Below are 55,466 nucleotides of genomic sequence, written 5' to 3'. Positions count from 1 at the left end.
GCCATCTGGGATTCCTCATTTAGATCATACAGGAAGAAGTAGGAATAAGATTAATTTAATGGCAATTTTGTTATAAATCAAACTAAATTACTATAAAAACCTACCTGTCAAAATTAGGACAGCAGTTTCTATTTACCTTAAACAAGTCAGCTGGAGAGAATGAGATCATTGTGGATAGACAGAACAGACATAAAACTCCCAGAGCAGGGGAAGGAAAAGAAATTTTGACCAAAACCATTTCAGTAACAGAGGGTATGAAATCTGATGTCTTCCCATATGGGAATACTTGTGGGACATGCTTCTCTTCTCCAGCGGTTTTCCCAAGTTGCTACTCTAGAACTCTCCTCTGGTCTTCTGAAATCACAAAAATAGTTGGCTTTAGGGGAACTATTGTAAAATACATTGTGAGCTCTCCTCCCCTATTGGTCTCACACATGTGACACCCTTCAGCCTGCTTGATACCACAGGCTTACTTCAGAGGAACACTTTTACAATGATGGGTTTTTGACAGATGCAAAACTCTAACTGATTCCCAGCTCCAGAAAATTTCTTAAAGGCATTTTTCTACTAGTTTCTATTAATCCCGCGCAGCAAATGTTTAAAATTATCTTTTTTCTTTTTGCCAGTTTTCTTGAATTTTGCTTCCTTTTCTATTATATTCTTTCCTGCATCCCCAAACTATAACAGAAGCAACATTTTAGTCATGTTGATTAATTGTGCATTTCAACACCTCTCATTTGAGGCTCTGGGAAGCATTTTATAGTTTATTGGGTGATGGGAGTGAAATCTTTACAAGATCAACTGTGATCAGCGGGGATTACCCTTCAGGATTTAATTCTCAGTTTCTTTGCCTATATAAATCATGTAAAAATGAATGTAGTGGAAATGAAAAATGAGGATCAGACCTTTGTGTCCACTAGAAGCAGGAACAGAGGTCTAACACATCTGGTTTAAGGCCAGGTCAGCAGGATTAATACTCTTACGGTGCTCACTGACCTCTGTAGCACAGGATAGGCCCTTGAGGCTGGAGCAACTGTGTCCTAAATCCTAAAGGATGGACCACAGACAAAAGCTTAGCACGGCTTTTCATGGGTATTCATGTTTTGCTGCTGCCATCTCAGTAAAATAATGCAACTCTCCTTGTAATTTCAAAGCTACTCATTCAATCTTTTTGAGTAATTATGGGATGACAGCCGATTATACCCTGGAAATACTTGCTAGCCCTATTAATCTTTTGCTCATGTGGGCTGTTTATAGCTATAATTATAAATGAGTGAATGAAAAGAAGTAATTTCTGATTGGGTGGTTTGGGAAAGAAACCATGGCTGTAGCCCAAAAGGTTCCCCCAGTGCTCCACAGAGAAAGGTGCTGAGCATCCATGGAAATCAGCGGGGGCTCAGCATCCCTGAGGAGCACTCAGCACCTCTTGGCCATGGCTGGATAACACCCATAAAACAACACTGTGGCAGCAGCTCAAAGAAACGTTCTGATTGAAGCTGAGGATAAATTAGAGGGAGGCAACCGAAGAGAAACTATTTTCGGAGAGCAAGGCTAAAATTCCAGTGCCATTTAGCCTGATTCTGTGGAAATAAATTGTCTATGGAAGAGTTCTTATTAGGGTTGAAGTACTTAAGAGGCCTTATTACAGGCTTGCACACACATGCTAAGTCAGACAATGTGATGCACATTTAAATGCCATATTATTGCCAGATGGACTTTCACATCCATACTAATGTTTTCGTGAAAAAGAAGAAAAATTAATTCTAGTTTAATGCTAGTGTTTCATTGGCTTGTGGTCAAATTTAAACAACATCAGGCATCTAAACTAAATATATCTGAAGAAGGTTTTTTTCCTTTGACTGACAAGGTATTTTAAAGTTTTTATTAATTTGGAATGTCAATTCCTATTAGTATTATGATACACTAATTCTATTCTATAATAGCAAACATCTATTTTCAGCTACCCCTAACTCATGTAAAATACTGACATGTGTTGAATTTACACTTCAAAACTAGTATTTTCTTTTTAGAAATTACACAAGGTAAATCATTTAACTAGAAAAATTGGTATGACTTACTATCTCAAAGGTCTTTTATTAATCTATTCTCAAAAATTAGCTCATGTAACTACTTTGATTAATAAATTAGATCCATGATATAAGAAAAAAACCCCAAACCTTTTATTTAATTTTATAGTTCATACCCACTTGACCCAGGAAGTGAAATCACAGCTGTAACACAAAGGGAGAACAAAATTTATGCAACAAGAAAGACATTTGAGAGGAAAAGCTAGAATAGGAGAGGAGTCAATTTTTTCATTATAACAAATAACTAATGACTGCTGCTATTGAAAATACATGGGGAATATCTGATTTTGCCCATACAAAACTTTATCATCTGTTAGAAAACTATGATCTTTATTGAGTTAAGGGACTTGGGATCCTTGCATGATAATTTCATTTTATTCTTGGAATATTGCTGCTGGGGAATTTTTGAAAATCTCCTCTGTCTGTGGCTTTCCACAGACCAATCTTGTTATTTTTCTTTTGTTTTAATTACTGTATAATGAATAATTTCAGTGTTACAAGGTTAGGGAAGGAAGTTCATGTGGCCAACACTTCTCCATTTTAGCATTTGTGGAAAAGATATTCTAGTGGGGCTTCAGAATAAAAGAATGGCTTTTGAGGCCTAGATGCAAGGTGAGATGAGTTCAAGGAGACGAAAAGCACAGCAACTACACAGACTGTTTTTTTTTAAGGACAGTGAGATGAAAAGTAGTTAGAAGGTGTGAAAAAGGTCTTATAAGAACTTTCTGTGGTTTAGAAGACTTTCTGTGACAGGACCTCCCTCCCTTTGACTGCAGTGGTGGGCTGGTACCGCAATAAACTATCTTTGTTTCCATTCCATGTGGCATCAGCTACATGCACTTTGAAATATAAAATTGGTGGTGGTTTGGGGAAGATGGGTTTCTAACCCCATGATAATTCCCTACAGACAACGGAAAAGGAGGTACAGATGGGCAGATACAGATGGTTACTGAGACCATAAAAGAACTCTCTAAATACCTAGGAAGGGCTACTGAAGGAATCAAGATTAGAAACAATTCAGGAAGCCGTTGTCTTCTGCAGAGGTCTTGTAGAATTTTGCTCAAATACTTGCCAGCTGAATTTGAGATATTATTGCTGTGCTGTTGAAAATGCACAGGGTCTGAAAAAAAAAAATTGGTAACTGAGTATGAGGTTAGAAAATCACTTTTCACAGTTACTTTTGGAAGTGAGGACTGCTTGCAGTTGCTCCCATTCTTGTTCTCCTCACTAGTGCAGTAGTTTTAGGACAAAAAAACTCCTTGGGCTCCCACATTCAAAGCCTCACCGCTAAAACTCTCTGCCATCCTCCATGCCTATTTAACAAAACTGATTCACTTCTTATGAAGAAATTGTCTTGTTGCAGAAGAAAGGGAAAAAGGCTAATTAAAGTCAAAAGTCAAAGGAACAAATAGTGACAGTAACAAGAATGTGAGCCTGTTTCTTGGGACATCTGTAGAAATTGCTTCAGGAGTTAACCTCTGTAGCATAACAGGCATGCTTGGACATTTCATTACATACTACCTATGTTATTCTTTAAAATTATTTTGGTTTGAGGGTAAGTTTCAGCTTAGGAGGTCAGATATTTAAGTGTTGCAGATACTGTAACAGTAATACAGGACTGAAGCAGCTTGCAAAAGCATCAGGAGAGCTGAAGACCCTGCTAAGAGCCATCTGCCAGTTCAAGCCTTGAAGTTGGTATTTGTACACAAAAGCAGCATTTCTAACCCAAGAGTCTGTGAGGGCAGGGCAAGACAGAGCCCCTGGGCACTGCACAGCTGGTGCAGCTCAGTTCTGGAGTTTCACAATCATTTTCCTTTCCAGCAGCCAATGTCCGAGTTAAGCCTCTGGGGGTAAGAGATGTCTTGAGCACATCTGTCACTTTGAAAACAGTGTTTTGGGTAGCTTTCAGCTCTGTTTTTTCTCTGGGGACAAAGCTTGCATTTTCCAAGAACAGCCTAAAATTGAAATTAGCCTTCAAGAGACCATGGAAAATGACAAGTAAATGCATAAATTTCTAGTCCAAGCTTGCGCTTACAGGTATGAGCTGTGTTTATATCACAGTTCTCTCAACCTGTTTTCCTCCTGCTTTAGAAATCTGTCTTTGCCAGCTATTTCCTTTTCTTTCACTGTTGCATATTTACAGAGTTCTTTCACCAATTCTTTTCATTCTTCCCTGCTTCTGTTTACTGGTAAATTTTGATAATAAAATGCTTCTTAGGATTCCTCTTGGATGCTCTCTCCTCTTTATGCCCATTGGTTTCCACCCAACAGTGCGGTTTCAGGACCTGTGTATTTTCTCTGGTGAAAGTAGCTGCTTATGATTGTGATTTCTCAAAGTTCTGGGTATGTACGTGACAGTCACTGATTTTACTCTCAGTTCTCAGGGCTGAAGTTTGTCTGATTCCTGTTCCATCCCTGGCAGCCATGACATCATCTCCATGGTATTCTGAAATTATACCCAATGGTCCTGTTTTTTTCCTCTCAGACTTTATTGAAGAAGTCTGTAATTTCTTTCAGGGTTGATGGTACAGAGTGTGTTCTACATGTCTTTTGTGATTTATTCTCAATGAAGTTGAGGTTTTTTTCCCACCTTTGCAATTACGCTTTCTATCTCCCAGTACAAGTGTTACCATTAAGCTGTTCTGGATCTGAGGTGAGGTTTGACCTGTTGAGGACTTCTTTTGAAATGCTCGTTCAAACTGTTTTCTACCTTAAAAGCACAGCTGTGATATATTAACTATTTTTTCCATCTTTGCTTTCCATAAGCCAAATTTCTCGAACTTGTTTATTAAAAAAACAAACCCAAAGATGGATGTACTTGCAGGATCATCCCAGCCATGGCATTGCTCGCTTTCAGCTAATGTGGTGAGGTGATCAGCGGAAGTAGTGCTTGTTCTTGGAGGAGTGAGCAGAGGCTGCTCATGGATGTGTGCCTTAATGTGGTCATACTGTCTGCATTCAAAACATATTTGTTCTCTGGTGAATCTCTGCATGCCTGGGAGAGGTGGGAGGAAAAAGTACATAATGAGTAATTGCCCAAGAACTGAAGGATCTTTTTTTGTTTCTCCATCAATTGCATGATTTCATTTTTAGTTCCCAACTACTGCTTTTGTGGGCCTCTATGCTGCAGGAGCTCCGTCAGACCATGGACCCAGTCTTTTGATTTGGTTTGCTTTCCATCCCTCCTGTCTGTGCAGTCTGATCCAGAAAAAATGAGCTCTCCCAATTAACCATAAAAGCATCTGGGAGCATAATGCAGGCTCTGATTTCTGCCCTGGGTTCCAAAGAACAGCACACAATTCTTAGAGCTGTAGTAGCCCAGGTCAAGTTTTCCCTTCCTTTCCCCCTTTTTTCCTGTTCTTTATAGCTCCAAAAAAGAACATCTGTTAAGCCTATAGAGACATTTAGGATAAAAAATGAGGTATCTATTTGATGGTTATATATGTGGAACTCAAATACATGAATCTTACTTTCACCGCTAAATTTTGTCTTGGATTATGTCTTTAGTCTTCAAATAATATTTCCAAGGTGTAAATCTACACTGATTCCAAGAGGTTCACATCTGCTTTTGTAATTTTATGTCACTTTTAAACATTTATGGTATTTTTTTTTAATATACTTTGTATCACAACAAGAAAAAGAGTGGAGGTGGGCCACTGCACCTCCTTTATCATCACCATGCTTGGCTTCAGTGATTTTTTTGGCTATTCTTTAATGTTAAAAGTGTAGTCTTGTGTGTTTTGATTAGACAAATGAACTGAGTTAGCTGAATGCTGAGGTGATGGAGTGTTTGACAGACATGTCCTTCTCAAGCAGAGTGGATGGGCAGTGCGGTCCCGATTCCATCAGGGCATACAGGCGGAAAGGTCGCATCGTTTTATTGGTTCACGACGTAGCGGCTTCAGGTGCTCACGATCTCCCGAACAAAATCACATTTTCGGGACATAACGGCCAATGAAAGCACCGAGCAAGTGTGTCTGGCGGGGCAGGCGAGTGTAACTGCTTGCACAGCACACACGGGAGGCCGGCCCCGCACTCGGCTGGCCGAGCCGATCCCCCGGCAGCGCCCGGCCCCGCGGCCCCATCCCCGCGGCCCCATCCCCGCGGCCCCATCCCCGCGGCCCCATCCCCGCGGCCCCATCCCCGCGGCCCCATCCCCGCGGCCCCATCCCCGCGGCCGCGCCTGTGCAGCGCCGCACCCGCGGCGGCGGGGCCGAGGCGGGGCTTGGCCGCTCGCCCCTCCCCGGCGGCAGCGGCTCCGTGCGCCGGCAGCGGCTCCTGTTGCGCCGCCGGTGCCCTCGCTGCGCCGGCCCGCCCACCGCCGTATAAAGCCCGGCGCGGGGGGAGTGCCCGTGGCTGCTCCCGCCGCGGAGGAGGAGCGGTGTCTGGCCGCCGCGGTCCCCAGGCGCTTTCTCCCCTCTGGTTTTCCACGCCCGCCCCTTTTCCCCGCTGTCGGGGGCCGGTGGCGCGGGCAGGCCGGCGGGTGCGGAGGGCGAAGATGGCGTGGAGCGGCGCCCGGTGGCCGCGGCTGCTGCTGTCGCTGCTGGCCCTGGCGCTGCCGGCGGCGGCGGAGCGGCGCCCCGGCCCCGCAGGTGAGCGCGGTGCGGGGGTTGGGGCGCGGTGCGGGGGTTGGGATGCGGTGGCCGCGCCCGCGGGAGGTGTGTGCGGGCGGCGGGGATGCGCTGCTGGCCGGGCGGCATCGGTCGCTGTGTGCCTGCCGGCTCGGCAACATCCGCCGGGAAGGGAGCGCTGGGACCCGCCGCTTTGCCGGGTTATTTATTTATTTCCCACCGGCCCGTCCCTGCCCCGCACTGTAACGCGGAGCGGCTCGGCGCTGGGGGAAGGGGCCGGGGCAGCGCTCCCCAGGTTGCCGTCGAGACGAACCGCGCAGCTGAAAGTGTCGTAACCCGACCAGGAGTTCATAGATGCCTAATTCCACTTGAGCGAGGGAAAAAAAAAAGAAGGAGGATTCCTTAAGGGGAATTGAGCCTCCTAAACTTTCTTGTTGCCCGCTCTCCCCCCTTTTTCGTCCGTCTCCTCGAGACAAGGTGTTGATGAACACATTTTTCCAGTGCTGGGAAAAGCAATAGCATCAGTCACTGCTTCTCTGAACTTGAGCAACTGCTGATGAGGTTTCCTACTTCGTGCAAAATTCAGCTGGAGACTCCAGTGCCCCTTCCAGCGCCGCAGAGCCTTCCCTGCCTTTCACTCATGTTCTCGAGAGGCTTTTGCTTCAAGGAGCCGGGAGGTGCAAAGAAATTTTATCTTCAGCACGTAAAATAAAGAAATGTGTACAGGAAATTCCCTCAGATACAGGTGTCCAAGCACATGTATGTCCAACAATATGCCAAAACATATTTTTTGCTCTAATACTGTTTAGAGTCTGTACTTCTGATTTTTATTCTAGGCATACAAAGGTATTTCATTCCACTACGTTATTACCACATGAAATCCAAAGTAGTTTCATTTCTTGGCTTGTTTTCTCAAGAGTGTAATCAAGTTATTTTTAATATCTAGCTTAATTCCTTCTGGGGTGAACAAGGAGGCTTCTTTGTTTGAGAAGCAAGTTTTGTCAGCAAGTTCTAACTTTGATATGAAAACTACTGATTTAGTTGATAAGTAGTGTAAAAAGTTAATCTAAAAAAAGTTGTGTTGGAGAATACCAGAGTCCTCTCAATGAACATCTAGTTTCCAGTTTTCTTAATACTTTGCTACTTTTGGTCATTCAGAGGATTCCTCTGAAGGCTGTGGTGTGGTTGCTGTGTGTTGGAGGGGGTGAGCGTTACCCCTCAGCCTTTGCTGCCTGTCGGAATGCACCCCCCGGGGACAGGTTTGAGCAAAAAGTTGAGCTCCTCTCCCTGTTTTCAGGGCAGCGAGGTTGTAAGTCAGACTGTGTTGGAAATCAGTTATGGCAAACAGTTATTCTCTCAAACCTATCTATTCAAATAATGGGTTTTTTTAAACTGTGCTCTTGAAGTGTGAGCTCTCAGACTGGTGTAAACTAATAGCTGGCATGGTAAGGATTTTTATTTAATCCTGCTGCTTTTCAAATGTGTGCAAAGCAGAGTCCCTATTCCAGACAGCACTGTATGATTCAGCAACCCAAAAATAGACTGCTCTGTCTATATCAATAATAAAAATGATGCTACACAAATTTCAGTGCAAAAGAACACTGAAAAGTTTATATATAGATGTTAATGCAGGAGGACCTTAATTGTTTTTAATTTAGACATGAGTAGCCTGAGTTGTAGAAATCTCTGCTGAAACCACTCTGAGTAGTTTCTTGACCTCAGACACTGCCTGCTGTGTTACTTGTTTTTATTCCAGTTTTAACCCTTAAATGTTTTCCCCGAGTGTGCATTGTATTACTTGACGAAGGGCAGACCTTATGGTGCCTCTGTTTCTAGAAATCTGTTCTGTAATTTCTAGTCTCCTGATCCTTTGTGCAATTCGGTGTAAAACAGCAGGTGAAGGCACAATTTACATGTCAGTTTTTAGTGCAGTCCATTAGTGTTGCTTTCTTGAGACAAAAGCTCTAACAAGACTGTCTGGAACCAACTGCCAAGCTGCATCTTTATTTCTCGATAAGACTTTACTCAGAAAGGCTTGGAAAAAGAATTGCAGGAGAGCTGCCTGTTGCTCAGCACTGGTTACAGGGAGCAATCAGTGTGGCTCTGTGGCAAACTGTGTTTGCAGAAATCTCTCTGCGCTCCTTCCCTGGCCGCAGGTTTATGTTTCAGGCAATCACAGAGAAGAGCACTGTTGAGCTCGGGAACACTGGCTTCTGTGTGATGAAGATGCAAAAGTTTCTGTGTTAAAACATCGGTGCTGAAATATTTCCATTGCACCATGCTTGCTGCTTGCAGATTGCTTATTGTGACACACAGAAAGTCAGTGGAAACAACTTTTGTCATTGTATGAGAAGCCAGCACTCTCTTGGCAGCAGATGTAAATGATGTTCTCACCTAGGATGTTTTATCAATCAGCTGTTTGCATGGGAAATGACTTTGCAGCCTTTGAGTCTGTTCCCCAGAGTGGCAGTGGGGACTTGGCCGGAGCCATGCTGAGGCATTTGGGCCCAGCTTGTAATGGTGGCAGTGGGGTGGGGTTTGAGGTGGGCTCCATGGTTTGTTGCTGTCTGTGTGTGCTCCCAAAGTGGGAGGGGTGGCTTGGGGTGCTCCAGCAGTGTGGGTGGCTTCCCAGAGCAGCTGGGCTGGGAGGTGTGGCAGCTCAGCTGTCTGAAGAGCACTCTGAGCCACTGGGCTTTCCTCCACCCCAGTGTCCCTCAAGTGCTGGTCACAAATGCTTCAGGCAGTAATTGCTGACTGGTCTAGCTCTGCGAGGACTCAGTTTGGGATACAGCATGTACTGCTGCAATTTCTGTTAATTTGGGCTGAGACTAAATGGTCTGAGTGACAGCGATCGATAGGCCTTTCCTTCTGGGTCACCTGTGGTGCGCAAACAAGAAAATTAAGTCATTCAACCATCCTGACATACTTATTAGAAGTACTGACAGACTCGGCATGCTTGGTGGAAGAGAGGCCATAAGGCCAGCACTCTGTGCCTGCCTCTGTCTCTCTGCCCAATTTTCTGTCTCTTGCCTCTTTACCGGCACTACTTCTGTGTCCTCTTGTCACCGCAGTACCTAAAACTGCTACATAAATCTGTGTTGTGGAAAAACCTCTTCTAGATCTCTTGGGAGTTTTGTGCCTTTTTTGTGAGGACTGTATGAAAAAGCTGCCCCTTAGAGGAGAAGGGTAAAAGCAGAGGGTGATGAACCCAGAACTGACCCTGCAGGAGACAGCTCCTGGGGCTGTCTGGGGCACATCATACATATGCCATCAGTGTGCACCACTTACATGGGAATTACCTACTCACGGAGATATCTTTAGCCTCCAGCTTTGAAATAAATAGTGAATGATAAATGGAACAGTGTGTAGTGGGGGATGTGGGTGTTTGGAAGTTAGTTAAAAGTAAGCAAACATTGCTGTAGAGGTGCAGAGCAGCAAAGCTGTGCTTTCATCACATATTTTTCCCTTCGAAAATACTCATCCTTGAAGACACCCAAGGTCTGCAGTCTGTGTTCTCTGAAGCACTTGGGTTAGAGGCCACACAGTGCCAGTCTCTGTGGCAAAATTAAAAAAAAAAAAAAAGTAGATTTGTTTGGTCTGGCTTTTCTTTCTTTTCGTAGGTGGAGGGAATAATTAAGATGTGGAAGTATACCACAGGGTTGGATGTGACATTGCTTCTCTCCGTGATATACAGTAGGGTTACTGCAACTTTGACTGTAAAATGCATTTCTAATTAAAGCAAGGAGAAGTAAAACAGTTGTGACTTTTATCATCAATATTGGATGCTGTAAATTGCACTGAAAAGGCTTAGTGGAATGACCACCGTGTTTATCTGAGCCAGGGGTGGTTTGTGTGAAATGCATTTCTGTCAAGGATCTAAACTAACATTATTTCTCAGGGTTTTCTTTAGGTTGGTGACATATTCTGGAGAGTCATAATTTGTGTGCAAGTTTTTAGCTTGTTCCCTCACTGCTGCTTACTTAAGCACAAGTGACTTTGTCTTTTCATAAGGAAGTCTTTAGTTTGTCTGTTGAATTAGCACTATCACTGTGTAATCAAAAGCAATGTCTTTCCATTTGTGTAGAGCTGCCAGTCTGGATTACAAATTACTTGACATGCTGCTCAAGTGAACTCCCTTGTCATGGGGAGTAAGTATGGTCACAGAAAGGGTGTTTTCATTTATAATGTTAATTTCTTTTAGTTTTTGAAGGACCAGTTGCAAACAGGTTGAAAAGTGAAGAATATTTTTGATCCCTCTTAATTTAAACAGTAGCAGGGCTCTTCCAGCACAAAGCACAGCTTGACCAAACAGTTTACAGCAGGATTGTGTCTCGTGTGGTGATGTAGCTCTAGGGAATAAATGATGCTTAACTATCAGGGAATACAAGCTTGCAGTCATAGCCTGACACTACAAGTAGCTTTAGGATTTAGAGAACTACTTCTAGATTTTTCCTTAAGGCAAATTTGATTTTAAAAATGTGGATTATACTGGTGATAAGGAGACTAAATACATAAAGTTGCAGTTTTATCCCATATATCTGTTCTTGTAATGAAAGAGCAAGTACATTTTTAAAGCTGCAGTATTTGTAATTAATGGAAACTAACTGTAAGGAAACAAAGACAAAAAAATGCTAAACAAAAATAGGCTTGTCATTTAAGTGCCACTCCTTTGAGAACGAATTCTGTACCTATGGGTCTGTGTTAGTGTGCTGAATGAGCCCATTCTTGCTGAAATCAGCTGTGCAGAAACTAATCAGTATCTGATGGTGTTGCTCTTTAATTTTTTTTACCTTGTTTTTCAAAAAAAAGTAAAAATAGATGGTTTGGTTTTTTTAGTTCATATGAAACTTTGATATGGTGTCTTTGTAAGCACTTTGCTTAATTCTGTGTTACATCACTGTAAAGCCATTGTACATGTGTTGGATCAGAACCAAACCCATAACTTTAGTTCCTGAACTTGCTGGGTGAAATGTATGGTGCTAAAAGCATCTTTAAATATACATCATACATGACATGTCATGGTGTCTTGTGTCACAAGTAGGACAGAAGTTTTTATTTCATGATTTGAAAGACTGAGTTGCACAAGACAGGGCACAAGTGTGGAGTTTAAATTTCTTGTTCACACAGGAGAGGGAACTTTGAAAAATATGGGATTTCTTTTTATTTCTGGAGTAGTGTCACTTGTGTTTGTGTGAAGAATTTTACATGTCCCATATTCGGACATAGGGCCAGATGTGAAACTGTGGGCAGCTTTTTCAAATGAACTGACTGATCTGGGTGGTAGCATCTGCTTACAACATGAACTGCAGTGCAGGCACGAAGGACAGCAAAGGGAAGCTGTGGGTCTTCAGGATGGTCCCACATCCAGCTTCAATTTCTCTTTCTTTTTTTTTTTTTATTAAAGACTAGTCTAAGGAGAAACCACTATTGCAAATCTTAACTGCTGAGTTTCACTGATGGATTGATTAACTGTCAAAAAATTGACTTTAACCGTGCCTGATTCTGTGTGTGACTGCTTCTGTTTAAACAGCTGGATTTGTTAAACAACAGCCTAAGAAGAAGCATGCTCTTCTCCAGATACATATTTATGAGAGAGACAAGAGAGGGCAAGGCTACAAAAAGGCAGAAGCTGAGTAAACTTCTCACTTAGCCAGCTGATGCTAATTGTGTCCTGCTCTCAGCTGCACAGCTCTGATGACAGTTTATAGCAGAGCTGTCCAAGCCATGCGTTCAAACAAGACACGACCTGTGCCATGACTCCATCCTCTCCACTCTCAAGATTCTTATGGTTTGATTTCTATCTGGGCACCCATAAACAGCTGTAACCTGATCTGTTTCCCATTTTTCAGGAAGTTAGGCAGCTAGGAGTTCCTTCATGCATGGCAATGATGTCATTTACAAACGGTCGATTTAAATTTTTTTCTTAGTTTGGGAACTAAGGAACACTCTTATCTTTGCTTTACCACGGAATAACTGACTCAGTACATAGGGTCTCATCCAAGTCCTCTGAAGCTGATGGAAAAACACTTTACTGCTGCTTGTATTCGGCTTTGTTCAACTATCAAAACAAGGAAATCTTGCATTAGAGCGAGTGCAGGCCTGAGCACTGGCCAGTGCTGCACTCGGGGCTGATGTGCGTGATTGATGAGTGCGCATACAGTTCTTAATGAGCTCTTGTTGACTGTGTATTCAATACTACTAAATTCAAAGAAAGTAAGTTAAGAGCTGAGACATAATCGGCTTTCAAATGCTTCCTGAAATCAGTTGTATATCGGGAGTACCTGCTAATCTTGGAAAGTGTATGTAGGTATGGATAAACATACACAGAAAGAGTTGTGATTTGTGGGTCATGAGTTTTTATTTAACTGGGTTTGAGCTGGCTCTGTTCAACATTTGATCGTTTTACTGTAACTGTTTTAGATGCTGTATCAGTGTGACATCAGAAATGATGTGATAAAAGACAGCAGTGAGCAGCAGCTCTGCACACTCGCCATTTGAGTCAGTCTGCATGGAAGAGGAAAATGCCTGTTCACACCACTGCATGCTGTGAATTAAAGCCTGAAGGAATTTCAGTTCGTAGGAAAAAAAGAATTTTAGTGTCCTGTCCAGGGGCTGTGTGTTAGCATGTGCTAATCTAACATAGATTCTATACTGTGAGAAAATTCAGAGCCACTCTTGCTTAATGTATGGCTGTGTTTCTGCTAACTTAGCTTCTTTATTCCTTTAAAACACGTGAGAAGAGGGAGAACCCTGCAACAGGAAGCACGTACAGGCTGAGGAAGTTGGAACAGTACCAGGTTTTTGAAAGTAATTGAAAGTGGGAAATAATACTTTCTGTATTTCTTTCCCTAGAGAGCTCCTGAAAGCTTCCTGCCTTTATTAGGTCTGTTCCCTGGCTTGGGACAGTGCTGGCAGCTTTGATATCTATAGCTATTGCTCTGTAACTTCAGCAAGGTTTACGAATAATGTGGAAGAGCATAGGAAGAATTATCCACAGACAGCCCATGCATGGAGTGATCCTGATAACCGTAAATGCCAGTTGTGGTTGTAAACTGTTTGCAACAGCTTAAAGACAGAAGCATATTTTTTTTCCTGGAGATTGGACCAATATAAAGATCAGGTGGTAGCAGAGGTGGTACTTGTCTGCCTCCATTAGTTCTGCAAAAACGTTATACCATCCCAGAAAGATGTCTACAAATCTGTTAATAGCTGGCCAAGAAGAATCTCGTAAGTTTTTGGAAATTACATAAATAATGTTTGTGTTACTCTCTGTATTTTGCAGTGACATGTATGTATTGAAGTGCAGTGATTAAAGGAAGGTTTGTGATACAGAGGAAGACAGATCAAACTGAGGTCTGTACAGTAAGGTCTGCTTCTTCAAATTCTGGCCCTTGAAGGCCTTGATTCTTAGAAAACCTCTCTCAGTCAAGAATTGTATTGGTATAGAAAATCAGTATGTACTATGTGTTTGGCAGTCCATGACTGCTCTTAATTTGCTATCTGTTAATTCTAATTTCATCTTTTATTTTCACTTGTACCACTTTCTGATCTTTCATGAGTTTTTAAAGCATATTTTTTTCCCATCCAAGGATCATTTTTAGCATCAATCCAACCATGCTATTGAACTGCAGAGAATCCAATCTTGCTATGTGATCATGGCTGTGGTTAGTGGGACTTTGAAACCAGTCTGTGTCTCTGGGAAGCAGTGAAGTGTGGGATGAGTGGAGGCATGCAGCAACGTTCTGTGCAGAGCGGAAGATGACTGTATTGTATAAAGATCAGATAAAAAAAACTTTAGGACTCCCAAGTATGAAGTAGTATTGTTTCATGCCCCAGTCATCTTTCCCCCTCCTGCAGTGTAATGCACATTTATTTCCTGAGAAAAGAAGATGACCGTGTTTGCTATTTCAGCACATTGTTGTGTTTCTAAAGAATCCTAGGGGGAAGATAAACAGCTGTCAGATGGCTCTGCGCTTTCTCTCTTTATGCCAAAAGTTTTATTGGACCAGAAACTCTTCTGGTGGCTTACTACTTTACTTGAGCATACGTACGTCATAAGCTCTCACTGGATGTGTATATGCATACATACATATATAAATGTTTAAAACTTGTGTTTTTCTCATTGTGTACTTGAGGTCTTTGTTTGCTGCTGGATTACATTAACCAAAACATGTCGGTAGGTATAACTTACAATCATGGCTACATTTTAAATGATGGTTTTTTCCCATCTCCAGCTGTTTGACATATTTTCAGAGTATGCAGATTTTCAAATATTTTATTTGACACAGAATCTTAAGTTTAGTCAATAACTCCTATTCATAGTAGAAAATCCAAATTTTTTTTGAGGAGTCTAATATTGCCTTTGTGAGTGATAAGTGGAAGATTGTGTTGTGTTAAAAGATCCGGATTTTGAAAGTGCTCTTTGGTATTTTAGTTGTCTTAATGGTTCTTTGGATTACTGTTTTGAGCAGCTCGGGGTGGAATATAATTTGCAAACAGGAAAGTAGGCTGTTTTATGTAGATACTAGAATATGGATAAAAATGTATTACAAGTACCAAACATCATTTGTTTACCATTATAAGCCACTAGTTTTAAAGACAGAGATAGATTTTAATGTCATAATGTGGTACCACAAAGAGACGTCCTTTGATCTTCCAGCTCACTTCCACTCCAGAGAAGTCTGTAGTACTTGAATCCAAGGACTAAATGTCAGCTTCCGTGTGGCTGTGAGCAGTATCCTCAGTTTTGGCTGCTCTGAAGCTACTATACTAGTGCCCACAACCCCTGGTAGAAATTATGTAGTAATCTCTGTGAGTGTTCATTCAAGATAAACAAGAACCATGTGGGCGTGTGAGGAATGACTGTAGTTCCTTGCATGCTTCTTTGCCAGGATGCAGGGAGAAAGGTCACTGCTACTTAAAGCAGTCCTGCCATGGCAATTCCTGGCTGAGACCTTGCCAGGCAATTCACTGAAGACAAAGGCTCTGGTTTATTGATCTTCTTTCTGGAAATAGACATTTATGATGCAGTCAGGTCCCTGAAGGTAGCAGAAAAAAAAAAAAAAGAGTAGAAGAGTGAGTTGTTTTGATAAACTTTCGCTGGATTTCCTAATGTGCTGCATGTGTTCCATGTGTGGTGGTGTTGTCTTTCACAATTTGTGTTGTGATATTAGAGGGTTTCTAATTTGCATGTAAAAATGAATTCTGTTTGTCACTGGATATACTTTTCTTGGCTAAATGCATGCCCTCTCAGGCTTGTTTTCAAAACAGAACAGCTGTTTTGTGGGTGTAACTACTGGAAATCTGTCTGGCACAATTTCATCCTAGTAACTGAACGCATACCTGGCATGGAGCTCTTGGGAGATTTTTTTCATGCTTTCCTGTTGAACTTCAGTATAGGGTTTACATTTCCTTTTTACACAAACTGACTTGTGGAAATAAATGCCAAGCTCAGCAATCCCCTCCAGTGACTGCCAAGGTGCCTCTGGCCGGCTGTGTGCAGGGGAGCTGACAGCTGTACCCTCTGTGGCATCTCAGTAGCCTGTGAGTGGGGAGGAGTGGGACCACCTGCTGTGTTCTTGGTCTCATGGAGATTTGCATTTTGAGGATGCTGTTCCTCTTGGAAGATACTCCCAAGATTGTATTTTCCCTGTGTGGGGGGAATAGTCAGCCTTGAACTGTAGAGCTCAAGCCTGTGTGTAAGATCAAGATCACACAGCAGAGCTCCTTAGGGTGGACGCCTCAGTGGAGGGTAGGAGCTTGTGGAGTGGATAGTGAAGCCGGAGCAGTGTCCAGCTGCAGCTGGAATTCTTTGTGGGGTTTTTGCTGTGCTCTCACTGAGGAGTACCAGGCCACAGTGGTAGCTTTGGGTCTGAGTAATTGCAGCCATCCTTTCACAGCTGTGCCTGGGTCTTCATTGCACAGCTGGAGACTGGGATACTGCTGGGGGCTCCGGGCACTCACTCAACCTCTCTGTGCAGGGAGGGTTCTGGTGCAGCCCTGAACCTCTGCACCCACAGGACTTGTCCTGGACTCAAACCTGCTCTGCACAGCAGAGGGACACTGTGGGTTGCAGCAGCTGAAATAGCTGAGCACATCCTGAAATGGAAATGACACTTGGATAAACTTACTCCCTTGGAAGTGCTGTACTTCACATTGACACTCCTGATCATGAAAGTCACTTTGGCTTCATGTTGCTAAGCACAAATGGGATAAGTGTTCCAAGAGGTTGTTGTACCTAAATGTAGTGGGCAAGGAATAGATTTTTCAAAGTGAATGAAGTTTAAAAGGTTGAAAGGAAATTAGCAGAAGTATTTAGTGGTCGGAAGCCTTTTCTTCTCTCACTTCCCCTGGAAGAAACAAGCATCTCCCATGCTACATTTAGTGGAAGCCTGCCAGTGAAGCTGTGCAAGTTGTCCCATCTAAATATAGGAATTAGATTAATATTTTTTATTAGCTGGAGGAGAATGGTTCTGCTTTCCTTATTTGGTTAATAATACCCTCTATAATGTGCCAAGATAACTATCATTTAAAGCACTTTGCATTGTTTCTCCATATATACTATGTATAGAATAAAAGCATGTTTCTCTGCTCTTTGGTCAGATACAGCTTACTTAAAAAAAACAAAAACAAACCACCCCACAAAACAAACAAACCAAAACAACAACAAAAAAAAGAGGCCCCAGCAAAGACTAAGTAATCTATAATGAAACTTTAATTCTAAAGGGACTTCAAATGCTATAATTACTCTTCTGCTGCACTTAAAAATTGTTTAAGTACCAGCTGCACTTAAAATTGTCAGTGATGCAACAAAGACATGAAATAAAACCTTTTAAACTTTATCTCTAATTAAAAAAAAAAAAAACAAGGGCCATGGGGAAGCATGTTAAAAAGAAAACATTTCCAGTGTAAATAGTACCTTTAAAATAGCTGTCTTTTGTTCTGTGGCTGTTTGCAAACCCGACTCAGGCTGCCTGTTTAGATTGCTTCATTGTCCATTGGTGCAGTACAAGGTCTTTTGCCATTTCATGTCAATATAAACTACATTATTTTTCTGCTCAGCTTTCTTCATTTTGTATAGTTCAGGTTGAAATCCCGTAGGATTTGGCACATTTTTCTCTTTTTTCCCATTCCACAAAAGTCAAGTAACATACCAGACTCCATGGTGAATCTTGAAACACATGAATAATGTGTATTCCATTAAAAGAGTAACAATATCCTATAAGGAACAGTAGATTATTTTTTGCTTGCCAAACTGTACTTGTATGTTACTTTAATACTTTCTTTGACTTAGTAACTGTGGAATGAATCTGATGCAGCCCACATTTTGTCATTTACATCATGTTGTTAAGTACAGATTTTTGAAATCTTGTTGTTAGCATTTCTTAGCAATGTGTAGGTGTGAAATATGCCTACTTCAAACCAAAGTCCATGGTTATAGTCAGTGATCTGGTCACCTAGGAAACTTTTAACAATGGATTTGGTTGGCGTGATGATGCAGTTCTGGTATGATCAGAGTTTTCCAGTTCCCTGTAATTTGAAAATGTAGTGCCTTAACAAAAAAATAGTCATAATTTCCTTTATAGAGGAAAACCCTCCTCTGTCCTCAGTCCTGTTTTAGTCATAGTCTAAGACATAATGTTCTTTATTCATTTTGTGGTGACCTCAGTAGAATTACTTGAAATTGCATGATCTTTAGAATAAACTCTTTGGAAGGTATTGAACCATTATTGCTCTGTTTGTGTCTCTGTGAGTCAGTGTGAATTCATTTCACTGTGAGGTCCTCCTGGCCTTTTGAGATGTACTTGGGGGATTTTCTTCTGATTCTTCCTTACAAAAGTCTGCTAGCACTTCGGGGGAAAAAGGTGGAGCAATTAATCTTCCAAATCTGTCTTTCCAAAATTTTGGATGCTAAAGTTGAGTTGATGGAAGCATTTACAGTATTTCCAGTTTCTTCTTTGTTGTGTATTGTATTGCAGGAGTGTCAGTCTGGTTTGGTAGAGCCAGCAGTTAAAGTTGTCTCTAGGACTGTTGAGGAAAAGGATTGTCTGCTGTGCCCGTTCACAGACATGCCTCCCACACACAGCCCAGCCAAAAAAAAAAAAAAAGAAAAAGCAATAGCAGGATGTGAGAGAAATCCACAAAATTGTGTGTCGTGGGGAGGGCAGGTAGAAGTGTCTGTAGCTGAGGAATTTGGGCAGTGTCAGATAAAATTGTAGGAGCCCTGCTCAAGACACAGATTTTTTGTGGTGTAGGTACTGGGCACAGGATGCTGTCACTGCTTAAAGGTTACATCTGTTCAAGGAGTGGCTAAGGAAGAGCAAGGTCACAAAGCAGATCAGGTGTTCTGGAATTTGCAGAAACACCACCTAAGACAGGAACACCCTTAAATTGAGACCAGTAGAAAAAGCAGAGAAAGTATCCTATGTATTTGTCTCATCCCTGCTCTTCCTCATGTACGCCGGTACAGCTGCTGTTGAGGATGGAGTAGCCAGAGCACTGTCTGACCTGGCAGGATGTTCTGGAACTGACCTGTTGGCTGAGTCTAAGCTGTATTTCGGCAGAAACCGTATGGGTGCCACCTGAGACTGGTCTGCAGAGTTTGTCTGCTGTGGCTACTTCCGACAGACTTGAATTTCATTAGAACAAGGGGGTTTATGTTTCTCTACAAACTATGTCTGTACTCTGACAGGTATTTTTGCCTGAGCCAATACACTTGAAGTGTTGGCTGCAGAGCATTGCGTGAGTAACTTGCAAGGTGCATTTCTTCTACAAAGTGGGAACTGCGTCATCACCTTTTGTGTTAACTTTTGCTGGTGTCACATAAAACAAAATGGCAAGTGGTGAGTGGTTTGAATACACTCAGGATGATGTCTGAGGGCTGCTAAGCCTGTGGTGGTGGACAAAGCTGAATAGTTAATAGGAATGTTTTCCATAGCAGACACTTCTAGCACATGTTACTGGACTGAGGAAGATAAATCCGGAGGATGTTTTTTTGGCAAGTAATGCAGTAGCGGGCACTGTGTCTGGAATACTCATCATAGGTGATTAATTTTATTTTATTATAAGGATTGATCTCATGGGCTCTGTTTAGACAGTAGCTGTTGCTTGAACTTGGGCTGAATTGGGGACATGCAATGTATTCTAGCATCCACACTGGTCTGATTAAACACTTGATTTTAGATAGGGGTAGTATCCTTCTCATAGCTTCAAAGTATTTAGTTTGATTATGCAGCATATTGCATAGGGTTCTAAATGTTGTTCAGTAGTTTAATTGGGAAGCTATTTAGTGGGAATTCATGACCCCATTTGAACTGTGTTAAAAGTTCTGGAATGTGAAGAGGAAATTGGTTGCATGGCCACTTGCCTGTGTGCAGTAAGAGGGCAAAATTAGCAGTGCTGTAATGTACATATGCTCCAAATAAAAAACCAACCAAGCAAACTCCTTGCTCTTTTATCTCTGCCCAAGGACTTAAAAGCACTAAATGCTGTTTGTTGAGGGGCTGGTTTCAATGGTTGGGGGTTTTGGACTTATTTTCATGAAGAATATGCACTGTTGGCTTTCAGGGGAGCTACTGGGGTTGGGTAAAGTTCTCTTAGCACCACTCAGTCCTGTGGTAAGAGGTAACAGGATTGTATCAGACTGAAAAGTAGTAAGGTATTTTTGTTTTGAAGACTTCTTCCTGTCCAGTAGTCATACTAGCTTTGTTTTTGTGAACTAGTTGTTTACAGAGTAGTTAGACTTACTTGCTTCCTCTTCCAGAGGATAATTTTAAGTACAGCACCTTGTCCATAGCAGTTGTTGTTTGCTAATGTCTCACACCTATACTGTGACAGTGTGTTTGCCTCCTCTCTTTGAATGAGACACAGAAAGTCATAAAGCCCCCAGTCTAGTGCTGTTCATTGCATTTTTTGATATAAACTGTGCCCTGAAAGCATATTAATACATTTTCCTTCTTTTTCTTCCTCAGATAAACTACTAGTCTTTACTGTAGCAACTAAAGAAACCGATGGCTTTCACCGTTTCATGCAAACTGCAAAGCATTTCAACTACACAGTAAAGGTATTGTGTGTTTTGTACCAAGTATTTGTACTCTGCATGGTGTAAAACAGAACCAGTAAAATGGTAGCTGACTTTGCCTTAGCTTCCTTTTGTGCTGGAACAGAGGGAAACACCAGCAGAGCTGCGGTGTGGGTAGGGCACTTGCTGCTCTCCCTGTTGTGTACCTGCTGATTTCCCTCTGAACCACCATGGGAGGGAGGTGCTTCCACTGCCATAGGAGCTATCGTGGTCAGCATTGCATCCTCCTCACTGACAGGTTCTGTGATATTTTATCACAAAGCCTTGTTTTTCAGTGTGGCCGATTTCATCTGCATGACTGCTTCTGGGAGCTCTACTGCACTCCAGAACTTTCTATCCCTTTCCTTAAGCAAGGCTGGAACGCTGCTGCAAGGCAGGAGCGAGGGTCACAGCTGAAAACTTCACTGTGTTTCCCAGGAACCCGTAATTTCTGAGAGGACAATGCATGTTGTCATTCTTGCCAGCCTTTTCTGCCTTGCTTCACGCCTCCATATGACACGTACTTCAGCTGGCCTCTGCATGACCTTGGGAAAAAGGGAGGGCACTAACCTTCTAAACTTTCCCCACAAATTGGTTCTGCCAAGAGAAAATCCAGGAATTCAGATGCTGTTATGAAATTTTTCTGCTTACTTACCACAGTGCCTGCACTATAAATAGGAAATTTTTTGGGTCTTTTGACTTCTACCACTGAATTTGGAGGACTGAGAAGACCTTTCCTAATATGATAAAGCTGTACTAAAGCACCTGAGCAGCCTGAGCTCTGGATACAACTTCTAGCTTTGCAGATTTGTCCAAAACATCATGCAATGTAGTTCTTCCAGGCTTTGTGCGTTCCAAAAACATTATGTTCAAAACACATAAAAAGCTTATTTTTTTCCTTTCCTTTTTTGACATATAATCTTCTATAGTGCTTGGCTGGGAAGGAGTTTTATGTTTAGCTGAGTTTTAGCAGTGAGCTGTGTACTGGGAAACCTATCCTTTCCATTCTGTACAAAAGGATTGAAGCTTGCAATTTTAATTAGTTACACCTTGATCCACCAAGGTCTTTTGTGCCTCCTGTTCCTAAAGTGATTTTATTGAATTTTAAAGTTCTCATTTAGAATGTTTTTCAAATACAAATTTTGGAACAATCCTTAGCTTTTTTTTTTCTATTTTTTTTTCTGAAGGAGACACATTTGAGTAAATGGCAGTAGCAGGCAATTGCTTGATTCTTATTTGGTTAAGAAATGTCTCTCTCATGTTTTTGCAATGATGTCATTGTGATGAATGCTGCTTCAGACATGGAAAACTTACGATGCTGGAAGTGCTGGCTTGCTATGCTTTAATGTGTTGCTTCTGCTTTAGCATCTGTTTTCAATAAGGGTCTGCTTTAAAAAAGCCTCATGGGTTTGGGTACTAGCAAGAAGTGCCTTTTTGTTTTTCTTTTTTCCAGGTTCTTGGAAAAGGTGAAGAGTGGAAAGGTGGTGAGCTGCCCAACTCTATTGGCGGAGGGCAGAAAGTTCGACTGCTGAAAGAAGGCATTGGAAGCTATGCTGATCAAGAGGACTTGGTTGTACTGTTTGTTGAATGGTGAGCAAACCTGGCTTCTTGTCTTTATATTTTAGTTTGGGTAGACATGCAAAAGTAGCTGCTGTGACATGCTGAAAGTTGCATGATGCTTTTGTTCCTTGCTGTTTTATTTGAGAGAGTTTGTGTCTTTTTTTCTTCATTCATAAAAATAGATTGCTTTTGGAGCAATTGTTACTTTTTAACAGATTTACAGCTGTAAGAGTTGTTCATAGTTCTGCTGCCTCGAGGGGGTACAAAAATGTTACTGGGAGCTGACAGGCTTTTAGGCAAGCATTTTTCCTCTCCCCGTTCAGCTGCAGTGAGAGCAGGATGTGGCTGCAGGCTGGGAGTGTGGATGGGAGGGGAAGCAAAAGCAGCTCCAGAAGTAAAGTGGCCAGTAGGAACCAGAGGCATTACCTTGTTCCATGAAGTAACAGTGGTATGGAGGAAGCTGGAAAATGGGTCCCTGAGGAAAGCATTTAACAGGAGAACTTCTTTTACATGTTAGAGAGCTGAAACAAGAGGCTTGGTGTCAGATGTAGCCTGGTGCCTATATGATCTGTGTGGTGGAAGGATGCAGAGACAGTACTGGTGCAGGTGCCAGATTATAGCTCGTAGCACAGCTATGCTTGAACATCCTCCCTGGAGGCCAGATAGGTTTCTCCCTGTCACAGAAAACATGGAGCTTAAACATGTTCAAATCACACTTTCTCCATTGATTCCCTCTGCTCTTCCTCTTATTTTCCTCCTGTGACAACAGCAGGATCAGAGTAGCTCAGAATCCAGCTTGCAGCAGACACCAGACTCTTCCATGCTAATGTTAACTGGAGCAGGGTCACAGGTCTGAAATAATCCCTCAAGGAAGGCGTGGGACTGAGTCTTGAATCAGGGACAGGAAGCTCCAGTTGCAGACAGGCTGCCTTGTAGAGAGGTAGCTGAGTGTGAGCTTGGAGAGGGTCATGTATGAGTTCACCCATGCTGCTGTTACCCAGTCTTGTTGGAATGTCTGCTCCAGAGTTCTCTTTCAGCTTTTAACCTGCTTTATTTATTTAAAATTTGACAGCTGAAGAAATTTAAAGACACTTTTTCAAGGCAGGAGCTTGGCAGAATTTGCACAGCAGACATCATCACATGGCAAAGTGGCTGGACAGTGGCATATTATGGAAAATTAATTTGTTGTTTTGCATAAGTTAACACTTCAGAAAAGTTGAAGTAGCTTATTAAACTGGTAGCAAATTCAAATATGTTACTCAATTTTCTGTTCTGATTTTACCTCTTGTGATGAGTAAAAGAAATACCTAGAAAGCAAAAAATCTAAATAATTTTCACTAAATTATAAGCATTATAAGGGATGCTTATTATGCTGAATATTTTCTTTGTCTACTTAGGTCTGTAAAAGTAACATCGTTTAGAGGTACACATTCAGTTTTTGAATTTCTTTTCCTATTGACTTGATCAATTTTGTATTTATTAAGTGGAAAAAGTATCTTTCTAGAAGTAAATACATTCATGTTTGTTCGTAGCGTTGTCCTACTAATCATAAAGAACTGAAACTTTTAAAGGTTTATTTGAAAGATTTTTTTCTGTACTAAAGCTCAGATGAATCAAACATTTCCCAAATGTTTTCTGCCTACATTGAATTTCTTTGTTTCTGGATTTATTATCCTGATTAATAACTATTTTCTTCCTATATGGTAAAATATGCAAATTTATTATCACATTGGTACCAGGGTCTAGCTCAGATTTTCTCTATCATAATTTACTCTCTGGAGGGGCAGGCTGTCTGCTGGCACGGGTGACAGAGTACAGAGGACCATGTGTGTTGAAGTGCAGAAACTATAATCTTTCTTCCCATGAAAAATCCCAGGATTTAAGCCTCCCAAGTTCCTGAGGTCTGAAATTCCAAGTACATATTTATTTAAAGCTGGTGGAACTGATTCCAGATAGGAGAGAAAAAAAGTTTGCTGATTCTAGCATTATATTTTAATTCTAGTGGGCTTTTTCATTTCCAGAAATCCTGGTTTGCAATTTAAGCATTGATCAATGTAGCAGTAAGTTTGGAAAAGACAAATGTCATGAACTTCCTTTCTTCTTAAAGTGTTTTTTATTATATTCATTGTGAAGCATTTGGAATATTAATCTTGGGGGTGGGGAAAGGAAATGTCTGGTTTGCTTACTGTAACTAGGCAAGTTCTAGGGAACTATTTACTTAAACTTCGTTTCTTGGTTTTTTGTTGTTTGTTTTTTGTTTATTTGGTTTTTTTGAGCAGTTTGTTATATGGCTCAGAATTCTGGAAATAGTTTGAGCCTCTTCTGTGGACAGCTTGTGCCTGTGTGTAGATAGCAAAATGCCTGCAGATGGAACACTATTTAAATTAGGCTTGTTTTTGCTCGAGCTAACTACTGGTTTATTTTGGACCATTTCAGATTGAACTGGCTAATGGCCAGCGTAGACTGGATAAATTGGTTGGTGCTGTGACTGTTCATCCAGAACTTCCACAGCCATCTCTTTGTATCGTGGAAGAATTTTGAAGCTTCTCAGTTTGTTGTTTGTTTTGTTGTATTCTTTTCAACATTTGTCTGAAACGAAGGGATAATTATATTTTCTATGTATCTCAAAATAGTTAAGGTGTGATCCTGGTGGGGATACAGTCTAAGTGACAAAATAGCTGTGTGGCTGACGTTGCTAGTCACTAGTAGGCACTCTCTCACTCGTATTTTGAGCTCTTAACCTGCAGCTCCAAGAGCAGCAAGTTCTCACTGTTAAAGTTGTGGATGCAAAAATTCCATGGTCAGTTCTAGAGCACCTGGGTCTCCATTGCTGTTTTCCTGTGTTGCTGGGAGTGCAGGGTGCATAGCCAGGATGCTTTGCTGCTGTGAAAGAGGGGGAAGGAGGGGTGGATTCCAGTCCCAAGCATTTGCCATCTGGGAGCTTCAGGAAATGGGATTAGGTTGTGGAAAGTTTCTGGGTTTGGTTTTGTTTTGTTTTTTTTCTTGCTTTCTACTTAATTGGAGGGCTTTATGAAGAATAAATAAAGAGTATCTGAGCTTTTCCTGGTTGCCAAGGAAGCCTGCTTTTTCCTGCATATATCCACACTCTCTTTTCCCTGTCAAATTTTGAAGTCCTATTTGAAGTAAGTCATTGCATCACCTCTAATAACAGTATAAACTGTCAAGGATACTCCTGGGACCTGTTTTGTGATGGTCTTAGTGGTGTAGACCTGAAGTGAATCCTCCCTTACAGCAGGAGGTGAGGTTTGAATAGGCTGAATGCAATCTGACATAGCAGGCAAACAAGGCAAATGATGCATTTACAGGTGTTCAGAAATTTTCTTTTTGCCTGGAGAGAAAAGTGTGAGCCTCATCAAGCAGCTTATGAGGACATTGGCAGCAAGGGGTAGAAGGCTGGTGGAGGTCCTGCTCAGGAAGAGGTGTGGTGACAGCATGTCACCTCTTGTCAAAACAGAGGGCCTTGAACATTAATGAAAAATGTGGCTTCATGCTGGATTAATAGTGCTGCATAATATCCATTGCAGTTTAGCAGCTCAGCACTGGGTTTAGGATTATAAACTGTGTTGTGTTAAGTAGCATATCCCTTTCACAAGCAGAGCCTGTGGCTGGCCCAGCATGTTGCTAACTTTGGCTTTCTTTTACAGAATGAGAGTCCTTGGAAGCAATGTTCCAGGGTGTTTGGTTCCTTCCTGTAAGTCATAGCAGCAGCAGCACTAACCTGATCACAGAGGAGAAGCACAGCCTGCCATAAACTATTAAGTTAAAGCCTCAGACAGATCTCTTTTTGTCTGTCTTCAACGTGTCTCCTGTTTCTTGTGTGTTCTACAGGCTCAGTCTGGCATTGAGTCAGGCTACAGAAATTCAGTGGAAAAGGGAGTGAAGTGTATTCCTGTAAATTTGGGCAGAAACAGGCATTTTTTGTGAAACTGGGGAAGGTCCAAAATGTACAATTTCTTTCATGCGTTCTTCTGCCAAAGTTGCAGAAAAACATAAGTGTTTTCAGAAAACCACGTACTTATATAGACTACATAACATGCTTCCTCTCCAGGGTTCATACTTTGCTTTGTGGTGAAAATCTTTTTTTACATTTGTAAGCCAGCTGTTGTTCAGTTCTCTTAGGCCAATTTCATGAAATCCTCTTTAAAGAAAAGACAGCTTGAATAATTTCAGGACTGTAATAAAGGAGTACCATAAGTCAGTAATGCTTGATCTGTTGGCACTGTTGCTGGGTAATACATTGCAATGTTCTGTGTACTGCAGGTGGAGTCCTAGTTAGCTGCTGTCCTGGTTAGCCCAGCTGAAAGGCTTTGCAAGAAAAGTCTTGGTTAAGGTTAGACCTTGGTTTTTGGTAGCTATAATGTTATAAGGGCTGGTGATTTTTAATTTCTAAGGTGTGTGTGTAGAGTAAGAATATTCCTGCATTCAGATGAGGGAACTGAAAAGTTGAGATGCTGCCAGTAAAATATTTTGCTGCTTCAGCCAGAGACTAATCTGTGATGTGATTCCAATCTCACTATGTCATTCCTCATGCTGTATAAAGAGAACCTTGAAGTGGGAGGCATTGGCACAGGTCATCCAGAGAAGTTGTGGATGCCCAATTCCTGGCAAATTCCAAGTTCCAGGCCAGGTTGGATGGGGTTTTGAGCAGACTGGTCTAGTGTGTGGCATCCCTTCCTATGGTGGGGGGATTGGTTTGTTTGCTTGGTTTGGTTGGTTGTGTTCCCAACCCCCTGTGCCCGCCAGGCATTGGTTTAGATTTGGTTCAGCCACGAGAAACCACCAGGCTTGGGATACTCCATTCTTACAGGACCTTCGCCAAACCCAGGCAAGTTTCGTTCTGGTTTGGCACACTGGTGACCTTCGTCTGTGGGTAACAGCCAAAGATGAGCCCTCCGCCTTTAGGCCTTTATCCTCAATAGGAATTGAGACTTAAATCTGATCAAGCTGTAAAGGCAAGTGAAGTTTTTCATAAATAGATACTGTGATGCTTTGAGCCTTTAAAGTCTTCAGCATGTTAAAGAGGTTGTAGGAGAAAGATCTATGTATTGTCAGGATGCAATACACTTTTTATGGGCAACTAGACTTCATTGAGATCTAAGTACATTCTTGATAAGGCTTTTCAGAAAAGTCAGGGCTGTTCTGTTTTGGAGCAAGATCTAGATTTTCCCAGTGAAAACTACCCAAGTCATCTCTCAGTCCACTCTTTCATTTGTTAAGGTTTGATTTCTTTTTTAAAATTTTTATTCTTAAAAACATAAAGAGTTTTCTAAAGGGAAAAAAAGTATTTTTTTACTCAAAATACCTGAAATAGGAAAATCAGTTTCAGGTAGACAAAATCTGAAGAAAAAAGAATGTCCAAAATGTGAAAGGTTAAAAAGCAGGAGGGGAAACTACTTTGGATAAGTAGTACTGATCGAAGTTTCTCTCCTAGAAGGGTATAGAATTTTTACACGTTGGTTAAATATGATTTAGTTGAGTCATTTTTCAGAATAAAAGGGCTGTTTGATTTTTAAGTTTGGATAGTCCAATGACTTCTTTTGAACACAGAAACATTAAACTTAAGCTAACCTAATAGATGTATTTTCTTTCCTTTTAAGCTATGATGTTATCTTTGCTGGGGGCCCTGAAGAACTGCTAAAGAAATTTCAGGAAACTAATCATAGAGTGGTGTTTGCAGCAGATGGACTAATTTGGCCAGATAAAAGGCTGGCTGACAAGTATCCTGTTGTCCGGAGTGGAAAACGATTCCTGAACTCAGGAGGCAAGTGTGATCCTCAAATACTTGAACATGACCCACCTCTATTATCTGTTCTGTGTATTTGTTGTGTATGGAGCTGTTCCTGAACTCCCCAAGTATAAAATAGAGGACATAGAAATGCTGTCATCTTCCTCCCCTCCCCTCCCCTCGAATAGCTCCTCTTCTGTGCTGAGGCATAGTTTTCATTCAAATTTGCAGTGTGTGTTTGGCAATAACTTGCAAAAAGCAGATAAATACAGTAAGGGTCTAGCAAGCAACTGTGTGTGGCAGCGAGATGCTGTGCAAGGATGACCCCATTGCTTCAGAAACAATGCAGAGTACAAGCCCAGGCAAAGCAGCACGGGCTATTTATAGGCACAGTTTAGCCTGGTCGCAGAATTCCCTCACTCAGCTGCCTGGTTTCTGGAGGTCTCTGCACGTGGGGTGGATGTGCTGGCAGCTCTGCCTGGCCTCTCAGCATGGCTTACACAGCTCCTTCTAAAAAGAGTGGTAGCTACTCCTGTTAATCTCAATGATGGATTAATTCTGGGATCCTCCTTCAAATGCTAGCTTGCTAATAATTTTGCACTTGATTAATACATGCACTGATATGGATACTGTGCTCTGTAGCAGCTTTTGAGTGTGTCATTTCTGGGGCACCCTTCTTCAATGTGCAGACCTGGGACTGTCCCTGTTTCTTTCCCTCACCTATGTGCCCTATCTTTTTTATTTTGGTGTATATTGGTTTTGAGTTGGACTCTCACTGGATTTCTGGCAATATTAGATTCAGACATCTCTGCCAGTAAGAAGTGATTGATGAAAATGAAACTTTTGCCACAGATGGGCTTCTTGGGAAAAGTGATAATCTGATATCATGCTTTGGTGTTCTCAGGACTATCCTAGACAGATCAGATGTATTTTTTCCATTAAAATACCATTAGTATAAAAATAACCATTAATTATTAACTTTTTGAAACAGACCTGTTACATACCTCAGGAAGAAGGTATGTAACAATGTAAGAAGGTACTGGGCTTTTGAGCCAAGTTTCATAAATTTCATACTTTTTCTTTACTGGCACCACTCAGAATGAAGCCCCTGATTGGTAGATGTTGGCAGGGTAATGTTTTGTATGGAAATAACCTATGTGTGTGTGATGTTGCAGGATTTATTGGTTATGCTCCATACATAAATCGTATTGTGCAGCAATGGAATCTGCAGGATAATGATGATGACCAGCTGTTTTACACCAAAATCTATGTTGACCCATTGGCAAGGGTAGGTAGTAACTTGCTTTCTCATTTCTTTCTGATTGAAATAACATGCTGCTCCTCATAAAACACTGGGGGATGAAAAGAAAAGGAATGCTGTCTTTTTATACTGGAGTGCCATGTTGACAGTTGTGTTTGTTCTCCTGAGGTTCCTACTGCTGGAATGATGAACAGGCTCACAAAGGGTCATGACTTGATATATTATTTCAGGCTGTCTTCAGACCCAGGCAGGTTGTGCTTCATTGTTAGAAATAACAGCTCTGAGGTATATGATCAGACACATTCATCTCAATGAGGGTACCATGTACTTGGCAGTTTGATGGCCAGAGAATGTGGCATTTTTCCAGGGTGTCACTGAACTACTTGCTGAATCCAGTGTTTTATATTCTGGCTTGCTGCCATTTCAGATCCTGCCTTCAGCTTTTTGTGCAAATATGTTCAATAAAGCTGCATTGTAAATTTTTGGTGAAGACCTCTCTGTGCTCTCCCTTAACAAAGTCCTCTGCTGAATAACACCATTAGAGCATGACAGATGTCGGAAGCATGTCCCTGATGCTGGAAGAAAGAGGGATAAGGAAAGTTAACAATATATTGGTGCAAAAAAGTGTTTAGAAGCTGATATAGCAGAATTTTGAGAAAGATTTTGGTAATTTGTATGGTTAAGGCAGATGCAAAGTTCTTGAGATATATATGTGTTGTTTCTGGCATAACGTAATGGAAAATCAGGTCTGCTTGGATACAGATTCAGAAATAGAGTAGAATATTTCTGTTGGAAGAGACCTACAGTGATCATCTAGTCCAACTGGCTGACCAGTATGGGACTGACCAAAAGCTGAAGTGTGTTACTAAGGTCATTGCCCAAATGCTTTTTAAGCGCTTGACAGGCTTGGAGGTATTGACAACCTCTCTAGGAACTGATCCAGGGTTTGACCACCCTCTTCATGAAAAATGTTTCCTAATGTCCAGTCTGAACCTTCCCTGGTGCAGCTTTGAACCATTCCCACCAGGTTAGCAGCTCCCTCTCCCCTTCCCCTCCTCAGGAAGCTGCAGGGAGCACAGAGATGGCCCCTCAGCCTGCTCCTCTAAACTAGACAAACCTCAGCTGCTCCTCATAGGAAATTCCTTCCAGCCTTTAGTGTCTGAATTGCTTTTATGCAAGTTAAGTCAGATGCCAATTGAAAAGATAGGGTGTAGAGATACTAAAGCTGATTTCTGCATCCAAGTCAGGAGTAATATAATTAGTTGTCTAAACAGATTGTCTCCTAGACCAAAGCTGTGTATCTGTGCAGAGCACTGCTGCACCATGGTTCAAAACACTTCCATGGTGCTTACTATACATCACCACCAATTCTTTGTATAGTAATAATATGCCCAATGCTGTAGAATATGTAAGAAAATCTTGGAAGACCAAAACAAAGGATGTCATCTGTGTAGGGGTTTTTAAGTGTGTTTTAAATGTTACATACTGGAATCAACATTTTAAAGATGGTGAAACATGGTATTTAAAGTAAGAATCTAGCTAGGATTAGTAATACAACATTAGGAACATGTTTTAAATTTGACTTTTGCATTTTTATGATTCTGAAACACAGTATGTTTTGTTTCCTGGCCAACACTTGTTAAATTTTTTTTAAGACACAAATTGTCTTTGGCTTATACTGCTAAATTGCAGTTCCTGTGGAGAGTTATGACCTTTATCCTTCAAGTTTAAAGTTTCTGCATATGCAAAACCGATTGCTATACAACTGCACAACTTGGGAATACAGAAGAAGGTAACAATGTAAAGAATGTAAAGAGTCATTTTCCCTGACTCCTTGCTGCCACTGTGGTGTAACTGCAATGTTACTGTAAAAACATTGGCTTTAGAACGCCTCAACATCTTTGGTGCTTTGATTTCAGGAGCGCATTAACATTACTTTGGACCACAAATGTGCAATTTTCCAGACCCTAAATGGAGCTGTTGGTATGTATATGATCTGCACATTGTGTGTTTGATTAACTGTTATTAACAATTTTTTTGCTTAACCATGAATGTGGTTCCTTAAACATATGCTTATTTTAAGGAAATATTTGGTTGGGTAGACCTGATCACCAGATTAGTTACAGGTCTTTTGGGTTGATTATTAATTGAATTCTCTCATTGAAAAAATATTTTATTTAAAATAGGAAAAATAGTTCTAAATAAATGAAGTTGGCAGTAAATAGAGTTAAGGACCATTTTTCCATCTGCCTTTCAAAGACTTAATTACAGGAGTAAGATTAGTAATTAAAATTGTATTTTAGATGCAAATGGCTATACATAGTGAAGTCGAATGTGGAATAATGTAGAATTTCCTGCATTTAACTGTCATGAATTTAAATGGAAAAATGTATCTGTGCAAAACTTCCTTTCTTACATTTGGCCTTCCATTATCGAATAAATTTTTGTAGTCAGATCATATCTGAAATAACTATGATTTCTCTATAAATTGCATTTGCACTAAATTAGAATTATTTTTAAAGCAGATTTTATTCTAATACTTAAGCTGCTGATGAGAAATGAAGTTTGATGTCACCTTATTTATCATAAGGATATTAGAATTCAAGATCTAGTTTAAAAAAATGAACAAAAGCTTCTAAATAATACTGACAGTGATTGCAATAGCAAGGTATATTGTATCAGCAAGGACTTAAAGAACTCTGAAATTTTAGCTTTTATTTATGAACTTCCTATACTGCTTTGTTGATTTGCAGATGAAGTCCTTCTGAAATTTGAAGAAGGAAAAGTAAGAGCAAGGAATTCAGTGTATGACACCCTACCAGTCACCATTCATGGAAATGGTCCAACTAAAGTGAGTGACAGTTTGGTTTTATTTTCCTGTAAAATCACAACATTATTGGAGGCAAAAAACCAAGGATAGAAGAGTATGAAACAACATACACATTTCCATTTAATGTTATTAGTAATTGAGAGGATAAAACCCCCATTCTGATTCATGCTATTCTGATGTCACTGTAACTTGATAGTTTTGCTGAAACAACTAATTCTGCTCCCAAGTTCATTGTAGCCTGGGATGTTAGAAGCAAGTAAGCTTTTGTTAATTTGTTCACTAACACAAAGCTGTTCTTGAAGCTAGTGAGCAATCTCTATCTGGTTATTAAATGGCAATCAGAAGAATAGGGTAATCTCACCAGGAGTGACAGGCTGGGATACAAAACAGTAACACATCTGTTCCTAACCTAGACCCAGGTGTGTGTATACACATATATAAAAAAGAAATTGTATTAGGCACAAGAAAAAGCCTCTATGTAAGTGTGTGTGTATCTATCTAGGTCCACGTGTGGCTGGCTTTTGCTGTTGCCTTCAGTGTCGCTGATCCCTGCCATCAGTGTGCCCGTGGCTTGCCAGCTTTGGGCGTGTGGTAGGACACTGTCTGCCCTGTGAAATAGCTATTCTGACAGATTCTGTTCATGTGTATGGATTCAGTGGTTTAGAGGTCCCTGAACCGTTTCTCTGAGAGAAATGGCTGTGTTTTGGTAATATGGCAGTTGCACCTTTTGTTCTAAGCCAAAGAAGTGTAAAGGTGTATCTTTTATAGTACTGTCTGTTGGCTGAAGGATTGGGCATGGCTACTTTCTAATTTCTTCTGAATAAATGTTCCTTACTGTAGCTCCTTACTTTCAGAAAAAATGCCTTTCAGAAGAATGAAGTAGAGTTTGAAACTCATGAATATCCAGGGAATGCTGCTACGTTGTTTTTGCACTTGTATTTTGATTTTGCTATTGGTGAATAGAATGATGATTTTATCTGTTAGGCTTATAACTACTCAGTAGAGATGAAATGTATGACAAATTCCTTCCATATTGCTATTTTTGCCTCAATTAAATCCTCAAATTCTGTCATCACTGACTTTGCTGACATGTTGCCAATGAAAAGAAAGGTTCTGTATTTTACATTTGGGCAAACAGCTTAGGATGGAACAACTTCTACTAATCCATGTGTTATGGTACATTAAAAAAAATTCAACCTCTGCCTGTAGTGGTGTTTTAAAAACAAAGAGGAAACTCTTTCTATGCATCACTTTTTCAGTGTGGCTAAATTCTTCTGTTTTAAACATAGAATTGAATCAAGAAGATGACGGTATGCTAGGGTTGGAAAAAGTTTTCACCAGTTAGTAAATAAACCAGCATGAAGATAAGTCCCAGAATTAACTCCTAGTAGTTAAGTTTTTTGTTTGTAAGATGCTTCTTTTTTCATATTTCATCTCTCTAATTTTCATATTAGTAAATTTCATTGGTTAGATGCACTTCTTGAAATGGATACCAAATTATTCTCACATTCTGACATGTAATACTTTTATTTTTCACCCCAAGTGCATGTCATTTTTATGAAATACTCATTTTTGTAGACTTCATGGTACATATATAATCTGTTTCGTAAACGAAAAAGAATAGTTTTTTACCTGCAGATTTTGTATGTCTGTTTCTAGTCAGTTGCCTTTAGTTACAAGTGATTAAATGAATAAACCTGAATTTTTTGAAAGGTACAGATCATCCTTTGCAAGCATCTGTCATTAATTTGAATTGTTCATTTATTTACCAGATTCACCTGAATTATTTGGGAAACTATATTCCTAATGCTTGGACACGGGAAACTGGTTGCAGTATTTGTGATTTAGACTTACTAGACCTGTCAGCAGTAAAGGTAAGAATACTCTTCACTGGAACAAAGCCCTTTTGGGTACAGTTGATAGGTGTTTAGTGATTTCTGAGGCCAAGTGGCTTCCTTATGCAATATTGTTTTACTACTTTCAGGAATGTTTTTATGCATGTCTTTTAATATAGGTTTTCACAGTATTACTGAAGATGATGCCATCCCCAAAAGCCCTCCAGATCTTCACCTCCGTTCAGTGAGAGTGAATGAACAATTTTTGAATTGTGCAAGGTTCAAGAGAATAATTAGAATTTTGGGAGAGGTAGAAAAATTGTTTAGATATTTCAGATTTTTAGCAGCAGACCTAAAAAACACTCAATATGCATCATTTGAACAACTTCTGTTACAAATAGAGTTTAGTAGTTAACTAACATGATTACAATTACTATTTTCTGAGATTAAATGATCAAAACTGCTTTACACTGAAGATGACAATACAGATATTTTTACTATATAAGCTAGTGTATTTCTATAGAAAAAAATGTGATGCAATTGAGACTGGATTTCAGTACAGTTTTCAGAATTCTTGTAGGACAAACACACACACACACACGGCATGTGTGTATATCCAGTACTTGGCAGCTTCGGCTCTTTCACTCCAAGCATGATGTCTTTCATGTCTCTATAAATATTTCAGCTTGTATGCAATAAATTTGAGGCAGAGTAAATACTAAGCTCTACCATGTGGAATTGTAAGACTTGGATGAAAAAGTAAATTCTGATTATTCCTAACAGGCTCTTTCCAGCAGCTGTTTCATTTCATTTCTGTATTGAAGATTAGAATGAGAACAGGTCTTAGAAGGTCACGTTGAGGATAGCATGAAAGAAATAGTGGCTTGTTATCTTTATAATGAAAGGAAAAAGTGAAAGAATTTCTAGGCAATAAGTTGCTAATGGACTGGAATATAAACTCAAAAAGTTATTTGCTGGAATTTTAATAACTTTCAGATTCTTTCTATATTTTTAAATTTTATTTTTGCTTTTTAAGATAAACATTTGAATGGGCTTCTAATTAGGTAGTGTTTTAACTCCCATCATAAAATTTACCTGAGGAAAGGATGTTGTCAAAGTTTTTCTTCCAGTGGTGTTCGTAATTAAGACATGGTTTTGGAGCAGTTAAATCTTAAAGCCGGTAAGGGGGATGCAATGATTTGCTGGATAGCTTCCTATAGTTTATGTACATCTACTTGGAATGTGTCTTCTTTACTGTAGTCCATTCCTTGGACTTCATGCCTCACTCCCTCTGCCAGCAGAAATAGCAAGGCTTTTCCTTGGCCTCAGTGGAAGTGTTTACTTCATGCATTTCTGAGTACCTGCAGTATTTCATTTTCTGAACACGCTCTCTGTTCAGGCCTGTCTGGTTGCTACTTAAGGAGAAATTTTCACTGAAAAGAGCAGTACCCGCTCTGTGCCTCTAATAATTTTCTCCATGTTGTTTTATTTATCTGACTGCATTTTTACACTCATATCTTCTGAGAATTTTGCTTGTTTTTTTGGGGTTGCCTGCAAAGGAGCCGAGAGGTACATGCGCAGGGTCTTTTACTCAGTTCTTGTCCTCGTGACAGAAATAGAATCTCCTGGGCTGCGATCATGGCTGAGGTGTGGAAAAACTCAGTAACTGCTATCTTCTGGTAATGTCAGCAGCCTGTCCACCCTCAAATTAGCTGCCTGTTCAGGTAGAAGCAGCATAATGGAAAATAAGTTGAAGAGTGCATCTGGACTCAATAAGTGCAAATTTTTGCCACTTTCTCACGGGATTTTTGTTTTGGCTTTTGGTTTTTTTTTCTGAAACCTAAATTAAGTTTGTTGCCCAGTTTAATCTCCCTTGAACTGCTTTTAAGTTCTAAAACTTATTACTGGGTTGGAGACTTTCCAGTGCAGCTGAAAAGGATGACCTTGCTCATCTTCTCATTTCACTGGCAACCCTTGTGGAAAGAGATCCTGGACTTTGCTCTGTGTAATTGTACTGAGACATTGTCCTGTATTTCTTCCAAGAATTGTCATACACTCAACTACTACTTAGAAAAAGTAAACTTTAAAAAGTCAAATATATGACCTCACTGAAAATGAGAAAATCTATCAGAGAAAATGTAGCATCTGGGTGCAGACTGGTTTTGCTGAGAGGCAACTTCTGATTTCATATACTCACAATTCTCATTGTGACCTAGATTCAGATTATGCAGTAACAACTCTTTGTGGTTAAGCCACGGTCTAGATTGATGAACTCTGTGCTTTGAGGACATGCAGTTTACAGGAATTCTTACTCCTAATTTTTTAAACACTATTTTGCTTTGGTCACACTGAGATTTCATTGTAGACCCAAGCGGTTCATATTTCAGTGTACTGAAGCACTGTCAGTAATTCCTCTTTGTTCCTACAGCCTTTGCACATTCAGCCTGAACCTCTTTCTCTTTCCCCTGGAGAATAAGGGTGGAATGACTCAGAATTAGAAAAATGTACGAAAGGCAATTACTGCAGCTGTTCTTCCACTGGTAGCACACGTGTGTGCTCAGCTTAGCCCGTGCAGCTTTCCTTGTCCCTGGCCATCAGTGGGACCAGTTCCTGTGACAGCCTCTGGGTGGTGACTACCAGAGAGTGGCACAGGTGCTTTGTTGGAGACACATCAGTGCACTCTTCATCAGTTGTTTTGGAGTTATTGGGGTCTCTGTGCGGCTATACTTTCCTACCAACACTTATGAGGTTTGCAGATGCAGCTGTGAATAGGAGGTTGTCAGGGTAAACACTGGATGTTTCCGAGCTGGGGCATTCGCCAGGATGTTTCTGGGTTCCGATGTAGACGGTGACACTGTGAAACCTCAGCATATGTTGATGGTTTATCCAGACACTTTTCAAGCGGGTGTTGGCCTGCTTAAAAAGCTAGCTGGCAGCCTTTTATACTCATATAAGGTTTCTCTGTGAGCCTTGTAATGGATTAGACTTTTATAGTAATTGTCTGGTTTAGAGATGGAAATAATTTTTAGTCAGTGTATTTGTTCGTGTGGGAGTTGAGGCCTTTGAAGGTTAAATTTCTTTGTCTTGCATAGTGCAATAATACACTTATGGACTACAAAAAAGTGCTGTCTATGTTTCTTTTAGTGGTCAGGATCTCATGATCTCTGTCAAGCACATACAAAGCAGCCAAATACCATCAGAAGATTTCATGAATTCATATAAATAAGGTCCATAAAAGTTCAGTATTCTTGGATGTAAGGAGAGAAACTCTGTTAGTTTGTCAAAGGTCTTTCTAAAATCAGTGAGTAGGGAAGTAATGCAGAGCCCACTTAAAATGAATGGGGAGAAATAGTGCATGTACATTTATAGAAGGGTAACGCCGTCTTTGGCTGAAAGTATGGCTGAGTAAAATATTTTGTGGTATTTATTCTTTAATTATTTTTAAAAAATTGGTCTCCCCTATATTTTCTTGTAAATGTAATATATGTATGTACCTTGTTTTAAAAAAAAACAATTTTCCATTCTGTTCTAGGTGTATTTACTTAAATGATTCTTTTGCTGTTTTAGTGGTTTTTTTATAGTAAGAATTTTAAAAACCATAGTACATTATTTTCTACTTCCAGTCTCTGTTATTAAATTCAAAGAGTTTCCTATCAATACTAAATCCCATTATCTTTGCTTATTTTGTGAAGCCAGTGAAAAAAAATGGGGTGCAAAATGCTGGTTTTGATTGTTTGAAAGCTGGGTGGACTAAGTTTAGTACATGACATTAGTTGCTCTTTACTTTAAGTAATCTTAGAAAAGAGGCAAGTCTTATTGGTTGTGTCAAAATATCATTTTTTTTAGGAATATCCAAGAGTAAAAATTGGTGTTTTCATTGAACAACCCACTCCTTTCCTAACTAAATTTTTAGACAGACTGTTGACTCTGGACTACCCACGAGAGGCACTCAGTATCTTCATTCATAATAATGTGAGTATGACTCTGTCATTGTACAAAGCTTCAATTTTGCAAATTATGTGATGAATCAAAATGTGGAGTATATGGATTTGATATAAGAACACAGTTAAAATGCATAGGGAGAAATAATCCTTCAGAATTTAGTATGCAGAGCTGGAAAAATTAAATGAAATTGTGTCAGGGCTTGAAGTCTATTTGAAGAAACTGCTTAGATTCTTCTACTAATGAAAAAAGTGTAGTTTGAAATGTGTGCTTCTGAAGGAAGTACTGACTGACATAAAATAATAGAGTAAAATAAGAATAGAACAGTTCCAGCTGGAAGTGGCCCACACTGGCCATCTGGGCCAGCTGCTGACCACTTCAGGACTGACCAACAATGATACCATATTATTAAAAACTGTCAACTGATAGTTGGGATTTGCTTTTCATCTTGCTGACGCCCCATTGCATTTGCGTTTCTGTTGGCACTCCTGCTGGGTCCCATGGAAAGATTGGTGTGTTCAGATATATTTTGACTGGCACTGCAGATAAGTTGCTTTTGAATACTCCCTGCTAATTTCCTAATGATCTGGCATTGCTGATACTTCCCCAGTGCCTTCAGTCAGTATTGCTGTTTTGAGCAGCCTGGTCTAATGGGAACTGTCATTGGTGGATTGGAAGGAGATGATCCTTAAGGTGCCTTCCAACCCAAACCATTCTGTGATTCTACGATTTGAGAGTGAGGTTTCAAATGTGTGCAATTATTTTGGAAAAAAAGGGACTAGAAGAGAAATGGGAGTAAAATTTAATTGTACCCTTTTTTAGTGTGCATGCATTGCTGTTGATATGGTAGCACAAGGGGGATAAGGAATAGAAGTAGAGCTTATCTCTGAAGTCTTCATTGTGGTTTTTTAAGGGGATTTTGAAGGTATAAATGTGATGTACACATGGGAATTGTAGGCTATGTGGTTTTGTAGCTTTATCCAAAGCTATAGTATTTGAAATGGAATATAAAGACTGAACAGCTTTTTATTATAGAGGGGGAAAAGCCCTACCCAATATTTCAATTATTCTAATGTCAGCCATAACAGGCAAAAGCTACAATGAGGGCACTGGTTTGGAAGTATTGCATGCAGCTGAGAGCTCTTAAATAGAGGGAGGGTAAATAGAAATTAAAGGAACTATCAGTGTGACTACATTTTAAAGAAACAACGGCTGTGCCTGCACAATTTGGTGCAGGTGCAGCTTCCTCTCTAAAGTGATTCTGGAGGGGCATAAAGAAGAACTGCGTGCCACTGAGCTTGTAGGATGGGTTTTAAAGACTGTAACATGAATATCCTGAAAAATAATGCATAGATAGTTTGTGAATCTAGCATTGTTGTACAACTTTAATTAATGTTGCTGACGTGTTGGATAGTTTTCCTAAAGTTTTGGACAGAGGAGGTTCATTTTAATGACAGATATACTGGAATATCTTCAAACACTGGCATCTGTTTCTTTAGGACAGAATACAGTGTGTTCTTGGACACTATGATTCATAGTAATTTGTGCCTTACATTTTCTATAAAAAATGTTAACATGATTACAGGAGGTTTACCATGAAAAGCACATCAAGAAATTCTGGGAAAAAGCCAAGAACGTTATCAGAAATATTAAAATTGTTGGACCTGAAGAAAACCTGAGTCAAGCAGAAGCCCGAAACATGGGAATGTAAGTTCTAATTTCTAAATCTGTTACATTGATGCATACACTCACATTTTTTCATCTTGCATGTGTATTATTTCGCATCTTTAACATTTACATCTCCAGCTATGAAGATGGGAGCTTTTGTGTTGGAGAAGATCTAGACATAAGATATGAACTGTTGAGTGATTTATGATTTCTGTCTAATATAAAAAGCTGTTGATCATTATGAAAAAATCTCTCTGGTTTGTGCTACATCAATAGTTTGTTGTCTTGTGATGATGGCATAGAAAATGCGTAGTATTTATTTTATTTTCCTGCTACCTTACTGCAGAATTTTTTAAATTTTTGCATTGGATATGCTTTTAACAATTGCACTTTTGTTGTCCTAATGCCTGCTCTGTTTTCTTTTTTCTTAAGTGACATTATATTTAAGTAAAGGTTAAAGCTTGACGTGGATGTACGGTTGACAGAATTATTTTTCTACCTGTGGTTCAAAGAGGCAGGAATAGCCTTTAGAAGTGCTCTAGCAGGAGTTCTTGCAAAGGCAACTGACTTTATCCTATGCTTGGTCTTGCTTTTTTCTTTTGTTCTTACTAGAGTATCCACAACTTTACCTTTTAAACCTGGCACTTTCCATGCCTAAAGTTGAACCTTGGAGTTTGTATCCTGTGTCAGACCTAAGGGTCTCTTTAGTGACTGCAGCACTGGCTCCTCCCACAGAGTGGCATGTGGCTCTCCCAGTACATCAGTCATATGATGGAGTTTCTCAGCCTGGGATGCCACCAAGATCAGGACCACCTTGCTTGGTCCTTGAGCTGGCTTCATTCCATGATAATTTTTTCACTCACTCTTCTACCAAATCTTCTGTGAGTGTCAGAGCAGGGAAGTTAATTTCAAAAGGCCATTTTCTGTTCAGAGGTTAAGAGCATAGGCTGTTCATAGCCTCAGCTGAAAGAGTGAAGGTCTTGAGTCTCTATGGTGTTCTTGGAAATTTGTTTGAATGGGGCTTTGTTGTGCTGAAGCCACTGGAGAACTGATCTCTGGCTGAGGTCCAAGCCTCTCCCCTTGCCTTTCTAGGAAACGCTGCAGATGTCCTGTGTTAGACTAAGCACCCATTCACATGTATATATCATTCTTTCTTTATTTATAAAACTCTCTAAAGCAAATGTACCACATTGCCAAACTTTTTGTAGTGTATGTTGTGTAACTGAGGTGGAGTTTCTGGAATTGCCTTTTCCTCTTTGTTGTTATATAGATAACATAAGGCAGAATGTTCAGTGTAATCAATATCTATAGTAATACTAAATCTCACCCGAAGACCTTGAAACCTGTCATCTTTGATAGAACCTACTGACTTAAAATGTGACAGAGCTTCTGATATATGGTCCTTGCTTGATCTCTGCATAAAAAAATAATAGTTTAAATGTATATTTCCACAAAGTCACTTCAAATCCTGTTTGAAAGGCAGGGAGTGGATGTAATTTGACCCATGTCGCTCCTGTTTTGAAAGGCCCCTTTGATAAAGATTGTCCTAAAGAGGTACGTAGAGAAAACCTGAAGCACAATGTGTGTGGAATGACACCATGGCAAAACTCTGAATCATCCCAAAAGTATGAACCTGAGTAGTAGGATCTTCCAAGTAAACAATGTAGATGTAATTCAGTGGCTCCTTTCAGTTTGTCTGAAACAGAGTCAGTTAATCAGCTGCTTGCTTTGCACACCTGGGGGGCTTGGCTGCCCTTGTGAACATCACTGACATCACTGGAACAAACACATTTTGCATTTCTTTAAAAAGACTAGCTTGATCTGGGATGTTCAAAGTGAAGGCAGTTACTCTATTATTTGCTTTCAGTCCTTCATCTCGCTTTGATCATCATCAGCTCATTTGTTGCTCACTAACACTGCAATGGGAATAACTTGAAAAGAGTGATGCTTCAAACTTGTTTATTGTTGTGATTTAGAGATTGATATTCAGTCTTCTGATTCATTTTCTCCTGCCTCTATCTGTATTATTGACAGATAGTTCTGTTCTATCTGCCTCAAATACTTGTTTTCTCTCCTTTTCCAAATCTGCTCTTAGTGTGTCTCTGTTAGTTTCCAGTAGATTTAGAATTAATTTGATCTTTTCACTTGCACATTTCACACAGAGTCTATTTAGTTGAAGAAGCATAACAGGGTTCAGTTAATACAGAGGGGGAACTTAAGCATTGAAGGTCTCGTTTGTTTTCAGCAGAATACTTTGGCGTATATGAAGTTTGATCAGTTTTCTTCTCGCCTTTTTCTTTTTTTTGGCTCAGTAAAAAGTGGTGATAAATCACAATGGGATTCTCAGTAAATGACACACTCATGTCACTATAAATGTGAGAAAATAACATTTATTCGATTTCACTCATAGCCATGAAGCAGACCTTGGTCTACTTTTCTCATTCACATAAGGAAGAATGATTGAAGCATTTAATTTCTTACTTCTTCCTGACATGAAAAGTCCTTTCCTGTGCTTGTGAAAGTTGGAGAGGTATTGGAAAGGATCCAAAATGCTGCAGTCTGCAAGACTTTTTACAATTCAACAATACTGGGAAACAGGAGTGCACAGCTTTCATTGTTGTGGGCTGAATCAAGATAAAAAGGAAGGAAAACTAAGTAGAATAAAGAGAAGGAAGGTTTAGCTGCATGTTGTCGTCTTATTTTCTCTGCATTCACATCACTTGAAACACTTAAATGGCATTTCCATGTCTTTCTTTTTTTGTTAGGCTTTGTTGGTTTGTTTTTTCTTTAAGAAAAAATCGTCTGTCGTTTTGCCTTGGTTGCAGATGAGATTTCAGCCAGCTGTTACAGAATTTGTTATGACAGAAAACATAAAAAGCAATTAAATATGTTCAAGTAATAACATAAAGTCGGGAAATACTTATCTCATTGACTTCTGAGGTTTTATTTATAAAAAGTGTATTTTCCATAATATTTTTTCTCCCAGTACTTACAGAGTTCAGGGTTTCTCTTTTGGGGGAGTTGGTTCTTTTTTGTTCCTCCCTCAGGTTATTAGTAACAGAACTGGGTAAGAATTTTCCAAAAGTTTCTAAAAAAATGTCATTTATCTCAGCTTTTAAGTGGGAATGTGCACATTTTAATGAAAAGTTTACATTGAAAGCTTTCAAAAGTTTCAGAAAAAACAGTAGAGATCAGAATCAGAGTTCATTGACAGCACTGTTGAATTTTGAGCTACGTTTGGGGTTTCCTGTGTGTTTCTTGAAGGAGGATATTAAGTCATTGTCTCTGAGTTCCCATTTGGTATCGATAAAGGATGGCATGGACACAGGAGGGAGTAGAACACAGCCTTAGAGCAGGGCAAGTATCTTGGCTGTGGGGGAAGGAGGAACAGGGATTAAATCTTTCTCTCAGAGGTGAAGTGTTTTATGTTAGAGACTTGGATTTTCTGGAGCTGCTTTCCTGAACACTTCTGCAGTTTTGGGTTTCAGTCTCAGATGGAGGAGGAAAACTGAGTGTTGCTGAAAAACATGTTTTCCACCCATACCTGATTTCAGTAGCTTCCAGGTGTGCTAACTGTGGTAGCAATACTTAAGCCTGAGATGCAAAACTAAACATTAGTGTTTTATTTGTTTCCTGGCTACATTTGTTTGTTTTTAGTGATGGTTGATATGAATGTGTTTATGCTGTTCTGGCTGTCTGGAGAGATGCAAAACGTAACTCTAAATGGCTGGTGATGTCACCCAGGCTTTTGGTTGCAGACTTGTATCTAGAGCACCTTTTCTTTCAGGAGTCTGTCAAATGGTTTAAGTGCTCTCCCTTTGGGCTGCAAGTCTATATAAGGTAGAAAATTATCAGTGAAGATGTCAGTTAAGGCAAACCCAGAGACTGACCAGAGATTTAAACTGTGGGTGTGTGTTCAAACAGTTTTAGCAGCAGTGGGAAGACCATTCCTGACACATGGGTATTTTAAAAATTTGTCTGAAATTATTGCTACATCTTCAGTGATCAAGCTTGAAGAAGGAGTATTGCTTAAAGTTATGGAATAAAAGTGCTCTACCTTCCACTGTGATTCTAAGAGTCATACCTCTTGAGTCCTTTGAGCAGAAGAAGGTTTGAACAGAAAGACCCAAAAGGTGTTAAGTAGTAATCCTGATGGAAGATGTAGTGCTAGGTTTGGAGGGGAAGAAGAGCAGGCAGGAAGCCATGCCAGCCCTTACCTTGACTTGTATGTAGCCTGTCACATCCACCCTTTATCAGGTCTTCTGAAGTGACAGATCTTTGCCTTTGGAGAAAACAGTCACAGTCAATCAAATCAAGTGAAACTTAAGCTAAAGCCCTGTTTATAGATATTTTAAAACAAGAAGGTAAAATAATGTTTCAGGCTGTTACGGTGGAATTAAAATAGGTAAAATAGACAAATTCAGTAATACCACCTGCATGATAGGAACCTACTGCTGTAATATTGACTTGAGGAAGTTGTTCCACTTTCTCTAAAAGTGTATTTGATTTGCTATAATCTCCTACTATGCTGATGGTATAGGAAAGCTGAATTCACTGTACCAAGTTTTGGCCTGGCAAGTGCACCCTGCCAGAACTATACAAACACAGTCTGTGTATCTTTCATATTTACAGTAGAATGTGTTTTCTTTGTCTTTCTCTTGAAAGCATGGGGATTTGTGCAAATAGTTTATTCTTCTGAGATCAAAATCCCAACTGATAGAAATAGTGTATGGACACGTTCGCTTACTTTCTCCAGTATAAATTCACTGCCTTTGCAATCACTTTATATTTCTCTTTACCAACTGTGTTGTTCTTGTAGGTCAAAAAGACAAAGAAGAGGTCTTTAAATATATATTTACAGTTTTTGTCCTGCACTCTCAATGAGGTTTCAATTGTCATTGAGATCAGCAGATTGCATCTGTGGAATCTTTTTGCAAAGACAGCATTACAGCCACATGCAGTTACTTGCTAGAGGAGCTTACTAAATAAGGTCATACTTCACTATTAAGTGATTGTACTGATACCCAGCTATGTAAATTAGTGGCATTTTCCCCTTGCCCCGTTTTCCATTAGGACACTGTATAGAAGGCATTACTGCACTTGGTACAGGCTAGAGGCCACTTAGTTTATTAAAAGAAAAATAAAAGGCACCTGATGCATGTATTTTAATTTTTTAGTTAATCACCCTACTGTAATTTAAACACACCTTTCTTTACAATACTGTGCTGCAGAGGGCTTTTAGTGCCATGAATCAGTTGAATACTTACTTGTGGTTTGGGGTTTTTTAAAAATCTTTGTAGGTTTTGTTGTTTGTGAATTTTTTCTGGACATGTGTGAGTTAATCATTCTTTTTTGTCTTTTTAGGGACCTTTGTCGCCAGGATAAAACATGTGAATATTACTTAAGCATAGATGGAGATGTTGTGCTGACAAACCCCAAAACTTTAAGAATACTGATAGAACAGAACAGGTATAGTAAATCTCTTATTTTGTAGAATTTCCTCTAAATTGAAAGGATTCTCTGGGGTCTGTCCAGAGAAAATAAGATCTCGTTTGTTTTTGCAGAGTTAAATCCTCTTTGTTTACTTGTGGTATTTCATTGCCATGGCTCATAACGTGCTTGGGGGCCAACAATTCACAAAGCATTTTGTTCCTGTCGAACAGCAATTCCTGATGTGAATTTCAAATGCTTCAGAGTTTCATATTTTCTTACTCAATGTGTCACTTCACAGAAAGATAATTGCTCCGCTCGTAACTCGCCATGGGAAGCTTTGGTCCAATTTCTGGGGTGCTTTGAGCCCAGATGGTTATTATGCTCGATCAGAAGATTATGTGGATATTGTCCAAGGGAACAGAGTGTAAGTAACTGTAAGCTAATAGTTAAAGTCAAGGCAACCAGTATGGTTACTAGGTTATTAGCAACATATTGCATGGAAATACAAGAATATGGTATTATTCCTGGAGAGTTTAGGTTAGTTCTGTTGTTTCGTATTTTCTGTTTCATTGTTTCTTCCCATTCATAGCTAGAAAAAAAAGCAGTGTTTAACATGATGAGCTGGTGTTAGTACTGGGCACAGTCATTACTGATACCTGTCTGATGGTGTCTGGTTGCTCTAGCAGTGTACAGTACAGAAAAAGGCAGGACAAACAAGTAGCAAACCCAAAACTCTATATCCCTGGACCCTCAGCCAAAAGGAATGGTTGTTACAAATGACTTTGTCATCTCTTTGGGTCAAATCTTAATCAATGGAACAGCTATAATTTCTTTGTGTGTTTCATTCTGTATGTCAGGTATATTTAAGGAGCTCTTCAGTAATACTTTTGTCAAGGATAAACTCTTGGGTTTATCCCTCCCCTAAATGAATGTGATACTATTCTGAGCTTGGCTGTTCCATATGGTGATGCCTTTTCTTTGCCCTGGAAGAACAAAAAGGTCTGAAACAGACTGCTTGAATAGGACTGGCTTGTTTTCAGTCCTGCTCTGCTAAAAGATGTGCTTGTGGCACTGAGAGAGGGGAAATCTGCAGAAGGAGCGTTTTGAAAGCAATGCTTTTGTGTTGATATTGGCCCAACTCACATAAATACATGACCTGCTGTGGTCCGTGGATATTTGTGTGAGGAGGTCAGACCAGCTGTGTGAAGTCTCAGTGAAGTCTTTAAACTCATTTAAAAATCTGTTTTGGAGTTACTTTCTCCATCTGGTAGTGTAGAATAATATTATAAGAGAGTTTGACTGATTGCCTTAACTATGGAAACATGAAGTACATGTGTAGTTAAAACTCTGTAGAGAATTTGACCTTGCTATATTTTTATAACAGTATTTCATATAAATTGAATTACTGCCTACACCTACGTTTGAGATGTCCAGATGTAGTTTTCCAAGTGTCTTGGGAATCTTTCAGCTTCTTCTCCTTGCAACTTGCTTAGTCTTGCCAGCAAATACAGAAATGCTGATTTAATAGAATAGGCAACAAATTAGTTTTCATAGCTTTAAACTGTTTTTGAGTTGTGTTTTTATTTTCAACAGAGGAGTATGGAATATCCCTTATATGGCTAATATATACTTAATTAAGGGACAAACTCTTAGATCTGAGATGAAAGAAAAGAACTACTTCATGCGGGATAAGTTGGATCCTGATATGGCTCTTTGCAGGAATGCCAGGGAAATGGTAAGGTGTACCTATAACAGCTTGCTTTCAAATACACACCTTTCTTTGTGTCCTGCTGTACTCATAGACTGCTTTACTTGATTGACCTTGGATATTATATTTTACTTCTAATTCAAAGTACTGGCCAATTTTTGTGTGATAAAACCCTTCAGGTGCCAACAGATGGCTGGGACCGGTGTATTTCTTTAAATTGTTGAGAACAGAGGTTTTTTCAAGACCAGTGCACTGATGCACTGACTGCATGGTGGTTTCTAGTTAAATTCCCTGAAAATTTCTCTTGAGGTTAAAATACCTTTCTTGGCACAACCTCAACAGATGAAAGAGGTCTCAACTTCTCTGCTGTGTATGACTTAAAACTTACCCATGCATTTGGAACATCTGTATCATGCACGTTTTTATACGGTGTGGAGCTTCTAGCAGACTACGTTGGAATATTTTGCAATTTTCTATTAAGTAGATATATATTTAAACTAATGATGGGCAGTGTTGTATAAAAAGCCTAGGTGATTTAAGAAATGGTTAGGGAGCATGAATTACTCATTAATTTGTCCAGATAGATTAAAGTTGTATCAGATAAGTGTTACTTGCATTAATCTGGAAGTAATGAGAGAACTTACTTGTACTGTAAAGTTATGAATCTGTAAATCCATATTTCTACTGATATTTACACTAGTTTCAGCACAGAGACAAATAAGACCTAAACCAGACCTATTTCCAGACACTATAACATTGAAAAATATTTTTGCTGAATTGAACAAGAAAAGTTGGCAAGTATTCATTTTTTTATTCCCTCATAACAAGGCATGATCTCCTCTGTTTGTACTGATTCTTCAGAACATCCCCGCCCAGTCCTGTTGTATTCAAACCTCCTCAGCATCAGTTCCTGCAAACCTGTGCTTTCCATGTGCTCGTTAAACTAATCTGACTGGCTCATCAGAAAATTGCTTCTTCTTTTCCTCTTTCTCAGTCTGGGCTGTAGGAGGGTTTAGTATGTGCTTGTTTTTGTATTGCAGCAGATAAGAAGGGGCTGGTGGAAACAGCTTTGACATGTGTATGAAAGAGCTTTGCTTGGAGATGCATGTTGTCTGTAAAGGCATATCAGCTTTTGATCAAGGGCTGCTATTTCCCTGATGTAACTGTGGAAACCTAAAGATAGTCGGAAAAAAGAGAGATTGTGTCAGAAAACTGATGTGATGATTCTCCTTCATTTTAGACTTTACAAAGGGAAAAAGACTCCCCTTCTTCGGAAACATTCCATATGCTCAGAGCCCCAAAGGTGTTGCTTTATTTTTTTTATTATTACATGCAGTGTCATTCTACCACAGGAAGATACTTCTCCTCTGTCCACTTCCTCTGATGAAATACTGCTCTAGCTTTCTCTTCAGCCTTCTAAGGTTCAGGTTTTTGCAGGGACAGGCTTTTCATGCTCAGCTCAGAGCATCTCAGAAAGGCTCTTTGTTTCCTCAGGGGGGTTTCTCAGTGCTTTTAAGGTCAAGGTGTGCTGACACTGTGCTTCTGTAGCTAAAATGGATGGAGCAGTCCTAGGAAGGAGTAAAGCTCAAATCACTGGTAGGTCTGCCAGGTCCCCCCCCAGTGACCACATTGTCACTTTAAGCTGTTTTTCTTGACCCAGGCCCTCCTTATTCTCCCTGCTGCAGATTTTATGATTTGGTAAGCACCCAGAACTGGGCATGTTTAACATAATCATTATCTTTCTAACAGTTTAACTCTTTTTCAGACAAAAACATAGACAGAAATACCAAAGTACCCAAATGGTAATGCCTTCATCTGTTACAAATCCGAAAATCACAAGCATTTCAGAAATAAAGTTTTAGTCTGAAAAACCTTAAACTACAGAAATCCCATAGAATCTAAGTTTCTTTTTAAAAATACTATTTTCCGCTACTACTTCTAATCAAGAGAGTTCTGTTAATACCTTCTGTTAATAGCTTGGTAATAAAACTGTATCTTACCACACTTGGTATCTTGCACATAATTACATGAACAGACTTCAGAGTGCTCAGCTGTTTTGGATGCTGATCTGAATATTCTTGTGTGCTGTATCTGCCAATATCTTTTTATTTCAGGCCAATTCGCCAGATGGATCATGTAGTGAATACTCTGAAATAAGTTTCTTGTTCTGACTTTCGTGAACTCTTTGATTGTTAGCTTATTCTTTCAGTTTTGAATTTGAAACTAAAGCCTAGATGTTGGTTTTCTTGTGTGTGAGCATTTCCAATTTGAGATCAGATGCTTTCAGTGTGTCTGCTTAGGTTTTCTGGAAAACAAATCAACCAATCACTCCTCTGCTTTTTCCTTTCTATAACTCTACATATGTTCTCAACAATATATATTTTGGTTTAATGTGTTTAGAAAATAAGTGCAGGCAAATGCTTGTAAACAACAAGTTATGAAGAGTAGTTGGTGATTAGAGTCAACCATTTGAAAATTAAGATGCTAAATTAACAGCACTTTTAATATGTGTACAAATGTGATTATGTTTTATGAAAGTGCAATCATGAACAGACCTTTTTAAAACTTTGCTGAGATGGACAGTTTTGCTAATGGTGCTTTCTCTACTTGGTATAGGGTGTTTTCATGTACATTACCAACAGACATGAGTTTGGAAGACTTCTTTCTACAGCCAATTACAATACCTCCCACTACAACAATGACCTCTGGCAGATATTTGAGAATCCTGTGGTATGCATCTAATTATTGATGAAACAGTTATTTTATTTAAAAAAAAAGTATAAATTTATATAATATAAAGGACTTGAAATTTAAAGTCTTTACATGGAGAACATTTGTTTACTGTGTGCTAAATATTGATTATGTGCTAAAAGGTGTTCTCACCCATCTAAGCAAGTGATTATATATCATATCAGTAAGCCAGCTGATGACCAGAGTATGAAGTTGGAGATATGGCCCTGAGCTAACAGGTTTTATGATTTTTGATATGATGAGAACCAGTTTGTTTACAAGAATAAGAAATTGTTTGTTTCCAGTGCTTTCAGTAGAGCAAATGAATAGAATATAAATAATTTTTTATCACTTATAAATGTCTTTGGTCTGTTATGTTTTTAAATCATGTTTTTTTAGGACTGGAAGGAAACTTACATAAATCCAAATTACTCAAAAATCTTCACTGATAACATAGTAGAACAGGTGAGTAGAAGCAGTTTTTAAAAATTTGTGGGACTCACTGATAATAAATTGGCATACAGTAACTATTTCCATACAAATGCTGTTTTGGTCTGTGACTAAACAGATTTTTTGCTGTTTTGGATCAGAACTGTGTTTTTGCCATTCGATATAGGCTGCCTGCTTTCATGCAACTGATCCAGACAGAGCACTTGCATTGGATGATCAGTTGTGACAACTAGGGACAGTTGCCTCTATAAAAACCTGGGATAAATTGTCTGTGTTTAAAGCAGTGTTAAGTTTTAAGTTGTTTCCCACATTCACCTGTAATGTGGAAGACCAGGGTTGTTATTTAGAGCCCTAAGGCACAGAAGGTGTGGGGGCACTGACACATTCTTTGTGCTGGGTCAGGGCTTAGAATGTAGCTCAGAGTTCTTGCTTTTGTGAGAATGTGCTTGAGGATCAAGTTGTGTGTGTGGGTTTTTTTTGTTTTTTTTGTTTTTTTTTTTCCTTGTAGCCATGTCCAGATGTGTTTTGGTTTCCCATATTTTCTGACACTGCCTGTGATGAATTAGTAGAAGAAATGGAACACTTTGGGCAGTGGTCTGGTGGAAAACACCAAGTAAGTGTCAGCCTTTATAAACATAATCTTAATGAGTGATCGTAACTACTTTTACAGTAGTAAGTCACAGTGTACTGCAACAAACAAACATTCCAACAATCACCAATGACCTGAAACATCTGCTTTGTGGTATAAAGTGCTTAGTCTAGTCTACCATGTAGCTGCTTCTTCAGTAGACATAGAGACATTCTTAAATTAATGTTGTGGTGTGCTGACCCTGGTACATGCCAGGCACCCACCAAAGTCACTCTGTCGTTGCCCTCCTCAGCTGGAAAAGGGAGGCACAGTATAAAAAAGAATTTACGAGCTGAGAGACATGGACAGGGAGAGATCATTCAATTGCCATCACAGGTGAAACAGACTCCACTTGAGTTCAATTGGTAATATATGAGCAATGAAACCACTTCTTAAAAACACCTTCCCTTCACTCCTCCTGTCCTCCTAGGCTTAAATTTACTCCCCGTTTTCTCTACCTCCTCCTCCCCAGCAGTGCATAGGGATGGGAAAATGGGAGATTGTGGTCATCACACATTCCCTGCCACTCCTTTCTCCTCAGGGGGAGGACTCCTTACATTCTTCCTCTGCTCCAGTGTGGGTCTCTTCCGTGGGGTGCAGTCCTTCAGGAACAGACTGTTCCAGTGTGGGCCCCCTGTGGGGTCACAAATCCTGCCAGAAAGCCTGTTCCAGCATGGGCTGCTCTCTGCTGCCAGGACCCTTCTCCAGCACAGGCTTCCACGAGGTCACAGCCTCATTCAGGCACCCCCACCTGCTCTGCCATGGGGTCTTCTGGGGACTGCAGGTGGATCTCCACTCCCCCATGCACCTCTGTGGGCTGCAGGGGCACAGCTGCCTCTCCATGGTCTGTACCAGGGGCTGCAGGGGAATCTCAGCCCGAATGCCTGGAGCAGCTCCTGCCCCTTTTTCCTTGACCCTGGTGTCTGCAGGGCTGTTTCTCTCACATATCCTGTCTCCTCTCCAGCTGCAATTTCTTCTGCCCTGTTTTTGTTTCCCCCGTTCTTGGAGGCACTGCCACCACAGAGGTGCTGTCTCTTGTCACTGCTGGGCTCAGCCTTGGCCAGTGGCAGGTCTGTCTTGCAGTGGCTGGCATTAGCTCCATAGGGGAAGTTTCCAGCAGCTTCTCACAAAGGCCACCCCTGCAGCGCCCCTGCTACCAAAGCTATGCCACATAAGCCCAATGCAGACTTTGAATTAGCAAATTAGACACTTAACAGTGGTGCAGTTGCTGTAGCAGGTACCTGACAGTTACCCAAGGCTGGTTTTTGGAGAGCTTTTGATAACTGTTCAGACAAGTTTTTCTCATTTACCTCTTAAGTACTAATTTGTCAGACTTGTTCCCCTAAGGAGTTACTCACAAATGTTATGAGCTGTTGTGTCAATGTTTTCAGAGAATTCAAGGTATTTATTAGCTACCACTAAAATCAGAGGAATGTTTCTCTTATTCACAAATGTGGTGCTATGAGAAACTGTAGTCACAATTGTAGTGCAGGTAGGGGCCTCTGGAAAGAATTTTATTGTACTTTTATCTTCAAATTATTTCAACATTTATTACCCTGTCAAGTTGAGGCCTGTAGTCTCTTGATCTGATAGAATTTCAGTTGCATCTGCAGCTCAGTAAATAAAACTTATTATCCAAAGAAGCCCTCTTATTTACAGGCGACACATCCAAATATTGACTTATCCTTTAAAAACTTCCAATTTTTGGTCATTGATATCTCAGCATGCTTTTTTCCTCGACAGTTAGCTGTGGAGTTGCTGTACAGCAAGCTCACAGATGCCTATTGAAGCATTGCTTTGTTGCAGTTGTGATTCTGCAGATTTCAAGTAAATACTTGCTGAAATGTCAGAAACATTCCATGTTCCTGTTTCCAAGCTATTTGTGGTGTTTTCATTAGGACAGCCGCATTTCAGGAGGTTATGAAAATGTCCCAACTGATGACATTCATATGAAGCAAATAGGACTGGACAATGAATGGCTGCATTTCATACGAGAGTTCATTGCCCCAGTAACACTAAAAGTCTTTGCTGGCTATTATACCAAGGTATGGATTCAAAGCTCTTGCACATAATTACTCCATGGTGTGACTAAATTTAAGTATTTTGTTGAATATATCCTTTTTGGTTTGGTTGGGGAGTTTATTCATGACATAGCAGTAGTTAAAGATGAATATTGTTGATTTTTTATTTTAGCTAAGCTTTAAAAAAAATCCCAGGAATTCCGTGTATGACTTGGCAGTTCACAGCTTGAAGTCTGACTGTAAATTTTGTTGCAGGGCTATGCTCTATTGAACTTTGTTGTAAAATACAGCCCTGACAGACAACGGTCGCTCAGACCTCACCACGACTCCTCTACATTCACAATCAACATTGCCCTCAACAAAGTAGGAGAGGACTTTCAAGTAAGTTACTGACTTTAAAAATGTTGTCCTTTGAGTATCTAATATTATTTCTAAACTAGAGCCCAAACACATATACTTAGAGACCCAGCTGAGAAGGAAAAGATGCACATCACAAATTGAGATACGTTATGCCTTGCGTTTTTTTGACAGGTACTAAATTTGCTCAATTCCAGGATCCAGAACTGTTGATGTAGTCAGGCTGAATTGATCAAACTGGTTTCAGATGGTGGGAGAGAAGGGGTTTGAAGTAAAACTTCGGAGATGTTAGTCATTTTTAACATTTCTGAAATGCTTCATTCCTGTATAGTGAGAACCAATTTTTCAAGAGTTTGAACAGTGCCAAGTTGACTCAAGTCACTTCTTTTCTGTAGAGTTTTTTTAATGATTGTTTTTTAAATCAGCTACAGAATGAAAGTTTTTAACTCCTGTATCTGTTTAGGTTTTTTTTGAGCTAAATTATTTTCTAGTCTGATATTGATTCAAATTAAACAGTCCCCGGAGTATGGAGCTAGGCAGGGCAGTGGCAGCAATATTGAACTTTTACTTATAGAGAAATTCAACCTGTTGCATTTATAAGCCTGTATCATTCGCAACCCTTAACACCAATAAGTGTGCTTGCCACACTTACTATTTTAGAAGGCACAAGTTCAGTTTGAAAGCAGCAGCCAGATTAATTAACTTAAAACTTGTTTAAATGCTGTCCTGGATAGGGGTGCAGTCCTGAAACAAGGCCTGTGAACGTGATTTGCTTCTCTCTGGTAGAATCTACAGTAAAGTTATTGAAAGTTATTGCTGCTTGAATGAGTTGTTATCCAGTGAATGCTAAAGCAAGACAAGGGGAAATCTGATTGCAAATGCTTGTCTGTTAATTAATGCTCTAAAGATGGTTTCATGTAAACAACTTGCTAAGGCATGGTAAAAGAAAAAAACCCAGCCTATTAATAGCAGCAAATTGTTTGAAGTGATGGATGTATAAAAAGGAATTTATTAAAACACAAGATAAATGTTGGGGGTTTTATTGTGTTTGTGTTTTACCACAGGGAGGTGGATGTAAATTTCTTAGGTACAACTGCTCCATTGAGTCTCCCAGGAAAGGATGGAGCTTCATGCACCCAGGAAGACTTACGCATTTACACGAAGGACTTCCTATCTTGAATGGCACAAGATACATTGCAGTATCATTTATTGATCCTTAATTTTTTTTTTTTTTTGTCCTCTTCAACAGCAGTGTTCTTTACATAAACATTTATTTATAGATCTCCTCTGGAAGATGGTGATAAAAGAAACTTTAAGTTAATGTTCCTACACAGCAGAGGTACTTTGGGCTAAAAGGAGGAAAAACCAGAAAATACTCTAATATTGTTGAAGATTTCTTGATATCTGCTCTGAGCCTTGAATCCCAAAGTAAACATGTCCTACTTGTTTTTCCATTCTGCTGCCCTATAAAGAGTGGGTAAGGAGAGAAAATGGAAAAGCACAGTGAACCCATTTCTTCGTTGAAAAAAACCCAAAACCCAAGGAATGTTAAATACAAAATCATCGGAAAAATTTATTGTGGTTTTCATTCAGTAAAGTGACACAGCTAAAGTTTGTGTGGCCTGTATATTTGGTACCAACCAATGACAGAAAAATCACAGCGTAAAAACAAAAACCAAAATCAAATGAATCTTGTTTACAGTTGTTTCTGGTAAGCAATAATTCCATATGCTGGTTTATACTGAAGGGAAAACATCTCTGTAGCCTTTTCTCTTAATTCATTGTCAATACTGAAGTGTACACCTTTAGAAGAAAAAAAATAAATTAATTGCAGAGGTAGAACAAGGTTTAAATCCTTTATCTAAGGAGAAAATGTTTTATCATTTGTTCTGAGAACTCATCCTTTTGAAAGATTACTGTTCTTCAGCAAGTGGCCTTTGTTTAAATTGAGTTATTTTTCTAAATGTGTAGTTGCGCCCAGTTGGTACTGGAAATTTGATGCTTATTTTCAGAACGCTGGTAAATTTTAATAGGATATTTTATAGGGACAGTTTTCTACTCATAAAATTACTTGAATTTTGTATCAGGAAAATGAAATGGTGGCAGTCTCTCTTTAAAGCTAAGGGTCTTAACTTGACATTTATTTTAAAGAAATTGGTTTAAAATATTCCTACTGTATCTACTGTTTGTAATTTAAAGAAACTTGAAGCTAACTGTCTCAGTCTACCGTGCCAAAATGCACGACATGTTGGAAAACCTTGTGAAAAATAAAGGGTAATTTTAAATTAATGGAGCAGCTGTAACTTGACTGTATCAGGTAGTTTCTTTGCATTTGCCACTGTTTTTAAAGAAACTAGATTTACTGACAAATACTTTCTAATGATCTGTAGGTGGGAGATGGGAGTGTCAGATTTTGTGTTGTTGGCTATCGAAATTATTTCAGTTAGTGCCTGTGTACCAAGCCTTGCATTATGCTTTTAGAATGACCCCAGCAGGAATGGTGGTTGTTGGTTTTGTTTTCATATAGAGGCTATTTGATGATCTAAACAGTACTTCACTTTTTAACTGTATCTTTGAAGA

General features: G+C 39.8%; 1 protein-coding gene across 3 annotated transcripts; it reads left to right on the top strand.

The window, feature by feature from the left end:
- Positions 1 to 6,384: 6,384 nt before the first annotated feature.
- PLOD2 (procollagen-lysine,2-oxoglutarate 5-dioxygenase 2) lies at positions 6,385 to 55,175 on the top strand. 3 transcript variants are annotated; one of them, XM_048313862.1, is made up of 20 exons: positions 6,387 to 6,679; positions 20,629 to 20,720; positions 22,171 to 22,307; positions 27,896 to 28,059; positions 29,199 to 29,311; positions 31,204 to 31,267; positions 32,038 to 32,135; positions 33,887 to 33,988; positions 37,796 to 37,921; positions 39,477 to 39,598; positions 44,924 to 45,028; positions 45,291 to 45,416; positions 46,586 to 46,727; positions 47,941 to 48,003; positions 49,317 to 49,430; positions 49,830 to 49,895; positions 50,389 to 50,493; positions 52,407 to 52,553; positions 52,785 to 52,910; positions 53,951 to 55,175. In XM_048313862.1, the coding sequence occupies exons 1-20, from the start codon at positions 6,586 to 6,588 to the stop codon at positions 54,104 to 54,106; spliced, it is 2,262 nt and encodes a 753-aa protein (XP_048169819.1). In that variant the 5' UTR covers positions 6,387 to 6,585; the 3' UTR covers positions 54,107 to 55,175. The 3 variants fall into 3 exon arrangements, with proteins under 3 accessions (XP_048169821.1, XP_048169819.1, XP_048169820.1); XM_048313864.1 differs by lacking the exon at positions 50,389 to 50,493 and having other exon boundaries at positions 6,385 to 6,679; XM_048313863.1 differs by lacking the exon at positions 47,941 to 48,003 and having other exon boundaries at positions 6,388 to 6,679.
- Positions 55,176 to 55,466: the final 291 nt, after the last annotated feature.

Source organism: Corvus hawaiiensis, chromosome 10, assembly GCF_020740725.1.
Source record: "Corvus hawaiiensis isolate bCorHaw1 chromosome 10, bCorHaw1.pri.cur, whole genome shotgun sequence".
In the NCBI taxonomy this organism is placed as follows: domain Eukaryota; kingdom Metazoa; phylum Chordata; class Aves; order Passeriformes; family Corvidae; genus Corvus; species Corvus hawaiiensis.
Note: the sequence above shows the minus strand (reverse complement) of the source record. Positions and strands in the feature narration are given on the sequence as shown.

Excerpts from the sequence above, each read along its gene's own strand:
- PLOD2 (XM_048313862.1), top strand. The coding sequence starts at position 6,586 with ATGGCGTGGAGCGGCGCCCGGTGGCCGCGGCTGCTGCTGTCGCTGCTG. Across the intron at positions 22,308-27,895 it reads GTTGTACTGTTTGTTGAATG|CTATGATGTTATCTTTGCTG; the intron begins GTGAGCAAACCT and ends TTTCCTTTTAAG. Across the intron at positions 28,060-29,198 it reads ACGATTCCTGAACTCAGGAG|GATTTATTGGTTATGCTCCA; the intron begins GCAAGTGTGATC and ends GTGATGTTGCAG.